The following is a 70,820-nucleotide window of genomic DNA, read 5'->3' as shown; positions in this document are numbered from 1 at the left end:
TTTTTTCACTGTGTCCTTTGCGGTGCAAAATCTTTGTAATTTCATTAGGTCCCAGTGGTTAATCTGTGGTTTTATTGCCTGAGCAATTGGGGTTGTATTCAGAAAGTCTTTGCCAAGACCAATATGTTGAAGGGTTTCCCCTACTTTTTCCTCTAGCAGTTTCAGAGATTCAGGTCTAATGTTAAGGTCTTTAATCCATTTGGACTTAATTCTTGTGCATGGAGAGAGAGAGAAGAATCTATTTTCATCCTTCTACAGGTATATATCCAGTTTTCCCAACACCATTTGCTGAAGAGGCTGTCTTTTCTCCAATGAGCATTTTTGGCATTTTTATCGAATATCAGGTGGCTATAGCTACCTGGACTTACATCTGGGTCCCCTATTCTGTTCCACTGATCTACATGTCTGTTTTTGTGCCAGTACCATGCTGTTTTTGTTACTATGGCTCTGTAGTATAGGTTAAAATCAGGTATGGTGATACCACCAGCCTTATTTTTGGTGCTCAGAATTATTTTAGATATTGGAGGTTTTTTGTGATTCCAAATGAATTTTTGGGTTGTTTTTTCCATTTCCATGAAGAATGCCTTAGGAATTTTGATGGGGATTGCATTAAATGTCTAGATTGCTTTTGGTAAGATTGCCATTTTCACAATACTGATTCTTCCAATCCAGGAACAAGGGATGTTTCTCCATTTTCTAGTGTCTTCTGCAATTTCTCATTTCAGTGTTTTAAAGTTCTCATTGTAGAGATTCTTTACTTCCTTGGTTAGGTTTATTCCAAGGTACTTTATTTATTTATTTATTTTTTGATGCAATTGTGAATGGGAGTGATTCTCTGATTTCATCTTGTGTGTTTGTTGTTAGCATATATGAAGGCTACTGATTTCTGTGTATTTATTTTGTATCCTGCTACATTGCTGTAGGTTTTGATCAGCTCTAACAGCTTGCTAGTAGAGTCTCTAGGGTCCTTTATGTATAGAATCATGTCATCTGCAAATAATGATAACTTGATTTCTTCCTTTCCAATTTGTATCCCTTTTATGTGTGTCTCTTGCCTTATTGCTATGGCTAAGACAAGGTGTGTATTTATGTTTGCCATTTTTTTTTTTTTGTGTGTGTGTGTGTGTGTGTGTGTGTGTGTGTGTTACTGGTTCTACCTGTGCTCTCTTCTGTTAACTGGTATTTGAGTATAGCTTGTTTTTTCTAGGTTCCTTATATGTGTGCTTTTCCTTTTGTTCAGCATGGAGGATTCTATCAAGTATTTTCTGTAGAGCTGGTTTTGTCTTCAAATACTCCTTTAACCTGCTTTTGTCATGGAATGTCTTTATTTCTCCATCTATTTGAATGGATAACTTTGCAGGATAAAGTAACCTTGGTTGACAGTTGTTATCCTTCAGAACTTGGAATATATCACTCCAAGCCCTTCTGGCTTTAAAAGTTTGTGTTGAATAATCTGCTGTAATCCTGATGGGCTTGCTTTTGTAGGTAACTTGATTTTTCTCTCTAACTGCTTTCAATAATTTTTCTTTGGTTTGTGTGTTTGGAAGTTTGATTATAATATGGCGAGGGGAGGTTCTTTCTGGGTTTTGTCTGGCTGGGGTTCTAAAGGCTTCCTGTATCTGTATTGGCACCTCTTTCCCAATTTGGGGGAAATTTTCCTCTATGATTTTGTTGAAGATGCCTACTATGCCTCTGGAGTGGAGTTCTTCTCCTTCTACTATGCCCTGAATTCTTATATTGGATCTTTTCATAGTGTCCCGAATATCTTGAAATTCCCACTCATACTTTTCTATAAGTTTGTCTTTCTCTTTGTTGGACTGCATTAGGTCTGCCACCTGGTCTTCTAGCTTAGATATTCTGTCCTCTCCCTCATCCATCCTACTGGTGAGATTTTCTACAGAGTTTTTTATTTCATTAACTGTGTTCTTCATTGCTAGTAATTCTGACTGGTTTTTCTTTATTATTTCTATTTCCCTATTTATGTCTTGTATTGCCTTCTTTATTTCATTAAATTGGTGTCCTGCCTCTTCTTTGATTCCTTTGATTTCCTCTTTGATTTCCTCTTTGATTTCTTCCTTGATTGTTTTCATGTGTTCTTTGACCTCTTTGAACATATTTATAATTATTCTTTTGAACTCTTTCTCAGGCATTTCCTCTAACTCTTTCTCTCTGGAGGACATTTCTGATGCATTAATACTTTTAGGTGGATTTATATCATCTTGCTTTTTAGTGTTTCTTGTGTTATAATGTATATATTTTTGCATCTTGGATTAAGTTAATGCTTGGATTTTCTAGCTAGCTGTGTATTCTTAGCTGTATCAATTGATTTGATGTAATATATTTTCAGGGTAGGACCTTAAGGTATTAGGTGTGGCTCTTACGACTCTCAGAGTATCTATAAAGATGTTCTTAGGGGTTGAGATTCCCTGCTATAGGAGTATTCAAGCAGGCTGAGTGGAATAAAATACAGGTAGATTCTAAAATTTAACTAAACACTGTACACATTCAGTCAAAAACAGCCCCGAGTATGTATGCAAGAGTAGTTATTATAATGACCAGATCTTCTATCAACAAAGAGGTTTAGATTTCTGGTCTGTTGAGGGATCCAAGTCAGCTTGTGACCAAATGAGACCCTTCCCTGGTGCAATCCCAGTTACCTTGGGTGATTTTGGTCTCAGTCAAGTTGCTGCCTGGGTCGTCGGGCTGCTGTTCTGATTTCTGGAGCTGGGCACTTGCTTTTCCTATGGGGCAAACCGAGCCGCTGCTGCTGCCTCTGCTGCTCCCATAGCTGCCACCACCGGAGCCACCACCGCTGCTGAAGCTGCCGCTGCCGTGACCACCGCCGCTGCTCCCCCGAAGCCGCTGCTGCGGGATCTGCCGCCACTGCCGCTCCTGGGTCCGCTGCTGCTGGGGCCACTGGTACCGGTGCTGGAGCCGCTGAAGTTGCTGCCGAACTCTGCTCCTGCTTGGGTCCCGCTGTCAGCCCAAGTTGGCGTGGCCGGGTCCCGGGCCGCTGCTGTGTTCGCTGGAGCTGGGCTCAGGCGGTGGGGGAGGGGAGGGAGCCGCGGCTGCTCTGGTTGTCTCGCTGCTCCACGTGTGCTTCTACCTCGCGGTCTGCTCCTCCCTCCGTTGCTCGCTGCCGCTCTCCCCTCACGTTTCCGAGTTGCGGAGAGCGCGGTGTGAGGGGAAAATCCCACACCTGGCTTGTCCTGCGGCTCGAGCCGAGTCTGGCGGCTTTCTGCTGCGCCGTGGCTGCGGGGGTTGGCCGAGCTGCCTGAGCCGCTGGAGCCGCTGTTCCCGCCTGTGCAGGCTCTGGATGCTCTGGAACTCTTCTACTTCTCCGCTGCCGCCTCAATTTCCTATACACCTCACTTTTTAGTAAAAGCGTGTATTTTGCTGAGTTTTTTTGGTCTTTTTCCCCCCTAGGCTGCTTTGGCGTGGTACCTACGCTGCCATCTTAACCGGAAGTCTTGTTTTGTTTTTAACCAGAAGGGAGCAGGAGTTTTGCCAAGTAGATGCTGAAGGTGCCACTGTGGGGGGCCATTATTAGGCACCTGAGAGGATGGGCGTCACATTTAGAGTCTCTATATCTTTCTTTTCTTTTCTTTTTTTTTTTTGGTTTTTCAAGGTAGGGTCTCACTCTGGCCCAGTCTAACCTGGAATTCACTATGTAGTCTCAGGGTGGCCTTGAACTCACGGCGATCCTCCTACCTCTGCCTCCCGTGTGCTGGGATTAAAGGTGTGTGCCACCACGCCCAGCTAGAATCTCTATTTCTTGAGCATTCTTGGGGTGGGGGGAGGGAGAGGGCAGTGGAAGGGGAGGTGCTGAGCCAAAGACCAGGAACAGGGTGGGCAGGGGCTCAGAGGGGCAAAATGGAAGCTAAGCAGCTCCTTGCTTTGATTCTTTGGAATTATTTTCATGCGGTACAATAAATCTTATTCAAAAAAACAGGCTTTTTTCACTCTCGGGTTTTTACTAATTGACTGACTGTTTATTTATATATGTGTGGTGTGTGTGCATGCATGCATGTGTGTTCATATGTGAGTGAATTTGCACCTGTGCACATGGGAGCCAAGGGTTGACATCAGGTGTTTCTTTTTTTTAATATTTATTTAGTTATTATTTCCTAAAATATTTTATTTTTATTTATTTATTTGACAGAGTAAGAGGAAGACAGAGACAGAAACAGAGAGAGAAAATGGGCACGTCAGGGCCTCCAGCCACTGCAAATGAACTCCAGGCACATGCTCCCCCCTGTGTTTCTGGCTATTGTGGGTCCTAGGGAATCAAACCTGTGTCCTTTGGCTTTGTAGGCAAATGCCTTAACCACTAAGCCATCCCCCATCCCTCTTTTTTTTTATTTTTTAAAACTTTTTATTGACAACTTTCATATAAACAGACAATATATCATTATTATAATCCCCTCCCACCACCACCTCCTTTCACTTTCAAATCCCCCTCTACTGAATCCCTTCTTCTTTCCAAATAGTATCTCTTCTATTTTTGTGTTTGTTTGTTTAGTTTTTCGAGGTAGGGTTTTCTTCTAGCTCAGACTGACCTGGAATTCACTATGTGGTCTCAGGGTGGCCTTGAACTCACAGGGATCCTCCTACCTCTGCCTCCCAAGTGGGCCCCCATGCTCGACTTCAAATTATTTTTTTTTAAATCAATTTTATGGGTCTGGGAAATTGGCTAAGCAGTTAAAGGCACTTCCTTGCAAGGGTGCACTAAATAAAAAAGCATGACTTTATAAAATTTTATCAGCTCCTGAAGTTTTATGGGTTTTTCTCTTCCCCTTCTTTTTCTTTTCTTTTCTTTCTTTCTTTATTTTGAGTTTTCAAGGTAGGGTCTCACTCTAACCCAGGCTGACCTGGGTATTCTCAGGGTGGCCTCGAACTCATGGCGATCCTCCTACTTCTGCCTCCCGAGTGCTGGGATTAAAGATCGTATGCCACCATGTCTGGCTGCCTTCTTTATTTTGAGACAAGGCTCATATAACCCAATAAAGCCTTAAACTTGCTATGTAGTAGAGGGTGACCTTACAGTTCGGATCCTCCTGCCTCTACTTCCTGGGTGGGTTTTATTATTTAAAAAAAATATTTTATTTACTTATTTATTTGAGAGAGAGAGAGAGAGAGAGAGAGAGAGAGAGAGAGAGAGAATGAATGGGTATGCCAAGGCCTCTAGCCATAGCAAACAAACTCCAGATGCATGTGCCCCCTTGAGCATCTGGCTTACGTGGGTCCTGGAGAATGGAACTGGGATCCTTCAGCTTTGCAGGCAAATGCCTTAACCACTAAGCTATCTCTCTAGCCTGTTTTTTTTTTTTTTTTTTTTTTTTTTTTTTTTAAGATAGTGTCTCCTTCTATATCCCAGGCTGGCCTGGAACTCCCTATGCAGCCTAGGCTGGCTTCCAATGGGCAGCAATCGTCCTTCCTCAGCCTCCCAGGTGCTGGGACTTCAGGCATGTAGCACCAGACCAAGCCCTTTATGGTTTTAGTTCCAACATTTAAATCTTTGATCCATTTTAATTTAATTTGGTGTTCAACAGCCAATGGATATCTAATGTTTTCCAGCACTCACTAAGTATTCAATGTCTTTCTCCCACTAATTTGAGTATTATTTATTAATTTATTCACAGGCAGGTTGGTGAAGAGGCACTCCAGGGCTTCTCGCCACTGCAAATGAACTTCAGACATGTGCTACATTGTGCATCAGACTTTACAAGAGTACCGGGGAATCGAACCCTGGCCATCAGGCTTTGCAAGCAAGTGCCTTTAGCTGCTTGCTGATCCATCTCTCCAACCCCAACCTCCCACTGTTTTGGAATGTTACCACTTATTATTTAAGAGATAGCATGTGACATACCCCTATAATCCTAGTACTTGGGAGGTACAAGCAGAAGGATCTCCACAAGTTTGATGCCAACCCGATCTGCATAGCAAGTTCCAGGCCAGCCACGGCTACAAAGTGAGATTTTGTCTCAAAAATGAGCAAATAAGCCAGGTGTGGTGGCACACGCCTTTAATCCAAACACTTGGGAGGCAGAGGTAGGAGGATTGCCGTGAGTTCAAGGCCACCCTGAGACTATATAGTGAGTTCCTGGTTAGCCTGGGCTAGAGTGAGACCCTACCTCAAAATACAAAACAAAACAAAACAAAACAAAAAACCCACGAGCAAATGAGGGCTGGAGAGATGGCTCAGCAGTTAAGGTGCTTACCTACAAAATCTAATGGCCCAAATTTGATTCCCCACATAAAGCCAGATGCACAAAGTAGGAAATGCATCTGGAGTTCATTTGCAGTGGCTAGAGGCCCTGCCATGCTCATTCTCTCTCTCTCTCTCTCTGTTTCTGTTTGGTAATAATTTTTTTTTTCCTTTTTTTTCGAGGTAGGGTCTCACTCTAGTTCAGGCTGACCTGGAATTCACTATGTAGTCTCAGAGTGGCCTCGAACTCATGGTGATCCATCTACCTCTGCCTCCCAAATGCTGGGATTAAAGGCGTGTGCTACCATGCCTGGCTGTGAATAAATTAAAAAAAATTTACAACTGATGAGTGGATAATGAAGATGTGGCACATTTATACAATGGAGTTCTACTCAGTGGTAAAGAAAAATGAAGTTATGAAATTTGCAGAAAAATGGATGGACCTGGAAAGGATTATACTAAGTGAGGTAACCCAGGCCCAGAAAGCCAAGCGCCACATGTTCTCTCTCATATGTGGATCCTAGCTACAGATGATTGGGCTTCTGCGTGAGAAGGAAAATACTTAGCAGCAGAGGCCAGTAAGTTAAAAAGGAGACATAAAGGGAAGAGAAAGGAAAGGAGGAGGATACTTAATAGGTTGGTATTGTATATATGTAAGTACAATGATTGTAATGGGGAGGTAATATGATGGAGAATGGAGTTTCAAAGGGGAAAGTGTGGGGTTGGGGAGGGAGGGAATTACCATGGGATATTTTTTTATAATCATTGAAAATGTTAATAAAAATTTAAAAATTTAAAAAATCATATATATATACATATATATATGTATATAACTTCAAAAAAATTTAAATGAGGGCTGGAGAGATGGCTTAGCAGTTAAGGAATTTGTCTGCAAAGCCAAAGGACCTTGGTTTGATTCCCCAAGACCCATGTAAGTCAGATGCACAAGGTGGCACATGCGTCTGGAGTTCATTGGCAGTGGCTGGAAGCCCTGGCGCGCCCATTCTCTCTCTCTTGCCTCTTTCTCTCTCTGTCCGTCACACTCAAATAAATAAAGAAAAAAATTTAAATAAAAAAATAAATAAAAATATTTATTTGAGAGAGAGAGGGAGGGAAAGAGAAAGAGGCAGATGAATACAGAAATGGGCACACCAGGACCACCAGCCATAGCAAACAAACTCCAGATGCATGCGCCCCCTTGTGCATCTGGCTTTCGTGCATGTTGGGGAACCAACCCTGGGTCCTTAGGCTTCAAAGTCAAATGCCTTAACTGCTAAACTACCTCCCCCGCTCTGAGGTAGTGTCTCCTTCCAGCCCAGGCTGGCCTAGTATTCACTCTGCAGCTCGAGGCTGGCCTTGTACTCACACTGATTCTCCCACTGCTAGTGTGGGATTAAAGATGTGCACCACCAATCCCAGCACTCGGGAGGCAGAGGTAGGAGGATCGCTGAGAGTTCGAGGCCACCCTGAGACTACATAGTGGATTCCAGGTCAGCCTGAGCCAGAGTGAGACCCTACCTTGAAAAACCAAAAAAAAAAAAAAAAAAAAAAAAAGTTGTGCACCACCATGCCAGGCTTTTTTTTCTCTTTTCTCTCTTTCTCTTCTTTCTTTCTTAAATTTTAAACAGTTTTATGTAGTCCAGGCTGACCTCAGACTGACCGATCCTATTGCCTCCACCTCCTGAGTGGAGTCGCCAGTCCACCACACCCAGTTTTTGCAGTGCTGGGGATCAGACCCATGGGTCTCATGCGTGCTAGTTAAAGGCTCCAGCCACTGAGCTACAGCCTTCATCCTTCTGTGCTGAAAAATAAAAGGTGTGTGCACAGGCGGTTCCTGGGGCCACTTGGCAAAGCGATCCGGTAACCCAAGGATGGGGAGCGGGCATGCATGTCCAGTGCCAGTCCAGAGGGGCGCTCACAAGGCTGGAGAAACAAAGCAGTCACTGCGTGGGCGCACAGGCAAGTGTGGCCAGACGTGAGTGTCTGCGTGCGTGAGTTCCCCAGGTGTGCAGTCAGGCGGTTCCCACACGGGCCAAGCCAAGCACGCGGGTGCTTGCAGCCAGGCATGTGTCTGCGGGTGTCCTGCCATGCTGCGTCCTCAGGCTCTGGGAACCTCTTGCTGCAGAGCCCTGGAGCCTTCCTGCAGGGGCTCCTCCCTGGTGGCAGTGGCTGTGGGCGACAGCTGGCTCAGAGCCAAGGGCCCTGGGAAACATGTTCTCCTGCTTGCTGGCCATGGGCACACCCGAGGAAAAGCACAACGCAGACGTGGGCACACCACCTCCACGCACAGGGGAGCAGAAGTGCTGCCCAGGGCTTTTGGGAGGGGGCACGCTGGGGAAAATGGACTTCGTATCAGCTCACACGCCAGGGCTGGGCTCTGAGCCAGACCTTCCGCCGCCTGCCCCAGGCCAGGGAGGGCTGCTGCCCATTCCCCAGACCCCACCGTGTCTTCTAGGTGGGGAAACAGACCCAGAGCCTGGAGCCTCTGATCTAATGCTGGACATGGACAGGCAGAGTGGGAGGGGAGAACTGCTCTCCCTCTGCCTCGGAGGGCCCCAAGTCTGACAGTGGAGGTGGGGGAGAGTGGGGTGAGGGGCAGGTTATAGGTGAGCTGGGTAACAGAGGGATTTGGAGGGGACAGTATTCTCACCTTCAGGCATGGGCCTGTGCCCCTGGAGGCATTCCTAGGGCCCTGACATGCAGGGTACGAGCCTGGGCTCCTAGCTGGATCTTTCTGTGTTTTTGGCTCAGCCTCGCATTCTTGAAGGTCCTTGGACTTGGTTTACTTACTATGTCATTTTATTTTTCATCTTGGTTTTTCAAGGTTGGGTCTTGCTGTAGCCCTGGGTGACTTGGAATTCACTATGTAGTGTCAGGGTGGCCTCGAACTCACAGTGATCCTCCCACCTCTTCCTCCTGAGTGCTGGGATTAAGGCCCACCGCCGTCACTCTGGGCTCTATGTCATTCTTTCTGTTGGTCTGCATTCATGGAGGCTCGCATGAGCCCGGCCACACAGGGGACACAGTGACAAATGAAACCGGGCTGTGGATTTGGGAAGGGAGCCCGCAGCCCAGCTCAGCTGCGCAGAGGGCCTCAGAGATGCCCAGCTGTGATGCTGGTCTCTGAAAGAAAGGGGCGGGGAAAGCTGACCAGGTGGTGTGGACAGGATGTACCAAGGGGGAGAGGCCTGGAAGGCTCAGAAGGGGTCCTCAGGCTTCTGTGGGGAGGCGTGGGGGGGGGGGGAGGCGGTGGCAGGTCCCACTGGGAGGTGAGTTTCCTTCCAAGAGTTCCTTCTCACGCGATGGGACGGAAGGAGTTGGGGACCCATTGTTCCCTGGCACGCTAGCACACCCCCCACCCAGCCCTCCCTTGCTCTGGGTGGGGAGGGAATGTGCTGAGCTCATTCATGGCAAGACCCTAGTGAGAGGGTGCAGAGTTCTGGGTATGTTGGCTCACATGTGTGCGCCTGGCATGCACACAGCTACACATTAATCTATATATACTCACATATGTATGTGTGTGTGTGTGTGTGTATATATATATATATATACATATATATATATGTATATATATATATATATATATATTTAATTTATTTGAGTGAAAGGCAGATAGATAATAGATGGATGGATGGATAGATAGATAGATAGATAGATAGGGAGGGAGGGAGGGAAAGAATGGGCGAGCAAACACACTCCAGATGTGTGCACTGCCTTGTGCATCTGGCTTGACATCTGGGTCCTGGAGAATCCAGCCTGGGTCCTTTGGCTTTGCAGGATAGCGCCTTAGCCACCAAGCCATCTCTCCAGCCCAGCTGCTCACCTGACACACACGCGTGGGTCCCGCCCTGCGAACGCCTTTCCCAGCATTCGTGGAGTGAGCGCATTTGTGCCGGCGTGTTGTGTAGTCACCGGGAGCCCGCCGCTTCACACGCCTTCTCACCAGTCTCATAGGTGTGGTCAGCAGCGCCACTTTCAAGGTGAGAAAAATCCAGACTCACGTTATGCGACTAGTCAGCAGAGGTGACTTGGATCTGGGAGCCAGCTGCTGCCTGCTTAGCACCTGCCCACCCCCAGCCCTCCTGTGGGGACCTCCTCCTCCTCTACTGGCCCCGGGTGGAGGAGAGGGGCGGAGGACTGAAGGAGGGGGAGGAAGGCTGTTAAATGCCTGGGACTGGGAAGGTGGCTCAGCTCTTTAAAGGTATTTGCTTACACAGCCTGACCGCCTGGATTCAACTCCCAAGCCAGGCTCTTCGGGATTTCGTTCGCAGTGGCAGAAAGCGTGGGCATGCTCCCCCATCCCAGAAATAATATTTAAAAAGGTTTTTTTCAAGATAGGGTCTGACTCTATCCTAGACTGACCTGGAACTCACTCTCTAGGCCAGGGTGGCCTTAAAGTTGAACTCATGGTGATTCTCCTACCCCAGCATCCCCAGTGCTGGGATTAAAGGTGTGTACCACCATGCCCAGCAATATATATTGTTCTTACGAGGTAGAGTCTCACTCTAGCCCAGGCTGACATGGAATTCAGTAGTCTCAGGGCAGCCTCAAACTCCCATCGATCCTCCTACCTCTGCCTCCCAAGTTCTGGGGTTGATTAAATGTGTCTGCCACCACACCTGGGATAATAACTTTTTTTTAAGATTTATTTTTATTTCTTTGGATACAAACTGACCTATGTAGGCAAGTATGACCATGAACTTCTTCTTAAAAATATTTTTAAATATTTTATTTATTTGAGAAAGAAAGAGAGAGAGAGAGAATGGTTATGCCAGGGCCTCCAGCCATTATAAACAAATCCCAGACACATGTGCCACCTTGTGCAGCTGGCTTATGTGCGTATGGGGGAATTGAACCTGGATCCTTAGGCTTTATATGCAAATGCCTTAACTGCTATGTCACCTCTCCAGCCATGATAATAAGTGTCTGGGCTGGAGAGATGGCTTAGTGGTTAAGACATTTGACTGCAAAGCCAAAGGACCCAGTGTCGATTCCCCAGGACCCACATAACCCATATGCACAAGGTGGCTCATGTGTCTGGAGCTCATTTATAGAGTCTAGAGGCCCTGATGTCCCCATTCTCTCTCTCTTTCTCAAATAAATAAATTTTAAAAAAAAAGCTATCAAATGTCACTCACTGTCCTAATGCCAGAAAAGTAGACAGGCAGGTACAGAGTACAGCAATCTCAGTGAGGAACAGACAGCTCCTCTCTCAGGGTATGACACAGGCACCAGGCAGATTGCCCACAAATGCTCCCACAACAATACCCAGCACAATGCCTGGCATTGTGTCCTGGCAAACAGAGTGCAATGGTGGTCTACTTGTCAGGAGGCCTTGTCTTGGGGTGCCTGGGAAGGCTAAGAGCCAAAGTAAGCCCACTTTCTTTTCCCTTTCCTTTCCCTTTTCCCTTTTCTTTCCTTTTCAGGAAGGATCTAACTCTAGCCCAGGCTGACCTGGAACTCACCCTGAGGTGCCAGGCTGGCACTGAGCTCACAACGTTCCTCTTACCTCTGCTTCCTCAGTGCTGGGATTAAACAAGTCCACCCCCACACCCCACTCATTTTTCCTCTGGTAGTGGGAAGAGTGGGAAATTGACCATGGAAACTCTGTGTGGCTCTGCCATTGTCTCTCCTGGGCCTGCCACACTGGGCTCACCTGACAGGGTAGTCAGGATATTGTGATTAGTCCTCCACAACGCTGAAACATTGAGCTGTGCCCCAATATTGTTATGTGTGGGTACCACTCCAAGGATACCCAGCACTTTACTGACCTGTGACCTCTGATCTGCATGGTGTGGGTCAAAAAGATTACCAGAGCCGAGCAAACTCTTCTCTCAAGAAGTTAATGTAGCCGGCGAGGTGGCACATGCCTTTAATTTCAGCACTTGGGAGGCAGAGGTGGAAGGATTGAAGTGATTTCAAGGCCAGCCTGAGACTACAGTGTCGATTCCAGGTCAGCCTGGGCTAGAACAAGACCCTTCCTCAAAAGAAAAAAATAAATAGGGCTGGGGAAATGTCTTGGTAGTTAAGGCATTTGCCTGTGAAGTCTAAGGGCCCTGGTTCAATTCTCCAGGACCCAAGTAAGCCAGATGCTCAATGGGGCACATGAGTCTGGAGTTTGTTTGCAGTGATTGGAGGCTCTGGCATGCCCATTCTCTCTCTCTGTCTGCCTCTCTCTCTGTCTCTGTCTCAAATAAATAAATGAAAATTAAATATTTTTAAAAAGAAGTTAATACAGAGCTAGGGATGTAGCTTAGTGGTAGAGCACCTGGCTAGCACTTGCAAGGTCTTGGGTTCAATTCCCAGTGTGAGGGGTAGGGAGGCTAAGCAATCAAAGAAAAGACCTGGTTGGTGGGAGATGCTTGAGATACATTGCTGAGGATCTGGGCTGTAGGGCTGGGGTTGGGGGGCGGGGCTGTGGGGTTGAGTTAGCCGTTCCCCATAACTCATAGGTGCTGAGCGCCAGCTCCCCAGCTGGGGACAGTTTGGCAACTGGACCTTTGCTGGAGGACGTGTGTGTCTGGGGGTGGGCCCTGAGGTTTATGAGCCCCTCTTGCCAGTACTTGGCCCACTGTCTGCTGCTGCTGTCTACCTGATGTTGATCAGGAGGTGATGTCCAGCCTCCGCTCATGTCACATTTACCCCCGCCGTCATGGAGTTTCCCCACGACACTGTAATCCAAAGAAATCCCTTCTTCTCTCCAGCTGCTTTTGGTTGGTGCCTCCTGCTGGTAACTGGAAGTCAACTATGACAGGGGTCTAGAGAATTCCCTCAGTTTTCACTGGGAGATTCCCACACCATTCGGTACCATTTTGTCTTTGCACACAATCATGCCTCACCAGTGTGTTCTATTTCAATGTTTGCCCACCTTCTGCAGTGAGAGCAGTTTGAGAGGGTGCATGTCTGGGGCTTCTCCAAGATGTGGCGAGACAGCAGTGGCTCCATGTGCTTCCTGCCTGTTCTCATGGACAGGAAAGGTGACTGAGGGAGCAAAGTCTGTGTTCAATTCCTCCCACCTTGGCTCTGGCCAGAAAGGAATCCTAGGCCACCCGGTTAAAGATTGGCCAGCTGTGCGTGAGAAGCCCAGGGTCATTGCAGTCCAAGTGTGGTCACATGGGACCATGACCACTGGATGACCACCAGCCGAATTTTCCTGAAACTCCCAACTTCCACACGTATGCTTAGCATTAACTGTTAAACATAAAGATATTATCATTTGGGGCCTAGAGAAATGACTCAGCTGTTAAAAGTGCTTGCTAGCAAAGCCTGATGGCCCAGGTTCAATTCCCCAGTACCCATGTAAAGTCAGATGCATCAAGTGGTGCATGTATGTGGAGTTCTTTTTCTTTTTCTTTTTTTTTTTTTTTTGAGGAGGGTCTCACTTTAGCCCAGGCTGACCTGGAATTCATTATGTAGTCTCAGGATGCCCTTGAACTTACTGCGATCCTCCTACTTTTGCCTCCTGAGTGCTGGGATTAAAGGCATGTGCTACTATGCCAGGCTCCCCCCCCCAAAAAAAGTATATATAATTTTCTTTATTTTTTTTTTGTTTTGTTTTGTTTGTTTTCCAAAGTAGAGTGTCAGGCTACCTTAGGCTAACCTGGAATTGACTATGTAATCTCTGGCTGGCTTCTAACTCACACCAATCTTCTTACCTCTGCCTTCTGAGTGCTGAGATTAAAGGAGTGCACCAACACATCCCTCCCAAATTTATTTATATATATATATAAATATATAATAATATAATATATATTATTATTACTAATATAAATATATAATATATAAATAATATTTATATATAGAATATAAATAATATATAATATACACATATTATATATCATATATTATATTATATATGATATATGTTATATATATTAGCATTACTAATATAAATATATAATATATATAATATAATATATAAATAATATATAATATATACATATTACATATCCTACCATATATTATATATGATATATATTATATATATATATAAATTAGGGAGGGATGTGTTGGTGGACTCCTTTAATCCCAGCACTCAGAAGGCAGAGGTAAGAGGATATATATATGTTTTTTGAGGCAGGGTTTCATTCTAGCCCAGGCTGACCTGAAATTCATTATATAGTCTCAGGGTGCCCTCGAACTCTCTGTTATCCTCCTACTTCTGCCTCAAAATAAAGTATTTGTAGATTTCATTTCATTTATTTATTTGAGAGACAGACAGAGGAAGAGGCAGAGAGAAAGAGAGAATGGGTGCACCAGGGCCTCTAGCCACTGCAAATGAACTTCAGACGCATGTGCCTCCTTGTGCATCTGGCTTAAATTACATGGGTCCTGAGGAATCGAACCAGGGACTTTAGGCTTCTCAGGCAAATGCCTTAACGGCTAAAACATTTCCCCAGACCAAAATAAAATATTTTTTAAAAGCTGGGCATGGTGGAACATGCCTTTAGTCCCAGCCCTAGGGAGGCAGAGGTAGGAGGATTGTTGTGTGTTTGAGGTCCGCCTGGGACTACAGAGTGAGTGGCAGGTCAGCTTGGGTTACAGCAAGACCCTACCTCAAGAAACCAGAAAAAAAGAAGTCATCATCTGGGGCTAGGGGAATGGTGCTTGCTGTGCAAGCATGAGAGACACAGGGATTTCTCTATGGTGACTTGACCTCCAGGAGCTCTGGAGGAGAGGGCCATGGCCAAGGAGACTGGAGCTCCCAGGACCAGGCCATGCTGCTCTCCTCCTGTTGCAGACAGGTTCACACTGCTGGTAGAAATCACCCAACCAAGAGCAGCTTCTGGGAAAAAGAGATTTATTTTGGCTTACAGGTTCGAGGGGAAGCTCCACGATGGCAGGGGAAAATGAAGGCATGAGCAGAGGGTGGACATCACCCCCGGCCAACATAAGGTGGAAAACAGGAACAGGAGAGTGTGCCAAACACTGGCAAGGGGAAACTGGCTATAACACCCATAAGCCCGCCCCCAACAATACACTCCCTCCAGAAGCCGTTAGTTCCCAAATCTTCATCATTTGGGAACCTAGCATTCAGAACATCTAAGTTTATAGGGGACACCTGAATCAAGCTACCACACCTCCCTTAGTCAAGATGTCTCCCAAGACCCTCTCCCTCCAGAATTCCAAGGACCAGGCTGTATTTTCCTCTTCAGGTGACTCTCTATATGCAGGGGAGGGGTGGGAGTTGGTGGTTCGATTTCCTCCTCTGTGGAGCCATGTCTCCTCTGTCAGTGTGAGAGCCCAGGATGCTGTGGGCTAGGCTGTGGCCTGGTCAGCGTTGGCCCAGCTCAGACTAGCGCTGCCTAAGGCAGATGTGCAGATGTGTGTTTTCCTGGGTCTGAGAGCTGAGCAGAATCTTCTTGTAGCTGCAGTCTCCACGTAGAACTTGCTCTGGGTTTGAGGAGAGGTAGGACACGGGCAGTTAGAGCTCAGTGAGGCAATTCTTCCTTCCTCTAAAGTTTATTATAGGCCATACCCAATTTTACTTCATACATTATTATTTTTTAAAATTTTTGTTTATTTATTTAAGAGCAAAAGACAGAGAGAGAGAGAGAGAGAGAGAGAATGGGTGCTCCAGGGCCTCCAGCCACTGCAAACAAACTCCAGACGCGTGCACCTCCTTGTGCATCTGGCTAACATGGGTCCTAGGGAATCGAGCCTTGAACCGGGGTTCTTAGGCTTCACAGGCAAGCGCTTAACTACTAAGCCATCTCTCCAGCCCACTTCATGTATTATTATTATTTTGTTGTTGTTATTCTTTCTCCTTCCTTCCTTTCTTTCTTTTTCTTTCTTTTTTTTTTTTTGTGGTTTTTTGAAGTAGAGTCTCACTCTAGCTCAGGCTGACCTGAAATTCACTCTGTAGTCTCAGGGTGGCCTTGAATTCATGGCAATCCTCCTACCTCTGCCTCTCAAGTGCTAAGATTAAAGGCATGCACCACCATGCCTGGCACCTAATTATTCTTTAAAATTTATTTTGAGAGAGACAGAGAGGTAGAAAGAGAGACAGAGAGAGGGAGGGAGGGAGGGAGAATTAGCACACTAGGGCCTTCAGCTGCTGCAAAGGAACTCCAGAAGTGTGTGCCCCTTATGTACATGTGCGGCGATGCGTGCTTGTGTCACTGTGCATCTGGCTTATGTGGGACCTGGAGATTCGAACATGAGTCTTAGACTTCGTTGGCAAGCACCTTAACTGCTAAGCCATCTCTCCAGCCCTAATGTATATATACTTTTTAACATTTTTTATTTGCAAGCAGAGAGAGATAGAGAGAAGAGACAGAGAGAATGGGCACACCAGGGCCTCCTTCCACTGCAAATGAACTCTAGGTGCATGGGCCACTTTGTGGAATCCAGACCCACACCGTCAGATTTTGTAAGCAAGTACCTTTAATTGCTGAGCCATCTCTTCAGCCCATAAATGTATTTTATATTTTATTTATTTGGTTTTTCAAGATAGGGTCTCACTAGCCCAGATTGACCTGGAATTTACTATGTAGTCTCAGGTTGGTCTCGAACTCATGGTGATCCTCCTACCTCTGCCTCCCAAGTGCTGGGTTATAGGTGTGCGCCACCACACCCGGCTTAAATGTATGTTTTTTCTTCCTTCTTCTTTCTTTTTTGTTTCCTTTTTGTTTTTTGAGGAACAGTCTCACTCTAGTTCAGGCTGGCCTGGAATTCACTATGTAGTCTCAGGGTGGCCTCAAACTCAGAGATCCTCCTACCCCTGCCTCCCAATTGCTGGGTAAAGGTGTGCGCCATGACACCAGGGTTTTTTTTTTTTTTTCTTTTTCTTTTTAATTATATTTATTTATTTATTTATTTATTTATTTATTTATTTATTTATTTATTTGAGAGGGAGAAAGAAGCAGAGGGATAGAGACAGAGAGAGAGAGAGAGAGAGAGAATGGGCATGCCAGGGCCTCTGTCAATGAACTCCAGATGCATGTGCCCCTTTGTGCATCTGGCTTAAATGGGTCCTGGAGAGACAAACCAGGATCCTCTGGCTTTGTAGACAAATGCCTTAAACGTTAAGCTGTTTCTCCAGCCCTTACATGTGTTTTTTGTTTGTTTTGTTTTTCCAAGGTAGAGTTTCACTCTAGCTCAGGCTGACCTGGAATTCACTATGTAGCCTCAGGGTGGCCTTGAACTCATGGCGATCCTCCTATTTCTGCCTCTTGAGTGCTGGGATTAAAGGTGTATGCCACCATGCTTGGCTGCTTAAATGTACTTTTTTGAAATTTTTGTATTTATTTGCAAGCAGAGAGAGAGAGAAGAGAGACAGACAGAATGGACGCACCAGGGCCTCCAACCACTGCAAACGAATTCCAGATGCATGCTTCACCTTGTGCATCTGGCTTTATGTGGGTACTGAAGAATCAAACCCAGGTTGTTAGGCTTTGCAGGCATGTATCTTTAACTGCTGAGCCATTGCTCCAGTCCTTAACTGTATTTTTAAAGCCACAAACAGACATGATTATGGGGTCATGAGACATGGGTGGGTTTTGAAATCAGGGCCTTGTGCATACTAGCCAAGCACGTTATTACTTAGCTATACCACCAAGCCCAACAGTCTTTTTTTTTTTTTTTTTTTTGAACATAGCTATTCCTCTTTCCTCTCAAACTCTCATTTATTTACTTGTCCATGTGGTTATGGGAATGCCAGGACCTCCTGCCACTGCAATCAAAAACCAGATGCTCATGCCACTTTTTGTATCCAGCTTACCTGGCTTGGGGATTGAATCCTGGCCTATTTCACCACCAGGTTCGATTCTCCATGTCCCATGTAAGCCAGATGCACATGGTGGCACATGCATCTGGAGTTCGTTTGCAGTGGCTGGAGGCCCTGGTGCGCCCATTCTCTCTCTCTGTCTCTTTCTTCCTCTCTGTCTCCAATATAAATAAATAAATAAATATTCTTTAAAAAGAAAAACAGCACAGAGTTTTTATGCAAGAGTACGTATTATGACAACCAGATCTTCTAACAAAGTCACAGTCCCTTAGGGTGTGTGTTGCCCCACACCCTTAATCCTGTCAACTAGGAGGTTAAGATTTCTGGTCTGTGGAGGGTTCCAAGTCAGCTTGTGACCAAGTGAGACCCTTCCCTAATGAACAACAGAAGAAACAAAGCCACTATAAATCAGGAAGCAACAAATAACAAGCCCAAAACATAGCTTGTTTTAAGAATGGCAAATCCAACCATCCATCAGATTTAACATATAATTTATCCTGCTATGGAAGGCACAATTAGCTCTTACGGTTCAGGCGTGTATACCAGGCTTATTTGGTGGCTACTGACTTGGTATAACCCCAATGACCTTTTGGGACGATTTTGGTCTCAGTTATGCTGCGCTTCTGCTTGGGTCCCTCTTTGGTGCACTGTGGGTTCAAGTAGGCTGGCTGGGTCACTGGATCGCTGCTCTTGTGGCAGGTGCTGGGTGCCAAGCGCTCCCTTCGCCAGCTCTCTGGTGCTTGCCAGCGCTGGCGGTGTGTGTGGGGCGGGGGGAAGGCTGTGGGTGGTGACTCTAGTTCTCCTGCTGGTCCATGTGATCCTCTACTTCACGATCTGCTCCTTCGTCGGACGCTGCAGTCCTCCCTTCACGTTTCTTTTTTTTTTATTTTTATTTTTAAATTTATTTATTTATTTATTTGAGAGCGACAGACACAGAGAGAAAGACAGAGGGAAAGAGAGAGAATGGGCACGCCAGGGCCTCCAGCCTCTGCAAACGAACTCCAGACGCGTGCACCCCCTTGTGCATCTGGCTAATGTGGGACCTGGGGAACCGAGCCTCGAACCGGGGTCCTTAGGCTTCACAGGCGAGCGCTTAACCGCTAAGCCATCTCTCCAGCCCCCTTCACGTTTCTTGAGTTTGTGAGTAGGACCGGTGTGAGTGGAAAATCCCCTCACCTGGCTTTTCCTGTGGCTCAAGCCGAGCCGTGCATCTGTGGCCCTGCGGACCTGGCACTGCCACTGCGGGAGCCACTTCTGCCATCCTGTGTGGGCTCTGGATGCCCCGAATCTCTCCTACTTTTCTGCTGCCATTGGTGATTTTTTATACACCTCACTTTTTAGTAAACAGTGTACTTTGCTGGTTCTTTTTGGTCTTGTTTTGTTTTGTTTTTGTTTTTTTGATGGTTCCTATGCCATCATCTTAACTGGAAGTCTCTCGAGGTAGGGTCTCACTCTAGCTCAGGCTGATGACCTGGAATTCACTATGTAGTCTCAGGGTGGCCTCAAACTCATGGCGATCCTCCTCCCTCTGCCTCCTGGGTGCTGGGATTAAAGGTGTGCGCCAGCACACCTGGCTTTATTTGTTCATTTTTTTTTTTTTTTTTATGAGAGAGAGAGTCAGAATTGGTGCGCCAGGGCCTTCAGCCATTGCAATCAAACTCCAGGTATGTGTACCACCTTGTGCGCATGTGTGACTTTATGTGTTTGTGTCACCTTGTACATCTGGCTTACATGGGATCTAGAGAGTAGAGCATGGGTCCTCAGGCTTTGCAGGCAAGTGCCTTAACTGCTAAGCCATCTCTCTAGCCCTACTTATTCATTTTTTAATTTAATTTTTTTTTTAGATAGGGTCTCACTCTAGCTCAGGCTGACCTGGATCACAATCTGCAGTCCTAGGCTGGCCTGGAAGGCATAGTAATCCTCCTACATCTGCTTCCTGAATGCTGATATCAAAGCATGTGCCACCACGCCCACTTTTCTTCTTATGCCCCAGGTTTCTAGGGTATCTCTGTAGTGAACTGGCCTCTCCAAATTTGATGCCTCATGCCCCTAGAAAGTAAGGAGATATCTTCTAAACATTTATGTTCATGCCCATAGATCAGTGCTGCGGTCAAGGAAACTTATTTTGTTTTTGTTTTTTTTTTAATATTTAATTTCATTAATACTTTGTGGGGGGAGAGAATGGGTGCACCAGGGACTCTCGCCACTACAAATGAACTCTGATGCATGTGTCATGTTCATTTGGCTTATGTGGGTTCTGGAGAACCGAACCCAGATCCATAGGCTGAGCAGGAAAGAGTCTTAACTGTTAAGCCTGTCTCCAGCTCAGAAACTTCTTTTTGCAGAGGGCGGTGATTACTAGGGAGACTCAAAGTTTTATCAAAATGCAGGGCTGACACTGCATGCAACTCAATGGGAAAGAGAGAAATCACCAGTGAAGATTCTCAGCAGTGGATACTGCAAGCCTTATATTTGGCCAAACAGGCCAAATGAGCCAGTGGGTGCAATAGTAGCATGTCTGTTTGGGGAAAACCAACTGCCCTCTAATTGGACTGGAGGCCCGCTCCATTGAAGGGACTACATCTCTGATTCTGAAAACCTACAACAAGGGTAGTCATGAGCCCTAGGGGTGTAATGTCTGCTGCTGTCTGGCGAAATGTATATACTATATGCATCAAACTGCCCAGTAAGCACTTCTCTTAATGGTCATACCCATATATTAATGCTACTCTCACTTTTTCATTAGAGAACTTTCTGTTTTCAGATGGCAGTGATCTTGGGGTGACTCAGAAGGCATCATGGTGCTGAGAAGAAGTGACAGAGGAGTGCTCAGTACTGCAATATCTCTATCACACCTTCCAAGATTCAGGAGTCCATTGCAGAAGAGGTGGCAGAAAGAATGTAAGAGCCAAAGGAAGGGCAGGACTCCTTACAACGTGCTCCTCCAGACACAAAATGGCCTGGATATCCATGACCTCACAGTGTCTGACACTACCTACACAAGACCATCATAATAGGAATGAAAGATGATGACATCAAAATAAAAGAGAGACTGATTGAGAGGGGGAGGGGATATGATGGAGAGAGGAGTTTCAAAGGGGAAAGTGGAAGGAGGGAGGGAATTACCATGGGATATTGTTTACAATCATGAAAGTTGTTAATTATAAAAAATAAAAAAGTTTAAAAATAGAAGAGATACTAGTTGGAAAGAAGAGATTCAGTGGAGGAGTAATTCAAGAGGCAGAAAAGAGGTGGTTGGGAGGGGATCATAGTCATGGTATATTGTCCATATGTGTGGAGACTATCAATAAAATTTCTTGGTGTTAAAAAATGCAGGGACTGGAGGAATGGCTCAGTGATTAAGGCACTTGCTTGTGATGCCCAATGAATCAACTTCATTTCCCCAGTACCCATGCAAAGCCAGATACACAAAATGGTGCATGCATCTGGAGTTCCTTTGCCATAGCTAGAGGCCCAAGCACATCCATTTTCTCCCCTTCCTTACACATAAATGAAATAATATATATATTTTAAAAACTTCAACAAAACAGAATTTATCAAAATGCTGAGAATAAGTGACTGTTGAGTGTTGAGCCCTGTCCCCGTGAAGTGTCCTGAGACGTGGATCATGTAGGAACTGAACAAAGAGATAATAAGAAAAGAAGTATCCACCATTGACTGTGAGGAAACCGACTCAAGGCTGGTCTCAGGGCTCCCAAGACGGGGCCTACCGAGACACGTTGCCATGCACGCTCCTTGAAAAGATGAGCTAAGTGAAGGAAGCCAGCCATAGACCATGGTTTTGTCATTCATTTATATGCGATGGCCAGAGTGGGCAGATCTATGGGGACAAACAGCAGATGCAGGTGGTGGAGAGAGGGAGAGGTTAGGGAATAGTCATGCGAGGCTGATGGGCATGGCTGGGGGTCCGTGAGAGGATGACCTAAAATTCTCTGGTGGTCGTAGCTGTGCGCCTCTATAGACCTACTAAAGGAGGTGAGCTACATGGTAAAGCCTTGTGTTTTGATGGAGCAGTTATTCAGAGGAAAGAAACAAGGACTAGGGCCCAATGCGTGTCTCTCCCCTGCCTTGGCACGGAGGGGCATCTTCACGCGGAGAAGCGCAGGTGTGCCCGGAGGCGCCCGCGGCGGGCAGGCTTCATGACCAGCCCGTAGCAGGGGGTCAGGTCCACGCTCTCGCCTGGTGGCACACTGAACTCCAGCTGGTGCAGGAGGATGGCCAGGAAGAGGAACACCTCCCACTTGGCTGGGGTCTCCCCGAGGCACCGCCGCTTCCCCATGCCGGAGAGCATCACCTTCTCACTCAGAGCCTTGTTGATGCTGATGTCGCCGGTAAGAAACCTCTCTGGACGGAACGTGCCTGGGTCTCCCCACACCTGCCTGCAAGGGGAGACAGGTCGGAGCTGGCTACACTCTAGGAGGAGAGGCCGGTGGTGGGTTTCTGAACAGCACCATTGACCACTCAAGTGCAAGGAAAAGTGACCACAAAAGCCTATGGAGATGGCTTAGTGGTTAAGCACTTGCCTGTGAAGCCTAAGGACCCCAGTTCAAGGCTCCATTCTCCAGGACCCCGGTTAGCATCTGCACAAGGGGGTGCATGTATCTGGAGTTCCTTTGTAGTGGCTGGAAGCCCTGGTGTGCCCATTCTCTCTCTCTCTCTCTCTCTCTCTCTCTCTTTCTCTGCCTCTTTCTCTATTTGCTTCTTCCTCTCTCTGTGTGTTGCTGTCTCATAAATAAATAAAAATGAACAAAATTTTTTTTTAAGTCTATGGGGAAAGGGATGAAGGGAGATGTCTTTCCCTCCTTCCTTTCCTCCTTCCTTCTTCTTTTCTTTAATTTTTAAAAATTCTGAATTGATTGTTTTTTGCTTTTGATTTTCAAGGTAGGGTCTCACTCTATCCCAGGCTGAGGTGGAATTCACTATGTACTCTCAGGCTGACCTTGAACTCCAGTGATCCTCCTACCTCTGTCTCCCAAGTGCTGGGATTAAAGGCGTGTACCACCATGACCAGCTGATTTTTTTTTTTTTGTATTTACACCTTTATTGTGGGCTTCTCCCCCACCCCCAAAGATTCCCTGGCCCAAGATAGCCAGCACTGAGGTACAATTAGCTGAAAACTGTTGCAGTCTAGGTGAATGAGGGAGGTCCTCTCCAGGTAGGGCAGCTGGACTCTGTCCAAGAGCCGAGGCTGCCGATCCCAGCCAATCACCGTGTCTGCAGAGCACAGAGAGCACACAGCTCTGAGCTGCTCCAGCTGCTTCAGGCACCTGGGTCTCTGGTCATACCCTTCATCGCTCTGTGTGGGACTATCTACTCACAGGTCCCATGAATCCGGCCCCCACCCCACAGCCTTGTGCACAATGGTAAGGCTCCCAGACCTAGGGCTTAGTAGAGACATCGCTGCTACTGCTAGAGAGCGCCTCAGGGTTTCTCTGACTAGAGGGGTTGACACCACATACCCAGCTCCTGATGGATCTTCCTCTGCACTTCAGGCTTTGTCACAAGTAACATAAGGCTCCAGGTGAGGGCTGTTGTGACTGTTTCAAACCCTGGGCGGGACAAGAAGGAGGAACACAGGGTTGGGGAGTTGGCTCAGTGGCAGAATACCCGCCTAGCACGTGGACAGGCCCTGGGTTTGGTCCTCAGCACCAGGAAGGTGGGACAGGAGGATCGTGTCTTCACCAAGCACTGGCTCTGAGCAAACATTTGTCTTCCTCTGCCTTCTATCTATGTGTTTCCTGGGGGAGGGACTGCGTCTCGTCAATGGAATTTAAAAGCCAAGGCTCATGCCTGTAATCCCAATACTCAGGAGGCCAGGGCAGGAGGATCACCACAAGTTTAAGGTCAGCCTGGCCGATGTGAGTGAGTGCCAGGCCAGCATGTGCTACAAAGTGAGACCTTGCCTCAAAAATCAAAAATGGACCGGAGAGATGCCTTAGCAGTTAAGGCCCTTGCCTGTGATGCCTAAGGACCCAGGCTCGATTCCCCAGTGCACACATAAGCCAGATGCACAAAGTGGCACATGCGTCTGGAATTTGTTTGCAGTGATGGAGGCCCTTATGCACCATCCTATCTATCTATCTGCCTTTCTGTCTCTCTGAAATAAATAAACAAGAAAAATAAAAAACAAATACAATACAAAACAAATAAAAACCCAATAGTCATATTTCACAATTAGCTCTGTAGGATTATAGGGCTTAGATTTCTAGCTTAAAAAACACCTTATTGTTCAGATGGGGAACCTTAAGGCCCCGAGAGGCATTTGACCTGGCTCAGTTTCCCTTGGAATTTGGTGGCACAGTATAGGGTCATACCCTGGGGGGAGGCCAGGTAACCGTCCTGTATCACCTGGCATGTGGTTAGAGGGTTTAGCTGATGAGTTGGGCTGGGCAGTGGTGTGGGTGAACAGCTGCTGATGGTCAGAAAGGCAGGGGTATGACGCTTACCGGCTCCAAAGAGGTCATTGACAATATTGATAATTTTTTCTTGCGGGATGAGGCCACCGTTGTCTTCGGAATTCTTCTCGCTGTGCTTGAACAGGGCACCGGTGATGTCCTGGATACTGTTCTAAGGGGACACAAGGTTAAGGGACACTTCCAGAGCTGAAGGCCAGACCATGTTCCCAGAGAGTGGGCACTGCCCCTGGCCCCCAGACACTGACTTAGGACTCCACGTTTGAACTGGCAGCAGCTCTAAGAAGGTATAAACTGTCTTTTTCTGCTCCACTGGCCCTCCTTTTCTATAACCCCAGGGGTCCAGTTGCAAGGAAGGAAGAGGTTGGTGTGAACAGGGAAGAAAAGTGGAGCTGGGGATTAGCCTCAGTTGGAGTTCAGATTCCTGCAGAACAAAAAAGCCTTTATAGTAATGCCCCGCCCCTCCCTACATTGCAGGGCTTTGCCAGGGCCCTTTTCACAGACCTTTTCTTTCTGAGCCTTTGTCTATGAGGGAAGCTGTAAGAATGGGTAAACTGAGGCCCATTAGTGAGCCGATGCGGCGGCGGCAGTCTAGAACCGTGCTGGGCCTCGGCTCTCTGGGCGTCTTGGCGCAGCATGCGCAGGGACGCCCCTCTGGGCCTGTGGGTGGGGGTCCCTCGCTCCCTGCGTTCAGGGCTCACCCTGTCGAAGTCCCGATAGTGCTCCTGGACCGTCTTCTGCAGGAAGAGCACGAACTTCTCGTTGAACTTCTTGAAGCGCGCCAGGGCGGGGTTGGGCAGGTAGCGGAGCGCGGGGAAGAAGTCCACGGCGCTGCCCGAGGACGCGCTCTCCACGAAGTCGCTGCCGCTGGCCACGATGCTCAGCATCTCCTCGCTGCTGTGGGGGAAGTTCTTCCCGAAGCACATGGCGCCGATGACACTGGCCACCGAGCCCACCAGCTGGCCGGCAGGCTCGAAATGGCCCTGGAGGGTCACCTGTCGCCGGAGCTCGCCGACGAGCCGCCGAGCCTGCTCGCTCACGTGCTGCTCCAAGTGTATTTCTGGCTCAGCCTCGCCAGGGCCACGTGCGGGCTCTTCCCCAGGGTCAGCACGTGTCCAAGCGCCGGCCACGCCCAGTTACCCGGTGGACTCTTTAGGCCTTTGGGGACCTGGGTCCTCGAGGCTGTGACCGCCCAGAAAACTATGCAGAAGATGGTGGCAGCCAGGAGCAGCTCCGTGGTGGAGAAGAAGGACTGGGACAATGCCATTGGTACCTGCTGCGGGGGTGAAGGAAGGCGGAGGCACTTGAGGATGGAGATGAAGCCATCCACAATGACCCTAACTCACTCGTTCAGTAAGTAGTGAACATTCTTCCCTCTACCCCCCTGGAAGGGTCTTGCTGTAGCCCAGGCTGACCTGGAATGCACTATGCAGTCTTAGGCTGGCCTGAACTCCTGATTATCTTCCTACCTCAGCCTCCTGAATACTGGGATTAAAGACGTGAGCCACCGCGCCCCACCAACGGACACATTCTGTGCTTGGCTCTCAGCTTGACGCCAGGAAGACAAAGATGAACCCTTCCTACATTCCCCAAGAACTCACCCTTAGCATGTCACCCAATCTCCCTCCTATTCTTCCCCTCACTTTTTAAAAAACTATTTTTATAGCCAGGCGTTGTTGTGCATTCCTTTAATCCCAGCACTCTGGAGGTGGAGGTAGGAGAATCGCCATGAGTTCAAGGCCACCTTGAGACTATGTAGTGAATTCCAGGTTAGCCTGAGCTATAGTGAGACCCTAACTCAGAAAACAACAACAAAAGAAAAAAAAAAAAACCCTTTAATTTATTTGCAGAGAGAGAGAGAAGAGAGACAGACATGGAAAATGGGTGCCTTAGGGCCCACAGCCACTGCAAACAAACTCCAAATGCTTGGGCCACTTGTGCATCTGGCTTCACATGTGTAGTGGGAAAACAAAGCCAGGTCATGCTTTTCCAGCTGTGCCATTTCTCCAGCCCTCCCTTCATTTGTTAAAATTTTTATTTATTTATTTATTCATTTATTTATTTGTGAGAGAAAAAGAGGCAGAGAGAGAGAGAGTGAATGTGCATGCCAGGGTCCCCAGCCACTACAAATGAACTCCAGATGCATGCGTTACCTTTTGCATCTGGCTTACAAAGGTAATGGGGAATTGACCTGGCTCCTTAAGCTTCAAAGACAAGCACCTTAACCACTAACCAATCTCTCCAGCCCCCATCATTTCTTAAAATATATTTTATTTATTTATTTGAAAGAGGTAGAAAGAGGAGAAAGAGGTAGATGTGAGAGAGAGACAGAGAGAATGGGCATGCCAGGGCCTCCAGCCACTGCAGAGGAATTCCAGACGCATGTGCCCCCATGTGCATCTGGCTTATGTGGGTCATGGAGAACTGAACCAGGATCCTTTGGCTTTGCAGGCAAAAGCCTTAGCCAGTAAGGCATCACTCCAGCCCTCCCCTCATTTTTTTTTTATTTTTTTAAATTAATTAATTTATTTATTTGAGAGCGACAGACAGAGAGAAAGACGGAGAGAGAGAGAGAGTGGGCACGCCAGGGCTTCCAGCTTCTGCAAACGAACTCCAGACGCGTGCGCCCCCTTGTACATCTGGCTAACGTGGGACCTGGGGAACCGAGCCTCGAACCGGGGTCCTTAGGCTTCACAGGCAAGCGCTTAACCGCTAAGCCATCTCTCCAGCCCCCCCCCCTCATTTTTAATTCTAAGACTAGCGTGAAGGCAAGAAGATTTGGAACAGGAATCCTAGGTAGGGAGGTGGCTCCGTGGTTAATGGTGCTTGCTGCCAACCCAGAGTCTGGTCCCTTATGAAAAGCCAGGCCTTGCAAACAAGTGTCTTTAACTGCTGAGCAACCTCTCTACCCCTAAAGTGTCATTTTCAACAAGTCATAACAACAGCATACACACATACTCACTATGGCTGATCACTGTTGATGGTGACCTTAGAGCTTCTTAAATTAAAATACAACAGACAGTACAAAAAAGTGTATATATAGCCGGGCGTGGTGGCGCACGCCTTTAATCCCAGCACTCGGGAGGCAGAGGTAGGAGGATTGCCTTGAGTTCAAGGCCACCCTGAGACTACACAGTAAATTCTGGGTCAGCCTGGTCCAGAGTGAGGCCCTTCCTCGAAAAAAAAAAAAAAAAAAAGTGGATATATAGCATATATCTTAATTAAATTTTTTGTTTGTTTGTTTTTTCATGGTAAGGTCTCACTCTAGCTTAGGCTGACCTGGAATTCACTCTGAGGTCTCAGGGTGACCTCGAACTCATGGCGATCCTCCTACCTCTGCCTCCTGAGTGCTAGGATTAAAGGCATGCGCCACCATGCCCGACACTCAATTAACTTTTAAAAATATTTTATTTATTTATTTACTTATTTGAAGGCAGAGAAAGAGAAGAGACAGGCAGAAAAAAAAAAACAAAAACAAAAACAAAAAACGGGCATGACAGGGCCTCCAGCCACTGCAAATGAACTCCAGATGCACATGCCACTTTGTGCATCTGGCTTTATGTGGGTTCTGGGGAATTGAATTCAGGTCATTAGGTTTTGCATGCAAGTGCCTTGAGTGCTGAACTATCTCTCCAGCCCATCAATTATTTTTTTTGTTTCAATTAATTATTTTTTTTTTAAATTTTTTATTTATTTGAGAGCAACAGACACAGAAAGAAAGACAGATAGAGGGAGAGAGAGAGAATGGGCGCGCCAGGGCTTCCAGCCTCTGCAAACGAACTCCAGACGCGTGCGCCCCCTTGTGCATCTGGCTAACGTGGGACCTGGGGAACCGAGCCTCGAACCGGGGTCCTTAGGCTTCACAGGCGAGCGCTTAACCGCTAAGCCATCTCTCCAGCCCTCAATTAATTATTTTGTACTTTCATTTTGAGTCTTATTTTGAGCTACCACACCAGCTTTATTTTTATTTCTTTTTATTTACAAGCAGAAAGAGAGAGAAAGAATGAGAGAGAGCTGGGAGAATAAAAAATACACCAGGGTCTCCTGCCATTCCAAGCAAACTCCAGATGCATGTGTCACTTTATGCATCTGGCTTTATGTGGGTACTGGAGAATCAAAACCTACCCTTCAGTCTTTGCAATCAGGAACCTTTAACCACTGAGTCATCTCTCCAGCCCCACTTTTTTTGTGGGGGGGAGGGATAGAGTCTCCCTATGCAGACAAGGCTGGCCTGGCTTTGAGATGCTCCTGCCTCAGCCTCCTGAGTGCTGGGGTTATAGGCATGCCACGCTGCGCTTTACAACTTCACAAAGCAGCGTTGCCGGCTCTCAGATCAGGGGACGGAACATCCCGGCACCCAGACTCGCCTGCATGCTGCCCCCCAAGGGAGCTACACAGCCTGGGACTCAGCTGTGGAACCGCACTGCCCACAGTGAAGGCGGGTCTCTCCACTGCAGTTCACCTCGTCATGATTAATTCCTCACAGGCATGTCCAGAGCCAGTAGTCTAGATGATTCTAGGTCATGTCTAGTTGACAAATAAAAACCATCACAAGTTCACCCCTGTCAACTTGATAAACAAGCATAACACTTTCAACACCTCTTAATCTTCCAGCCCTCATACCCTTAGGCTCATGGCTATGCATTAAGTTCCAACTTCAAAATTCTCCATTGTCTTTAATAGTCTCAACATGGTTCAAAGTCCAAAGTCTCCTATGAGACTCAAGGCAACCTCTTAACCGTGAGTTCCAAATCAAGACCAAAACCCAGCAGGGCCAACTCCAGATCTTGCGGGTGCACACTCGCCATCTGGGGCTCATGTTGAAGTCATCTGGGCTCAAAGGACTTGGGGAGCCTCTCCAGCTCTGAAGCCTGCAGCACGTGTAGCTTCTCTTTTGGAGTGCTCTACTCTGTATGTGCAGATGCCCCATTGCCGCGGACTGACTCTCGGGGAGATCAGGACCGAGGGAGAACAAGGGCGAAGGCTCAGGGAGAACTCGGGATTCGGCGAGGAAATGACAGACAGACACACTCAAGTTGAATATGCTGCTGCAATTTACTGAAGGTTTCATGAAGATTTTATACAGATTGAACAGAGAAACTTAGCAAGCCAACAAGTGATCTCAGAAATCATTAATCTAAACAATCTTGAGTATTGTTCTATTGTAAGCATACATGTAATGTTGATCAGGCAGGAACTGTACCCATTTTTTAAGAAGGACGCCTTGCATCATTGACCACAGCTTTACATGAATAGAAGCTTGGGGTAAGGGATGTAAGGTGAACAATAGGTTATTTATTTTTTATAAACCGAGCAGAGAGCCATCTCTTTTCACTTATAAGATTATTTATATAATCCTCATATTTATTATAAAAGTGTTTCTATCCAAAAGACCACCAATATTTTAAGGCTGGTTTAATGTTTTCCAGGAATTCTTTTCTTTCTTGTCTAGAGTATAAGCACCAAGGCTTACATGTCCTTGCTAAGCATTTCATAAATGGAAGAGAATGCCATAGCCTCCTTATTCCTTCATAATTCATTCATCTATTACCGAATTCATCATATCCTCCCTCATAGGGGAGTGGATCTAGGTAGTTCCCAGCTCTGGGAGTCTACTATCAGCCCTTAATCAAGTACTGAACATACCCCCCAGGAAGTTTCCTGATGGGAAAGCCTAAATTTTACAACTCCTTATCTGTAGAACTGTCATACTTCTAATGAACATTACCGATTAACATTTCTACTTTCACTTTCTCAGGATCAGTATTGTTCTAAAACATCATAAGCTGTTTTTACTTTACACCATCTAAAAACTGTTCTAGAGTTAATCTTTTATTCCTAGTAGAGTTATACATTTCTTCCATTGCCCTAATCATAGGAAGGGCACATTCAATACTCAAATTGTTTTTTGTACTCTGATTGCGTGCAAGATTAATAGTAAGTGTAGCATAGAAACTAGCTGTTCTTTGACAAACAACTAGAAGGGAGCAGGAAAGAAACAGAGCGCAGAATACAGCTGATTGGCACCGGCAATTAGGTCGTCATGACTTCATGGGCAGTAGGAACCTTTACAGTAACTGACTGCCAAGGGGTCACCGGGGGCATCCCTCCGAGGAGTGCTGGCCCTCTGTCCTCAGCTCTCTTCCAGTGCAGAAGCATTTCTGCTTGCTACACAGGCGAGGTCGCCGTGGACGTAGCAGTTCCCCCTTTTTTGTTTTTAAAATGAAGCTCAAAGACTTCCTGTTTCACGGCAGCCACAGCGCTGAAAAGGCATTTAAGAAGAATAGGAAACAGAAAGACCACTAAAAGTATTAATAAAAGCAGCACGCCAATCAAAACAAAGTATTGAATCCAATCCAGAGGATTAAGAGAACGAACTTGCTGTTCTAAATCCCTAGCTAAGGTTTCTAAACCTCCCATTTGTAGATGAGACTGACTAATGGCAGAAATATCTTTTTGTAATGTATCTATATCATGAGTAACATCATTATCCTTCCATACTCCTTGCAAATGAGCCTTTACCTTATCCCATGTTTCTGATGAATTATATGGAAGAGGTGTAACACAAATTGATTGAAAACTAGCATGACACCTAGTAGATAATGTAGTTTTTAAATTAGCTAGGTCTTGTCCTAGAGCCAGAACTACTTCCTCGAGAATATTTATTTTTGTTTCTAATTTAGTATCTATGGCAGCCTGTTCCATCAGGGCGGAAGTAATGTTTTTATTTAAAGCATTAACATAATGAGCTGTATGGATTTCCTCTACTAATGCTGTAGTAGCAATAGCGAAAGTGGTGAGTATCGAAATTAAAGCTGTAATACCAAGAATCAAAGCAGCGACAAATCTCTTTGGCCGCAACAATGCATTAAAAGTTTTTAGCACTTGAAGAGCAGAATTATCATACCATGGGTCAGCACCTAATTCTACTGGCAACATTACATAAGGAGGTCGTTTAACAATGAGCACTACCTCAAATTTTTTTGTGTCACCTGAGGAAATACAATTGGTAAGCTTACAAGAATAACAATGAACATGATAAGATTTTCTTACTTTACTAATATTGACAAGATTTTGTTGAGCAATCAATAAGGCATTAGGATAAGCAGTACAAGCTCTAAGCCCAAAAGGTGTAGGTTTTGTAGTATTAGGCTGTCTTTCAAGAAGCATATTTGTAGTGGCAATCAACCTGAATAAATCTGAATGAGTTTTAGATATATTTCTTCTTGTGGCTACCCAAGTTGGTTCCATATAGCCTCAAGAAAACCATCTTTTTATTTATTTATTTTTTTTTTCTAGCATATCTCCTAATTTAAATCCATTAAATTTATTCTTATTATTTTTAATATAGTTCTTATATTTGTCTTCCCCTGAGGAAGTAGAATAATCCCATATTTTAACATCAGAGCTTTTTGGATTATAATATGTAGCAGCATTTGGGAAGCCGCAAGTTAACCAAGCAGGATATTTTGTGAGAGAAGAGTCCCAATACTGATTCCTGTCTCTATATTTTAATATACAGGATGGTAAAGGCAATTTTGTAACTTGTTGATGTGTCTCATTATAATTAGGAAAACCTAAAGTCTGTATTTGTAGAACCCACATCCATCTCTTACCACGATCTGTTCTATCTGGAGCGTCCGTTAGGAACGTCCGATAGCTGGTGCGCAAACAGCCTACTGGTACCCCTCCCCCTTGGAGCACAAGGCAGATTGGTAAAGAATCTGCTCTGCCCTCAAAGTTAATAAAAGAGGAGGTACTCAGTCTGACTTCCGAGTCTTGAGCTCCGCCTATGCGCATAGAATCATTGGTTAAAATCTTTATAGGCTCCTGATCCAACCAACCCACAGGCTGTAACAAAGGGGGGTTAGGAACATATGCCCAATAGGGAATTCCCTGAACTTTAGTCGGCGCGGAGAGCAGAGACAAAAATGCCACAAAATACATGCAAACAGTCAGGGGTTTTCCCTGGCTGATTATTAATTTTCTTGCTTCTCGAGTGAAAGTTCTTATCTTCGTCCACGTCAAATCATGTCCCTGTGTCGTTTTCAGTTTCAGTTTCTCCATCTGTCGGAGTAGCTGTTTGTTGTTCCTCTTTAGCCGTCTCCTGCGCCTGCGTAAAGTGTGGCCGGACGAGCCTGTCAGGGATCCAGATGGGAGAGTCCGCATCCTGTGGGAAAACACAAGCATATCCTCCTCCCGAGGTTATTAAGATATTTGGTCCTTTCCAGGAACCGGTCAGCATGTCTTTTCAAAGTACTTTTGGTAACATTGTTGGAGTTTTTTTTTTTTTTTTTTTTTTTTTTTTTTTTTTTTTTTAAGTTGAATAGTAAACTCTGGAGCAAGAGGATTTAATTTTAATTCCTTCTGCTCTTGAGGGGGAGCTCCCTTTTGTTCTGGGCTAGGAGCTTGCCTTCCTCCTAGTTTTTTGACTCATTTTCCTCTTTTTCTTCCCCATTCAGGGAGGTCCCATCCTTATGGAACTTAGACTTACATTCATTTTTCCAATGCTTTCCTTTCTTGCACCTGGGACATAATCCAGGAGCAGGTCCCTTGTTATTAAGGCCTGAACTTTGTTGTCTGCAGTCCTTCTGCAGATGTCCTGTCTTATATACAGGACCAGGTCCTTGAGGGGAGGCTTTTCCTCCCCCATAAGTCTTTTTTACATAGGCGCTGAATCTCTGTCCCTTCATGGCTGCAGCATAGGCCATTCCCTGTACCACCGCTGGTGAGGCATCCAAACAGGCTTTAATGTAATCCTGTATTTGTCCTGTCTTTCTTATGGGTCTGATTAAATCCTGGCATAGCGCATTAGCATTTTCCCAAGCCAATTGTTTAAGGAGAAGATTAGTTAATAAAAGCATAAATTCTTCTAAAACTTTTGTGGACACATTAAACCCATTTTTTGCCAACATGTACTGTACCATGACCCCCAACATCTTTTCATTTCTACTCATTGAATGCCCCATGATTTCCTTATGATTACTCACTCTTAACCGGTGATCCTTTACCGGCGGGACTGCAGTTCCCTGGTGAGAGCCGATCCTAAGTTCTGAGGAAAGAAAGAAAGAAAGCTTACCTGTCCTTCAAGTCCCTGTTCGGGCGCCACCTGCCGCGGACTGACTCTCGGGGAGATCAGGACCGAGGGAGAACAAGGGCGAAGGCTCAGGGAGAACTCGGGATTCGGCGAGGAAATGACAGACAGACACACTCAAGTTGAATATGCTGCTGCAATTTACTGAAGGTTTCATGAAGATTTTATACAGATTGAACAGAGAAACTTAGCAAGCCAACAAGTGATCTCAGAAATCATTAATCTAAACAATCTTGAGTATTGTTCTATTGTAAGCATACATGTAATGTTGATCAGGCAGGAACTGTACCCATTTTTTAAGAAGGACGCCTTGCATCATTGACCACAGCTTTACATGAATAGAAGCTTGGGGTAAGGGATGTAAGGTGAACAATAGGTTATTTATTTTTTATAAACCGAGCAGAGAGCCATCTCTTTTCACTTATAAGATTATTTATATAATCCTCATATTTATTATAAAAGTGTTTCTATCCAAAAGACCACCAATATTTTAAGGCTGGTTTAATGTTTTCCAGGAATTCTTTTCTTTCTTGTCTAGAGTATAAGCACCAAGGCTTACATGTCCTTGCTAAGCATTTCATAAATGGAAGAGAATGCCATAGCCTCCTTATTCCTTCATAATTCATTCATCTATTACCGAATTCATCATATCCTCCCTCATAGGGGAGTGGATCTAGGTAGTTCCCAGCTCTGGGAGTCTACTATCAGCCCTTAATCAAGTACTGAACATACCCCCCAGGAAGTTTCCTGATGGGAAAGCCTAAATTTTACAACTCCTTATCTGTAGAACTGTCATACTTCTAATGAACATTACCGATTAACATTTCTACTTTCACTTTCTCAGGATCAGTATTGTTCTAAAACATCATAAGCTGTTTTTACTTTACACCATCTAAAAACTGTTCTAGAGTTAATCTTTTATTCCTAGTAGAGTTATACATTTCTTCCATTGCCCTAATCATAGGAAGGGCACATTCAATACTCAAATTGTTTTTTGTACTCTGATTGCGTGCAAGATTAATAGTAAGTGTAGCATAGAAACTAGCTGTTCTTTGACAAACAACTAGAAGGGAGCAGGAAAGAAACAGAGCGCAGAATACAGCTGATTGGCACCGACAATTAGGTCGTCATGACTTCATGGACAGTAGGAACCTTTACAGTAACTGACTGCCAAGGGGTCACCGGGGGCATCCCTCCGAGGAGTGCTGGCCCTCTGTCCTCAGCTCTCTTCCAGTGCAGAAGCATTTCTGCTTGCTACACAGGCGAGGTCGCCGTGGACGTAGCACCCCATAGCCCTGGCGTCTGCCACGTCCTGGGGTCTCCACTGTGATGTAACAGTTCACCTTCTCAGCTTCCTGCCATAGCCTCTGAGGTCCTCCTTGCAGGGACTCTGACCCTGTGACACGCTGCCTGGCCTTAGCGGCTCTCTGCAACTGTGGTGCTAGATTCCATGACCCTCTCAATCTTACATCTTGCATACGTCCAAAATCGGTACCACGTGGATGATGCTGCCAAGTTCTGCTTGGAGGTGGCCTCGGCCCACAGTTGTTGCAGCCTCTGTATGTCCTCCAGGGTGACTTGGCGAAACACTTCTCCAGGTGGCTGTGTTCCAGAAGAAACCTCCTCAGTTTAAATTTTATTGCTTTTTAAACATACTTTATTTTTATTTATTTATTTGAGAGAGAGAGAGATACAGAAATGGGGAGAGAGAGAGAGAGAGAGAGAGAGAGGGAGAGAGAGAGAAAACGGGCATGCCAGGGCCTCCAGCCACTGCAAATGAACTCCAGATTTATGCGCCCCCTTGTGCATCTGGTTTATGTGAGTCCTGAGGAGTCAAACTTGGGTCCTTTGGCTTTGCAGGTAAGTGCCTTAACCACTAAGCCATTTCTCCAGCCCTAAACTTTGTTTCTTTAAATGATGCTGATGTTTCACAAGGTGGAGTCCCAGGACGGGTGGGGTTTTGCCCTCAAGGCACCTTTCCTATGGTCCCAGCGCAGCGTAGGAGGTTTCTCTGCAACGGTGTTGACCTCTTCATCAGTCACCTTCGCTATCTCCGCACCAGCCTGAGTGCTGTTCTGTCTTCTGCCAAGCAAGTCCTGCACTGTCTTTGAGTTCCGTGTCCCTCAGGTTCTCAGGACGTGGCAGAATGCTGCCAGTCTCTGACAGCATGGATCATAGACTGCCACTTGCCCGGTTACCACTGACAGAATCCTCGTTCCCTTTGGAACATGTCCTTCAGCATTCTTGTCTTCCAAGGTCTTCGCAGCATGGCTCATTGGGCTCGGCTTATAGTGTTCAAGAGCTTTTCTAATCCAAAGTTTCAGACTCTCCCATGTTCCTCTCACAAAACAGTTCCATCTGGACCATCTGGCCAGCTTTACCACAGCAGTGGCCCTACTTCTTGGTACCAGTTTTCTGTATCAGTTATCATTCTTGTTGCCAGGACAGCAAGGAAGGAAGGGCTCAGAGTCGCAGATCACAGTCTATCCACGCGGGGGAAGGCGTGGCAGGCGGAACCTCCGGCAGCTGCTCACATTCAGTGCACAGCGAGGAAGCAGAGAGATGGACGCGGTGCTCGGCTCACTTTCTCTTTTTATCTCTTCTGTCTGGGATTCCAGACAATGAAATGGTGCCACCCACAGTTAAGATGGATCTTCCCCCCTCAATTAACCCAGTCAAGAAAAGCCTTTGCTCTGGCTGGAGAGATGGCTTAGTGGTTAAGATACATGCCTGCAAAGCCTAAGGACCCAGTTTGGATTCTCCAGGTCCCATGTATGCCAGATGCATGTGTCTAAAGTTTGTTTGCAGAGGCTGGAGGCCCTGGCATGCCCATTCTCTCTCTATCTGCCTCTCTATCTCTATCTCTTTCTCCCTCCCACTCCATATCTAATAAATAAATAAGAAAATTTCTTACGCTTATGCCCAGAGGCTTGAGTCCAAGGCGATCTAGGTCCTGTCAAGCTGACAAAAAATAAAAACCCACAACAATGAACTTGAGAACCTCTCACCTTTAAGCTTTCTGGGCTCTAGTATTTATAGCAGTTCTTCACCTCCCTTGCATCTCATTCTGATTCCTTCTGTTTGGCCTTAAATCCATCTGGAAGTATTTGGAGAACTAAGGTCTAAAATAGTTAGCCTTGATTAAAATTCCTTTGAAAACTATGAGGTGGAAGGGAATAGGGAGATGGTTCAGCAGATAAAGACACTTGCTTGCAAAGCCTGACATCTTTGGTTCAATTCCCAAGCCATTCACATGAGCCAGACCTACAAACTGGCTCAAGTGTCTGATGTTCATTTGTATGGCAAGAGGGCCTGGCATGCCTCTTCCCTCATACACACACATGTATAAGCAACTAAAAACTTTTTAAAAAGCTATGAAAAGGAGTGTAGGTGACTCCAAAAGCCTGGTCACATCATGGGTAAGCACCTCACAAAAGCTGCACTGAGGACTCTTAGTGTTATACAGTTCTGTGGCTTTCAATGGCTCAGTCGTTAAAGGCACTTCCAAAGCCTAATGGCCCAGGTTTGATACCCCAGTACCCACATAAAGCCAGATGCACCAAATGGCACATGTGCCTTGACGAACTTAGGTGTCATACATTACCTTGCACCTTGTTGAAGGCAGGATCTCTCTTTTTAAAAATATTTTATTTATTTATTTGTTTGTTTGTCAGAGAAAGAGAGAGAGGGGGGTGGGGGACAGAATGGGCATGCCAGGGCCTCCAGCCACTGCAAACGAACTCCAGATTCATGCGCCTCCTTGTGCATGTGGTTTATGTGGGTCCTGGGGAGTCAAACCTGGGTCATTTGGCTTTGCGGGCAAACGCCTTAACGACTAAGCCATCTCTCCAGTCCAGGATCTCTTGTTTTCTACTGCATTCACCAGGTTTACTGGTCCTTGAGTTTCTGGGAGATTCTTCTGTCTCCACTTCTCATTGTGTTTAGGTGAACTGGGATTACATACAATCACTACCATGTCTAAATTTTATGTTTGTTCATTTATTTGAGAGAGAAAGAGGGAGGGAATTAATGGGTGCACTACAGCCTCTAGGCACTGCAAACAAACTCCAGACGCATGCATCCCCTTGTGCATCTGACCTACGTGGGAACTGGCGAGTCAAACTTGGGTTTTAAGCTGCTAAACTATTTCTCCAGCCCTTTTACATTTTTTAAAAAAGATTTTCGAGGTAGGGCCTCACTCTACTCCAGGCTGACCTGGAATTTACTGTGTAGTCTCAGGCTGGCCTCGAACTCATGGCCATCCTCTTACCTCTGCCTCCCAAGTTCTGGGATTAAAGGTGTGTGCCACCATGCCTGGATCTAGATTTTTTTTTTTTTTTTTCTGGGGATTGGAACTGAGGTGCTCCTGCTTTTGTGTGGCAGGCACTTGATCCACTGAGTCATCTTCCCAGCATAACCAGGTTTACTTTGGCTCACAGTTACTACTAAGGGCTCAGGGGCTGCATCCAAGATGGCATAGAGTCTCACATGGCAAGAGATAAGGAGAGCCGCCATTGTCTTGGCTTGAAACTCACTCCCGCCCCGCCTTCCTGCCTCAGCTCCTGCTCATCGGTTCACACCCTGCTTGGTTGTTGCCACACTTCCCGGGTCTCTGAGTTTCCGTGGTCTCTCTCATCACCTGTCTCCCCTCAGGACAGTACCTTGGAAATGGCTGTAGTTGAGATCCGTGAGTGTTCCCCAAAGGCCCACCTGTTAGAGGCTTGGTTCTCAGCACAAGGTGGTGAATGCATCTGGAATCCCTTTACAGTGGATAGAAGTCCTGGTGCACCCATTTTCTCTCTCTCACTTTATCTGCCTCTTTCTGTCTCTCAAATAAATAAATAAAATAGTTTAAAAAAGAACAACAACAACAAGCTGGGCGTGGTGACACACGCCTTTAATCCCAGCACTTGGGAGGCAGAGGTAGGAGGATCACCATGAGTTCGAGGCCACCCTGAGACTACAGAGTTAATTCCAGGTCAGCCTGGACCAGAGTGAGACCCTACCTTGAAAAACCAAAAAAAAAAAACCAAAAAACAAGAACAAAAAAAAAAAAAAAAAAAAAAAAAAATACTGGTATGGTGGTGTATGCCTTTAATTCTAGCACTAGGGAGATAGAGGTAGGAGAATTGCTGAGTGACGACAGAATGAGTGTCAGGTGAGTGAGACCCTACCTTGAATGAAATGAAACAAAACGAAACAAAACAAACAAAAAACACCACCAAAAAACCCCACTATGGCCTGGAGGGATGGGTCTCTCAGGTAAATAAATAAAATAGAATACTTTATTTAAAAAAAAAAAAACAACAACAACAAAAAAGGGCTGGGCTGGAGAGATGGCTCAGTGGTTAAAGTACTCGCTTATAAAGCCTCAGGACCTGGCTTTAGTTCTCCGGTACCCACATAAAGCCAGATGCACAAAGTGGTGCATGCATCTGACTTCATTTTCAGTGGCTGGAGTGCCCATTCTTTCTCTCTCTCTCTTTTATCTCTCTCTGCTTGCAAATAAACTAAAAAAAAAAAAAAAAAAAAAAAAAAAAAATCCCACTATGAGCCAAATAACCCTTTTTCCTTTCTACGGCGATGAACTTGGGTATTTTAGTAACAGAAAGCTGGCTAACACAGAGGTCAGGACAGCCTTGGCTTTTCTTCCTGTCTTTGGTCTCTAGCACAGGGACTGGCAGCATGCAATCAGACAAAGCTTTGATGAGTTGATTAGCGTTCACAAGTAGGACTGTGACCTTGCACACAGCTTGGCGGTGACTCTTCTGAGGGAATTTCCTTACAGAAAAAGAAGAGTTCTCAGCATTCCCTGAGCACCTATTGTGCCCCATGCTCCGCTCTGGGTTAGCGCGGGCCGCCTCTGCTTCCCTGCAAAGCAACGAGATGTGGGAGATCTGGGAAAGCCTCATTTCCCACTTGATCAATGAACAGCTGGAGCGGGTGAGTCATTTACTCAGAGCCAGATGTAAGAAAAGAGCCTGGCAGAGGAGAGGGCAAAAGCAGGAGGTTACTGTGAGCGAAGGTACCTTCGGAGTTCGCGCTCCCACAAGAAGAGCCCGAGGTGAGGCAACGTGTGTGGGTGAAGCTGTGGTGAGCAGAAGGGCACTGCTGGGTCACTCAAAAAATGTTAATCATTTAAAAACTGGGGACTGGAGAGATGGCTGAGTGGTTACGGTGCTTGCCTGCAAAGCCTAATGATTCAGGTTTGATTCCCCAGTACCCACATAAAGCCTCATGCACAAAATGGCACATGTATCTTGAGTTTGTCTGCAATGGCTAGATACCCTCATGCCCCCATTCTCTCCCTGTCTCTCTCTCTCTGTCTCTGTCTGCTTGCAAATAATTAATTAATAAAAATTAAGCCGGGCGTGGTGGCGCACGCCTTTAATCCCAGCACTCGGGAGGCAGAGGTAGGAGGATCTCCGAGAGTTCGAGGCCACCCTGAGACCACATAGTGAATTCCAGGTCAGCCTGAGCCAGAGTGAGACCCTACCTCGAAAAAAAAAAAAAATTAATAAAAAGTATATTTTGCTGGGTGTGATGGCACATGCCTTTCATCACAGCACTTGGGAGGCAGAGGTAGAGGAGGATCACCATGAGTTCAAGGCCACCCTGAGACTATATAGTGAATTCCAGGTCAGCCTGAGCTACAGTGAGACCCTACCTTGGAAAAAAAAAAAAAAAATTTATATATATATATTTTTTTCAGGTGTGGAGGAACACACCTTTAATCCTAGCATGTAGGAGGCAGAGGTAGGAGGATTGCTGTGAGTTTGAGGCTATAGAGTGAGTACCAGGTCAGCCTGGACCACAGTGAGGCCCTACCTCAAAAAAAGAAAACAACTGGGCTGGAGAGATGGCTTGGTGGTTAAGGCTCTTGCCTGCGAAGCCCAAGGACCCAGGTTCAATTCCCCAGCACCCACCTAAGTCAGATGCATATGGTGGAACATGCATGTCGAGTTTGTTTGCAGTGGGTAGAGACCCTTGCACGCCCATTTGCTCTATTTCTCTATATCTCTCAAATAAATAAATAAATAAATAAATAAAAGATTTTTTAAAACTATAAAACACAACAACAGGGCTGGGCTTGGAGAGGTGGCTCAGTGGTTAAGGCGCTTGCCTATAAAGCCTAAGGACCCAGGTTTGATTCCCCAGTACCCACATAAGCCATATGCACAAGGTGGCACATGCTTCTGGAGTTCATTTACAGTAGTTAAAGGCCATGGCACACCCATCCTCTCTCTCTCTCTCTCTCTCTGCTTCTTTCTTTCATTCTCTAATAACTAAAATGGTGCTCTCTCTTTTTAAAAATATTTTATTTATTTATTTGAGAGAGGGAAAGAGGAAGAGAGAGAGGATGGGTGTGCCAAGGCTTCCAGCCACTGCAAACGAACTCCAGATGCATGCACCACCTTGTGCATCTGGCTTACGTGGGTACTGGGGAATCGAATCTGGGTCCTTTGGGTTTATAGGCAAGTGCCTTAATTGCTAAGCCATCTCTCCAGCCCCCCCCCCACTCTTTTTTTTATCTGCCTCTCTCTCTTTCTCTTTTTCAATTTTTCAGGGTAGGGTTTCAGTCTAGTCCAGGCTGACCTGGAATTTGTTATGTCGTCTCAGGGTGGCCTCAAACTAATGGTGATCCTTCTACCTCTGCTTCCCGAGTGCTGGGATTAAAGGCGTGTGCCACCATGCCCAGCTTGCCTCTCTCTGTTAAATAAATACCTATTTTAAAAGAAGAAGAAGAAAGTTTTCTTAGCTCAGCATGTGACCTGGTTCCTACCTTCAGCTCTCATCGTACTTCCCGCCTCATGCAACTTTCCCATCAGCCAGGAGAAACATCATATAATTCTGGGTTCTTCTCCTTCATTCACTCACACTGTTTCCCCACCCGCAACACCCAAGTCTTTTCCCGACCACCTCCCCTCATTCCACCCACACCCTCGAGGAAATGCATTGCTGCGAGTTCACTATGCTTCCTTACACTCAGCCTGTGAAGCGCTTGGCGACAGCACCCTCATCCCTCCGCTACAGCAAGTGCTTCGACGCGGGGCTCCCAGGCCCTCCTGTCTCGGGCCATCCTGGCCCTACTCGGGTCCAGTGCCTAGCTCCTTCACAGTGCCAGCACCATGATGCCGTAGTCGTTTGGTTTCATTCTCACTGTCTAGACCATGACAGAATCTTGCTATGTGCCCCAGGCTCACGACAATCCTCCTGCCTCATCCTCCCAAGTCCTGGGATTACAGGTGTGCACCACCACTGTCAGCTTGGCATGCTATATTTTTACTCGCCTGATACATAATGGGTTCTAAACTGTTCTTTTTTTAAAAAAATTATTTATTTGTTTAATTATTTATGAGAGAGAAAGAAAAAAAGAAGCAGATGGAGAAAGAAAGAGAATGGGCATGCCAGGGCATCTAGACACTGCAAACGAACTTCAGACACATGCACCACCTTGTGCATTTGGCCTTATGTGGGTCCTGGAGAATCAAACCCAGGACCTTAGGCTTTGCAGGCAAGTGCCTTAACCACTGAGCCAGCTCTCCAGCCCTGAGCTGTGTTCTTTGAGCATAAATTTTGCTGGCAGTTGAGACCAGGGATGTGAAGCACTTGTCTAGTGATAGAGTACTTGCTTAGCATATATAAGGTCCTGGTTCAATTTCTAGCACTGAAAATGCGCGCGCACGCGCACACACACACACACACACACTACACCGTCACTGTTCTAGAGAAAGTCTCCATGTGTGCATAAAGCAGGCCCTGCTTATGTGGAGGAGGCTGATGACATGGGAATGGAAGAACTTCAAGCTGTGAGACAGGCTGACTATCATCCCAGCGACTCAGAAGACTGAGGTAAAATGACTGCTGGAGCTCAGTTCAAGATCAATCTGTGTAACACAGCAAGAATGTATCTCCAAAATAAGTCAATAAATAATAATAATAATAATAAACAGGTAAACAGGGGCTGGAGAGATGGCTCAGTGGTTAAGGTGCTTGCCTGCAAAGCCTAATGACCCGTGTTCAATTCCCCAGTATCCATGTAAAGCCAGATGCACAACATGGTGCATGCATTTGGAGTTCGTTTGCAGTGGCTGAAGGCCTGGGCCTGTCCATTCTCTCTGTCTGTTTGCAAATAAGTAAATAAAATACTTTAAAAATATTTTGAAGCCAGGCGTGGTGGCGCACGCCTTTAATCCCAGCACTCGGGAGGCAGAGGTAGGAGGATTGCCATGATTTCAAGGCCACCCTGAGACTCCATAGTGAATTCCAGGTCAGCCTGGGCTACAGTGAGACTCTACCTCGAAAAAAAAAAAAAAAAATTTTGTATATTTGTTTATTTGAGAGAGAGGCAGCGAGAGAGAGAGAGCGAGAGAAAGAGAGAATGTGGGCACACCAGGGCCTCTAGTCAATGCAAACTAACTCCAGATGCATGTGCCACCTTGTACATCTGGCTTTCTGTGGATACTGGGGAATTGAACCCAGGTCCTTTGGCTTTGCTGGCAAGTGCCTTAACTGCTAAGTCATCTCTCCAGCCCTAAATAAGCAAACTATTTTTTTAAAGACAAGCAAACAGTATGTTTATGGTGTACTCAGCTGTCTCAGGCAGGAAGATTTGGAGTTTGAGCCACCCTAGACTACATAACAAGTTCGAGGCCAGGCAAGGCTATGCATTAATACCTTGTCTATGAAAAGGAACATGAAGGCTGGAGAGATGGCCCAGCTATTAAAGGCATTTGCAGTGGCTAATGGCACTTGCTTGCAACGCCTGCTGGCCTGGGTTCAATATTCCAGCATGCACATAAAAGCCATTCATAGGCCAGACTCCTTTGCCTTTGCAGTGGTGAGAGACCTTGTCTCAAAGTAGGTGGAGCACAGACAACTCCTCTGACCTCCACACAGACGTACACACACACATGGATAAATACCAAATTAAAAAATATATAAAACCTTAGGACTTCAGATTGGCTTAGCAGTTAAGGTGCTTGCCTGCAAAGCCTAAGGGTAGTTTGATTACCCAGTACCCACATAAGCCAGATACACAAGGTAGCACATGCATCTAGGGTTCGTTTGTTGTGGTTAGGGGCCCTGGAGCTCCCACTCTCTCTCTCCCTCCCTCTCTCTATCCCTCTCATCTGCCTCTTTCTCTCACTCTCTCAAATAATAAGTAAATTAAAATAAAATATCATAAACCACTGCGTGTGGTGGCACACACCTTTAATCCCAGCACTGGGGAGGCAGAGGTAGGAGGCTCACTGCGAGTTGAAGGCCACCCCGAGACTACATAGTGAATTCCAGGTCAGCCTGGACTACAGTGAAACCCTACCTCGAAGAAACAAAACAAAAATATCATAAAACCAAAAAAAGCAAGCCAATGGCAAACATAAACATGCCCAGGTTGTGCTGGCATCGCTGGTAACTGCTCAGCCCTGCCAAACTGACCCTGCAGACTGTCTATGGCTCTGTGTTACCCTCTGGCTTCTTTCTGGGCTTGGCCAATGGAAAGCTCTGGCATGAGATGGAGGGAAGCAGAAGAATGAAGGTTTGGTGTTTTGTTTTTGTTTTGCGAAGTCAGGTCTCACTCTAGCCCAGGCTGCCCTGGATCTCACTCTGTGGTTCCAGGCTGGCTTCAAACTCACAGTGATCTCCTATCTCTGTCTCCTGAGTGCCGGGATTAAAAACATGGGCGTGGTGGTGCACACCTTAAAGCCCAACAGTTGGGAGGCAGAGGTAGGAGGACTACCGTGAGTTCAAGGCCACCCTGAGACTACATGGTGAATTACAGGTCAGCCTGAGCTAGAGTGAGACCCTACCTCAAAACACATAAATAAATAAAAAATAAATAAATAAAAATGTGCCACCACACATGGCTAAATGTGTAGCCCAGGCTGGCCTCAAACTACTGATCCTCCTGGCTCCACCTCTTCAGGGGTCAAGCCCTCTTTTGCCCATTCTTGTTATTTGAGCCACAATCTCTTAGTGATCTCAGAGTTTACTTTTTTCTTTTTTTTCCTACTAGTGTGTGCCACCACAATGATTCAGTTTTCTTATTTTGATTTGTGTGTGTATGTATGTGTGTAATATGTGTAGCATGGTGTGTGTGTGGTGTGATGTGTGTATGTGTGTCATATTTATTTGTATGTGCCCATGCACTCATCTGTAGTGGGAGGTGCTTGCCTTCAGTGGCCAGAGAGCAACACGTGTCCCATTCCACTGCTCTTCTGCTCGTTTTTATTTACTTATCTATTATTATTTTTATTTTTATTTATTTATTTTTTTTTTTTTGGTTTTTCGAGGTAGGGTCTCACTCTGGTCCAGGCTGACTTGGAATTCACTGTGTAGTCTCAGGGTGGCCTCGAACTCACAGCAATCCTCCTACCTCTGCCTCCTGAGTGCTGGAATTAAAGGTATGCGCCACCACGCCTGGCTTCTTCTGCTCATTCTGGAAAGCTTGTGTGGAGGTTCTAGACCCAGAGAGGGATAGAGAGAGTATGGACACACCAGGACCTCATGTCACTGCAAAGAACTCCAGACCTAGGCACCACTTTGTGCATCTGACTTTATGTGGGTATGAGATAATTGAACCCAGGCCAGCAGGTTTTGTAAGCAAGCACCTTTAACTGCTGAGCCATCTTTTGAGCCCTCTTTTGCCCATTCTTGTTATTTGAGCCACAATCTCTTAGTGATCTCAGAGTTTACTTTTTTCTTTTTTAACCAGCTACTGTGATCCTTGGGTCTCTGTTCTCTTTTGGGAGAGAACAAAGAGTTAAAGATGGGCATGGCCATACCTAGCTGTTTATGTGGGCCATTGGCTAGTTTTTTAATTTTTATTTTTATTTGCAAGCAGGGAGAGATAAAGATAGAAGACAGACAGAGAGAGAATGGGCATGCCAGGACCTCTAGCCACTGCAACGAACTCCAGACACATGTACCCTTGTGCATCTGGCTTTACATGGGTCCCGGAGAATTGAACCTGGGTCCTTAGGCTTTGCAGGCAAGTTCCTTCACTGCTAAGCCATCTCTCCAGCCCTAAACTGCTTTCTCTCTTTTTTTTTTAATTTTTTTTGTTCATTTTAATTTATTTATTTGAGAATGACAGAGACAGAACGAGGCAGAGAGAGAGAGAGAGAGAGAATGAGAATGGGCGCGCCAGGGCTTCCAGCCACTGCAAACGAACTCCAGACGCGTGCGCCCCCTTGTGCATCTGGCTAACGTGGGTCCTGGAGAATCGAGCCTTGAACTGGGGGCCTTAGGCTTCACAGGCAAGCGCTTAACCTCTAAGCCATCTCTCCAGCCCTAAACTGCTTTCTCTTGACCCTTCACCACCGTGGTTGTGTTGCTACTGTGCTCCCTGCTCCTGTACTCCCTAAGTTCTGCAAGCTCTCTGTGGCTCGTCACTCTTCAGAGAGTCCTTGACTTCTAGCCTTTCTCCATTGCCTCAATAGCCCTGGGCTCAGCACAGGCTCTCTTTGGGGTGTGGCTCCCGACTCCACTGTGGGGTCGGGGTGTTTGTGGGGTCTTGCTTATCTCCCAGCTGCTGCCTCATCTCCCTCTGCTGTACTGACTGAAGGGTCTGGGCTGGTCACTCTGCCACACTCTCAGCTAGTTGAATGCCTTCATCCCAGTGCCCTCCCCCTCCCCACTGTCCCTGCACCTCTGCTCTTGGCATCAGTCACTAGGGAAGCCAAAGAGCTTCTCACGCAAAGGCATGTAAACTTTGACCCCAGGACTGAGTGTCCAGCTCTGGCCAAGGTTCTCAAACCTTCTGCCTGTCAACCTCCTTCTCTACCCAGGGATTAGTGAAGGCCCCCCTTCCTGCCCAGACAAGGCTTGGTGATGGCAAATGCAACCACCCCCCAACAACAACCCTAACACACCTGACTCCTGCCCAAGAGCCTGGGAAGTGGACGACCTGGCCCAGAGCCTCAGACTGTCTCCTTGGGACTTCCTGAGCAGGAAGAACCTTGGCATGGAAGCAAGAGGCGAGAGTTCTAGACTTTACTTTCATCTGCCACATGTCACTGGCCCCTTTCCCTTCTGGCATCCGTCTCTCCAGTGGAGAAGTAGGAGAGGAATCGGTTTGATTAGCTAATAAATTCTTTGGGGTCAAGAGCGCCTTAGAGAACGTGAACAAAAACAATGCCCCTTCCACCAAGAGCGGCGGCTCCCTGAGGCACTGGCTACAGGCCCGAATAGTAGTCTTCCAGCCCTGGCGAGCAGGCGGCCATGATTCTCTGGCGCTAGGGCATTGCTGGGGATTCTGGGAAGGGCAAGGAGAGGGAGGCTGCAGAGCATGCTGGGAGATCTGGGAATGGCGCACGCCTCATTTCATTGCCACCATAGATTTGCTCGTAGACTCCTGGCTCTCTGGCTCTTGACCCAAGTGGATACCATGAAGGGATGGGGCTCGTAGAATGACTGGAAGGATGACCAAAAAATCCAGCAACACCTCCCTGTCTCCTGTCTGTTCCGTTGCTTCTTCTCCCTCTTTTTTAGAAAAATATTTCATTTTTATTTATTTACTTGAGAGAGAGAGAAAAATAACTAGAGGAGGAAAGAGGGTGTGCCAGGGCCTCCAGACACTGCAAAGGAACTCCAGACGCATGTGTCCCCATGTACATCTAGCTTATATGGGTCCTGGAGAAACCTAGGTCCTTTGGCTTTGCAGGCAAGCGCCTTAACCACTAAGCTATTTCTCCAGGCCTCTCTGTCTTTCTACCCTTGTTGTTGTTGCTAGATTTTTGTTTTGTTTTTAAATTCAAGTCTTGTTATGTAATACTGGCTGGACTCAAACTCACAGCAACCCTCCTACCTTGGCCGAGTGCTGGGAAATAAAGTGTGAATCACTATACTTGGCCTATGGCCTAATTTATGCTTTTTTCTTTTCTTTTTCAAGGAAGGGTCTTGTTCTAAACCAGGCTGACCTGGAATTCACTATGTAGTCTCAAACTGGCCTTGAATTCACAGAGATCCTACTACCTCAGCTGGGATTAAAGGTATCTAGCTGTTTCTGCTGCTTATTTATTTATTTATTTATTATTTAAAAAAAATTTTTGGGCCGGGCGTGGTGGCGCACGTCTTTAATCCCAGCCCTTGGGAGGCAGAGGTAGGAGGATCGCCATGAGTTCAAGGCCACCCTGAGACTCCATAGTGAATTCCAGGTCAGCCTGGGCTAGAGTGAGACTCTACCTCGAAAACCAAAAAAAAAAAAAAAAAAAAAAAAATTTTGTTTGGCTTTTTGAGGTAGGGTCTCACTCTGGTCCAGGCTGACCTGGAATTCACTATGTGTTCTCGAGGTGGGCTCACAGCGATCCTCTCACCTCTGCCTCCCTGGAGTGCTGGGATTAAAGGCGTGTGCCACCATTCCTGGACCCGCTGCTTTTCAAATGTTGATTTATTAGCTTGCAAGGAGAGAGAGAATATGAGTAGGCATGGCAGTCCTGCCACTGCAAACAGCTTCAGATGCATGCGCTACTTCGTGCATCTGGCTTTTCACCTACCTTACAGGAGACTCAAACCTGGACTGTCGGGCTTTCCACGCAAACACCTTTAATCTCTGAGCCATCTCCCCGCCCTGGTTTCTGGGTTCAAGCCTCAGATAACTAAGAAATTTAAGCAAGGTGGTGACAGAAAGAAAAAAAAATTGTAGACTCTGGGTGTCATGGGTTGAGGGAGGAGTTGGAAGGGGCCAAAGGCAAAAGGCCATTCTCCACAGAGCAATGATGGGGGCCTGGATGAGAGTGTGGCGGCTTCATAGATGTCCAAATGGACAAAAGTCCTCGGGCCCCTCCAGCCTGTTTCTGGCCTGTGATCCTGGGCTGCTTGACAGGAGCAGTGTCTAGCTCACACAGAGACGGCCGGCCGCAGCTCTCAGGGGTGCTTCCTGCGCAGAAGCACAGGCCAGGAGCTCCCACCAGCCCCACGACCCCTGAAAATCTCTGTTGCCCCTGGTCTTGCCGCCTCCCTGGAGAACCGCTGTGCGGGGCCTTTGAACTTGCTCTGCCCTCGGCCAGGTGCGCCCTTCAGCCAGACACCAGTGTGCCATGGTTTTCCACTGCCCACTCCTACCCCTGCTCAGTGCCATCTCAGAGGGGCCTCCTGTGGCCACTGTGTAATCTGTCCTCTGTCATTCCCACCCTTGTCTTTTTTTTTTTTTTTTTTGCTTCTTTTTTCGAGGCAGGGTTTCACTCTATCTTAGGCTGACCTGAAATTCACTCTGTATTCTCAGGCTGGCTTCGAACTGACAGTGATCCTTCTACCTCTGCCTCCCAAGTGCTAGGATTAAGGGCATGTGCCACCACACCCATCTTTGCTTTTTTTTTTTTTTTGAGGTTGGGTCTCTCTCTGGTCCAGGCTGACCTGGAATTAACTATGATATAGTTTCAGGGTGGCTTCGAACTCATGGAGATCTTCCTATCTCTGCCTCCCGAGTGCTGGGATTAAAGGTGTGCACCACCACACCTGTCTTATTTTTATTTTATTTTTTGTTTTTTTCAAAGTAGGGTCTCACTCTAGCCCAGGATGACCTGGAATTCACTCTGTAGTGTCAGGGTGGCCTCAAACTCACAGTGATCCTGCTACTTCTGCCTCCCGAGTGCTAGGATTAAAGGCATGCACCACCACACCTGGCTAGTTTTTAAAAAATATTTTATTTAAAGCCGGCCATCAGGTTGTGCAAGCAAACACCTTCAGCCACTGAGCCATCTCTCCAGCCTTCTGCCCAATTTTTTTTGCAGCTGTTAAAATTGTTATTTATTTATTTATTGAGAGAGATTGAAAAAGAAAAAAGGTGCAGCAGAGCCTCTAGTCCCCGGGAAGGACTTCAGACACATGGGCTACCTTGTGCATCTGACTTTATGTGGGTCCTGGAGAATAGAACACGGGTCCTTGGGCTTTGCAGGCAAGTGCCTTAACTGCTGAGCCATCTCTCCAGCCCTTCTGCAGCACTTTCAAAGACTCACATTCTCTATGTTTTGTTGCTTAGCATCTGTCTCCCTCCATGGGCCTCTTGGTTCTATCCAGGGATTGCTGCATGGATGGCCAGCCCCTGGCACATAGTAGGCATTTGGTGAATAATTGTGCAATGCATGAGGTGGCATCTGGCTGGAGTGGGAGGTGAGGGGGTGGATGAGGTTTTTTGTTGTTGTTGTTTTTGTTATTTGTTTGTTTTTTGTCTCTGACCTTGGGACAGATGGAGGTGTTTTTCTTCTGGGATCCGGATTGCGTGGAGTTCGCAGGGCGGGTGAGGATGTTGGTTTAGGGATAGGTTGAACTAGACACGCAAACCTTGCTGTCCTCCCTAGATTTCTTACTTTTCCAGCGCTCAATCAGGGGGCGGGGACAGCCCTGCCAGGCAGACAGCCAGGCGGCACTGCGTGTCCCGCCACAGGCGTGGATCGCAATGTGGACAACGCGCAGACAGCTCCGCACGCAAACCCGGGCCTCTGGCACCTCCTGGCTCTATGCAATCCACGCCCTCGGAAGGCTCTCCCTCCACGCCCCTGGAGACCGACTGGCCCTTTAAGAGCCACGCCCCCCTCTCCGGATTCCCTCCCCCTCCATAGCGTGACAGTGCCAGGACCCGCTCCCGGCCCGGATTTGGGCGGTTGGCTGGCTGCGCGGGCCTCCGGGCTCTTGTCACGCAACCCTGGGCACCGCGCCCCCAGCCAGGTGGGGCGGGGATGGGCCGCCCGACCTCTGCCCTCTGGGAGGACCGAGAAGGTGCACGCACGCTATCCCGGGGAGCTGGCGCACCGCGCATCCCCGGGGAGGGAGGGGGGGCTCCAGGGACCTCCCTCCACCCTTTTACACCGTCACCCACAGCCAGTACCATCGACACCCGCCGCCTGATTTCTCTGCCTCGCCAAGGAAAACACTTAGCGGCCAGAGAAGCCCACGGGACACGTCCCGAGCGGTGTCCCCGAGTTTGCAGCTGGCACAAAGGTGACCTTAGGCGCCTGAGATAGGGAGCGCTCAGCCCGGCGAGCTGCATGCACGTCCACGGTCCATGCCCGCCCCTAGATCGGGCAGCGCGAACTTCGTCCAGTCCCTGGGGGGCTGTGTGTGTGTGTGTGTGTGTGTGTGTGTGTGTGTGTGTGTGTGTGTGTGTGTTGGGGGTGGGGGGGAACAGAGCCAGCACATTGGCGCCTCTGGCCTTCCTGTCCGTGACCTCAGGGTCGGGGTCGCTGTGGCTTCTCACGCGAGCTTAGATTCAGTAACCTGAATCTAACCAAACCTGGCGATTTGGTTACCACCCTGCCCCTGCCTGCCCTCGGTGGCACCCACTGGCTTCTGGTGTGGGAGAGAAGCTTGCAAGTCCAGTGTTCTCGTGGGCGCAAAAAAACCAATAATGCAGAGGAGTCCCTGTGGACCGGCATGGAATCCCCTCCCATAGTCCGGGGATTTCTTCTTTAACCCCATCCCCACCCCCAAGCGGATTCTGAGCTGCCCATACACTATCTTGAAAGTGGGGGCGGGGGTCCTAGGTGTCCCCACCCTTCACCTTTTTATTTGCTGACACCTATTATTAAGTGTTCCCATAGAAGGTTATTGCTTATCTCGTCCCCCCCCCCCTACCTAGAGACCAGCTCTCCTCCCCCACTCCACCCCCCAGGCTGTCCCTCCCTCTGTCCCACCGCTGGGCTCCAGGAAAAGAGGCGTGTCCACATGCATAGCCTCCTATAAAGGTGGTGGTGCCTTCACCCTCTTCCTGAAGGTGACAGTTCCTTGGAGCCTTTCCTGATCCTCCTTGGGGTCCCTAGCCTCAGAGACCACTCTTTTCAGTTGAGCACCTCCTCACTGCCGAAGGTGAGTGCTATGGGTTCCTGGCTTAATCCCTGTCTCCAAGAAGAGGAAATTTTTGGTGATTCTGGGTCTTCTTAAATTGCCACTGATTTGCCCCTCCAAATATAAGGAGGGTAAATGAGCCTCTTCAGTGACCAGGGAGTCCGGAGGAAGACCAAGACTTGCCCAAGGTTCAGAGCTAGTATCAGCTCTCTACATAGCAATGAGAGGCCCCTCCACTTTCAGGTCTCCAGGACCCAGGGTTCCCTGACTCACTGGGCCCTGGGGTTTCTCGCCAGGTGGGAGGCAGGAACGAGGGCACAGGCTGCGAAGCTTGGAGCCTGGGCAGCCCCTTTGGGGGCTTCTCCCTGGGTGACATGGGCTGGGTTTTGACTACACTGTACTCTATCCCATGTACAAGCTACCTCTGGGGCCTGGTGTGGCGGCACATACCTTTAATTCCAGCACTTGGGAAACTGAGGTAGAAGGATCTCGATGAGTTGGAGGCCAGCCTAGAGCTGCAGAATGAGTTCCAGGTCAGCCTGGGTGATAGTGAGACCCTGCTTCAAAAAAAACTACCCAGCTAACTAACTGACTGACTGACTGACTAGCTAGTACCTCTGGAGCTGGGGAGATGGGTCAGCTGTTAAAAAAGACACTTGCTTGCAAAGCCTGATGGCCCAGGCTTGATTTCCTAGTGCCCACATAAACCCAGGTGCACAAAGTGGTACATGCATCTCGAGTTTGTTTGCAGTGGCAAGAGGCTCTGGTGTGCCCATTCCCTCTCATCTCATTCTCTCTTCCCTCTCTCAGCTTGTAAGTAAATAAATTTTTTTCTATAAATTTAAAAAGTATATATTTATTTCTTTGCAAGCAGAGAGATACAGAGACAGGGAGAACAGGCCTGCCAGGCCCTCCAGCTGCTGTAAATGAACTCTAGATACCTGTGCCACTTTGTGCATCTGACTTTATGTGGGTACTGGGGAATCAAACCCCGGGTCATTGGGCTTTGTAGGCAAGTGCCTTAACCCCTGAGCCATCTCTCTCCAGCCCCTTAAAATATTTAAAAAAAATAATAAAGTAGCTGGGCGTGGTGCCACACACCTTTAATCCCAGCACTTGGGAGGCTGAGGTAGGAGGGTTGAACTCATGGCAAGTTCAAGGCCAGTCTGAGTTTATAGAATGAGTTCTAGATCAGCCTGAAAAATAAATAAATATTTAGGAGGGTAGGGTGCCCTCTACCCTCCTAAAGGGTGGTGTATCGTAGCTGAGAAGTCCTGGACTGGGCAAGAGAGGCTAATGTGAGCTGTAGCCCCAGGCCACTACTCAGGGTCTTCTCTCTCCTAGTGACTGTCTGCTCCACCCTTGCCGGGACACCACCTGTTGGGATCTGGAAACACCAGTTATATTTCCTTTGGCCCATGCCACCTCACAGAGGCTGGAGGTCTTTGGTTGGGGGGGGGGGGACCAAGTATGTAGAAGAGAACGCTATGACATACCAAGGCGGTCAGTATTCTCAGTTCTCCAGGGGCCTCTAGTGTGCTTTGGGATTCCAGTCTCTCCGGAAGCCTGTCTCCCTCCCACTTGGAGGCTACTGGAGTACTGCTCATGGTAGGGATCATGGGTCTCATTATCTCGTGCACTTCCTTCTGTGACCTTTCTTCCCAGGATCTACCTGGACACTTTATTTTTATTTTTTTTTTACTTTTATCACTATTATTAATTATTATTATTATTATTATTTTGGTTTTTCAAGGTAGGGTCTCACTCTAGCCCAGGCTGACCTGAAATTCACTATGTAGTTTCAGGGTGGCCTCGAACTCATAGCGATCCTCCTACCTCTGCCTCCCGAGTGCTGGGATTAAAGGTGTGTGCGCCACCATACCCCGCTTTTTTTTTTTTTTTTTTACATTTTAAATGTTTTATTTATTTATTTGAGAGAGAGAAAGAGATAGAGGAAGAATGGGCACACCAGGTCCTCTAGCCACTGCAAATGAACTCCAGATGCATGTGCCACTTTGTGTCTCTGACTTTACATGGGTACTGAGGAATCAAGCCTGGGTCCTTAGGCTTTGCAGGCAAGTGCCTTAACTGCTGAGCCATCTCTCCAGCCCTATCTGAACATTTAAAAAATATTTTATTTTTGTTTATTTATTTGAAGGAGGCAGAGAGAGAGAGAGAGAGAGAATGGGCATGCCAGGACCTCCAGCCACTGGAAACAAACTCCAAATGCATGAGCCACCTTATGCATCTGGTTTAAGTGGGTCCTGGGGAATTGAATCTAGGTCCTTTGGCTTTTCAGGCAAGTGCCTTAACTGGTCTCTAAGCCATCTCTCCAGCCCCTGTCTGGACATTTTTTAAAAAAATAATTTATTTTTATTTGTTTATTAGCGAGAGAGAGAGGGAAAGAGGCAAGTAGAGAGACAGAGAGACAATGAGCATGCCAGGTTATCCAGCCACTGCAAATTAACTCCAGATGCATGGGCCACCTTGTGCATCCGGCTTACGTGGGTCCTGGGGAATCAAACCTGGGTCCTTTGGCTTTGCAGGCAAGTGCCTTCATTGCTAAGCCTTCTCTCTAGCCCCTATCTGGACATTTAAAAATTTTTTTATTTGTTTATTTACTTGAGAGAAAGAAGGAGAGAGAGAGAGAGAGAGAGAGAGAGCATGCCAGGGCCTCCAGCCTCTGCAAATGAATTCCAGATGCATGTGCCCCCTTGTGCATCTGGCTTACATGGGTCCTGAAGAGTAGAACGGGGATCCTCTAGCTTTGCAGGCAGACACCTTAACTGCTAGGCCATCTCTCCAGCCCTGTCTGGACATTTTTAATTGGACAATCTGGCCCTACTTTCTCTTCCAGGTTATGTAATTGCAACTATAGAAGGTAAAGTGACCAGTCCAAAGCTTGAATTGTAAAGTGGATCTCATGACCACTAACTGGAACACTACACTAGCAGGGCCTGATGCCTTGGAGAGAGTGGTCTGTTAACTTGTATTCTTGTTCTAAACAAAGCCTAGACCCAAAGTGTCCTCCATGCTTCTGTTAAGTTCAGATCCATTCCTGATTTTCCTTTCATGATACCAGTCTGAAGTTTCTTTTATTTAAAACAACATTTTACTTTTATTTTATATTTATTAAAGAGAGATAGAGAGAGAATGGGCACTCCAGGGCCTCCAGCCACTGCAAATGAACTCCAGATGCATGTGCCACCTTGTGTATCTGGCTTACGTGGGTCCTGGGGAATCAAACCTGGGTCTTTAGGCTTCACAGGCAAGTGCCTTAACCACTAAGCCATCTCTCCGGCCCCAAGTCCTGGAGTTTTCTTACATCCCTAGCCTGGTGAGAATCTTCCATGTATGTATGTATGCATGCATGCATGCATGCTTGTACATATGTATGTGGTGTGACTTCTCCATGCTCCCAGAGGAGGAGGCTCCAGGCTTTTTCATTTATGAGAATTGAACATAATAAAAAGTCTGGTCTAGATGTATGTTACTGGGAGATATATCTAGCTGGTCTCCAACTGCTTTTTAAAATTTACTTACTTGTTTATTTGAGGCAACAGACAGAGAGAGAAAGAGGGGGGGAGAGAGAGAGAGAGAGAGAGAGAGAGAGAGAATGGGCACACCAGGGCCTCTAGCCACTGCAGGCAAAGTCCAGACACGTGCGCCCCCTTGTGCATCTGGCTAATGTGGGTCCTGGGGAATTGAGCCTCGAACTGGGGCCCTTAGGCATCACAGGCAGGTGCTTAACCACTAAGCCATCTCTCCAGCCCTCCAACTGCTTTTTAAAGTATAGGTCAAATGAAATCAGATTGCTGCAGGAGAGAACAGTGTGGCTCTCACAGTGACCTTCCGGTACTCTATCCTCTCCTCTACCTTGTAATAGGCTTTGGTGGGATTGGTTAGTAGAGAACTGAGGCTTCTAAGACAATTCCTTCATTGGTCTACAAAAGGAGGTTCCTCCCCCCCCCCATCCTTGCATCGCCCCTGCGTTTGACAGCAGGTGGTCCAACTTCATAGAAATTTTCCCAAGAGCTCTGAGCCTTCCCTGGCTGTCACAGACTGCTGAGTGACTGGGCCAAGCAGTGCCCCCTCTGAATGTCAATTTCCCCCTAAATCTGAAATGTGGAGCCAGTGATCTCTGACTCCTTTGATGATATGGTTTTTCTGAATGTGGTGGGTGGTACTCAAAGGGACTGGTATTGGAAGCTGCTGTTTTAGATTCGAGTCATAGTTGAGAGAGAGTTTTCTCGAAGCAGGCAATTTGGGCTGAGAGAATTTCCACCATTTCCTGATGGTGACCTTGAGTAGGTTGCTTACCCTCTCTTCAGGCTTCCTCACAGGCTGATATGGCTGGGATGGAATAAAGGATGGGTGTAGAAGGCTGGAGAGATGGCTCAGTGGTTAAGGTGCTTGCTGGTAAAGCATGATGGCCAGGGTTCAATCCCCCAGCACCCATGTAAAGTCAGATGCACAAAGTGGCGCATGCATCTGGAGTTTGCGTTTATAACAGCAAGAGGCCCTGGTGTGCCCATTTTCTCTCTCCCCCCTTCCTTCTCTCTTTGCAAATAAATAAAGAAACAAACAGAATTTCACCCACCATTTTATACAGCATTTATTCATTTATTTGCAAGCAGAGAAAGAGAGAGAGAGAGAGGGAGACAAAGAGGCACACCAGGGTCTCTAGCTGCTGCAAACTACAGATGCATACTCCACTTGGTGCACCTGACTTTACAGGGGCACTGGGGAATTGAACCTGGGTCATTAGGCTTTGCAGGCAAGTGCCTTTACCGCTGAGCCATCTCTCCAGCCACATCACCTAGCATTGTTTTTTTTTTTTTAGTATTGTTTTTTAAAGAAGTATTTTTTTTAAATGGCTGTAGAATTCTTTGCACAGAGTGGCAGCTCATCAAAAGATTTCTGCCACTCCCCAATGCTCTCTTTCATGCATATGGAGTGGAAGGTTTCTCCTTTCATTAGAAAACATCCCAGCCCTTTAGGATAATAGCTCCTCTCATCCTCCGTGCTACAGTTTGCATTTTTTTTCTTGCTTGCTTCACCTCTCAGGAGACACCTAGAGGATCCTACCATCATGCTTTCTGCGCATGGACTCTCCATCCCCCTGTCGGCCACGGAGCTGCTCCTGGCTGCCACTATCTTCTGCATAGTTTTCTGGGCGGTCAGAGCCTCAAGGACAAAGGTCCCCAAGGGTCTGAAGAGTCCCCCGGGGCCCTGGGCGTGGCCGGTGCTTGGACACATGCTGACCCTGGGGAAGAGCCCGAACGTGGCGCTGGCGAGGCTGAGCCGCAAGTACGGGGACGTGATGCAGATCCGCCTGGGCTCCACGCCCGTGGTGGTGCTGAGCGGCCTGGACACCATCCGGCAGGCCCTGGTGCGGCAGGGGGACGACTTCAAGGGGCGCCCCGACCTCTACAGCTTCACCCTGATCTCCAATGGCCAGAGCATGACCTTCCACCCGGACTCGGGGCCCGAGTGGGCGGCCCGCCGGCGCCTGGCGCAGAACGCGCTGAAGAGCTTCTCCACCGCCTCGGACCCGGGCTCGGCCGCCTCCTGCTACCTGGAGCAGCACGTGAGCCAGGAGGCGGAATACCTAATCAGCAAATTCCGGGAGCTGATGGCAGAGGTCGGGCACTTCGATGCCTACAGGTATGTGGTGGTGTCTGTGGCCAACGTCATCTGTGCCATCTGCTTTGGCCGACGCTATGACCATGACGACCGAGAGCTGCTTAGCATCGTGGATCTGAACAATGAGTTTGGCGAGGTTACTGCCTCCGGATACCCGGGTGACTTCTTCCCGGTCCTCCGTTACCTGCCTAACGCCGCCCTGGACGCCTTCAAGGACTTAAATAACAGGTTCTACGCCTTCATGCAGAAGATGGTCAAGGAGCACTACAGAACATTTGAGAAGGTAGAGGCCCCGGAGAGAGAGGCGGGTGGCGGTGGAAATCAACTAGAGTTATGGGTTGGGAGGTTAGAGACAAACTTGAAAGCCATAAAGGAATGCACTCTACCCTCAGTAGGGCCACAGGACTTGTTCATGACTAGTTCCTTTGTGCTTCTGTCACACGAGGGCCACTGAGTGGCCACCCAAGGAAAGATCCTGGACTAGGAAGTCTATTACCTGGCTTCATGGTAGGAAAAAAATAAATAAATAAATAAAAGAACTTCTGGGCTGGAGAGATGGCTTAGTGGTTAAGGTGCTTGCCTACAAAGCCAAAGAACCTAGGTTCAATTCCCCAGGACCCACATAAGCCGGATGCACAAGGTGGCACATGTATCTGGAGCTCATTTGCAGTGGCTGGAGGCCCTAAAGTGCCCATTCTCTCTCTTTCTCAAATAAATAAATAAAAATAAAATATTTTTAAAAGTTTTTATTTTCATTTTTTATTTACTTATTAGAGACAGAGAGAGGAGGAGAGAGGGAGAATGGGCATACCAGGGCTCTAGCCATTGCAAACGAACTGCAGATGCGTGTGCCACTGGCTTACGTGGGACCTGGAGAATCAAACCTGAGTCCTTAGGCTTCACAGGCATTTCCTTAACCACTAAGCCATCTCTCCAGCCCAAAAATAAAATATTTTTAAGCCGGGCATGGTGGCACACGCCTTTAATCCCGGCACTTGGGCGGTAGGAGGATCATAGTGAGTTCAAGGCCACCCTGAGACTGAATTCCAGGTCAGCCTGGGCTAGAGTGAGTGAGACCCTACCTTAAAAAACCAAAACAAAGGCTGGAGAGATGGCTTAGCCGGTTAAGCGCTTGCCTGTGAAGCCTAAGGACCCTGGTTCGAGGCTCGATTCCCCAGGACCCACGTTAGCCAGATGCACAAGGGGGCGCACGCGTCTGGAGTTCGTCTGCAGTGGCTGGAAGCCCTGGCATGCACATTCTCTCTCTCTCTGTCTGTAACTCTCAAATAAATAAAAATAAACCAATTTTTTAAAAAAAAAACCAAACAAACAATACATAACTACGTCCAGATGACAACAGTGTCAGGCTTTGTGTATCAGGGGTCCCTTGAGGTAGGACTGCCAGTACCCTAAGGTGGGTGGGAAGCTGGGACAGCATCCTCAGAGTGTCACCTCTTAACAAAGGTGCTAGTGGTAGTGAGGGGCCAGACCTACGTGGAAAGGTAGGTGTGAGCTCAAGCTCCTGCTCACCTGTGAGCCTTTGCCTCCCAGGGTCACATCCGGGACATCACAGACAGCCTCATTGAGCACTGTCAGGACAAGAGGCTGGATGAGAATGCCAACGTTCAGCTGTCAGATGACAAGATCCTTACCATCGTTTCGGACCTCTTTGGAGCTGGTATGAGTATCCCTATGTGTCCTTTCTGGGCTCAGGTGCCCCAACCTGCCACCTACCTAACTTTTCCCTCCGTTATGCCCTGCACAGGGTTTGACACTGTCACAACTGCCATCTCTTGGAGCCTCATGTATCTGGTGACGAACCCTGGGGTACAGAGCAAGATCCAGAAGGAGCTGGGTAGGTGGAGGTGCCATTCAAAGGACTCTAGTGAAGGGACCCTATCAAGGTCTGGGCATCCCCTTGAATCCTTCTGGAACTCTGTGTTCTGCAGACACAGTGGTTGGCAGAGAGCGTCAGCCCCGACTTTCTGATAGACCTCAGCTGCCCTACCTGGAAGCCTTCATCCTGGAGACCTTCCGACATTCGTCCTTTGTCCCCTTCACCATTCCCCACAGGTAAGGCCATAGATCCACTGTTGTCTGATCCTGGACCTTGGTCCAGTCCACAGACCTCATCAGGGTTGGTGGGTGGAGCATGGCATAGGAAATAGGAGAGAGTCCCATGTGGCCCTTAACCTGACTGAACATTCTACCTCCTCAGCACCACAAGAGACACAAATCTGAGAGGCTTTTATATCCCCAAAGGGCGTTGTGTCTTTGTAAACCAATGGCAGATAAACCATGACCAGTAAGTTGACAGGGGCGGTGGAAACTCTTGGGCGGGCTGGGTCCACCCTCCTTTGAGGTCCAACCTATTAGATGCTTCTGGACCCTTGGGAGTTTATTTCAGCTGTCACCCTCTGATTACAGGGAGCTGTGGGGTGACCCATGTAAGTTCCGGCCTGAGCGTTTTCTCACACCCACTGGCTCTCTGGACAAGGCCCTCAGTGAGAAGGTCATCATCTTTGGCTTGGGCAAGCGGAAGTGCATCGGGGAAACCATCGGCCGCTTGGAGGTCTTTCTCTTCCTGGCCATCTTGCTGCAGCAGGTGGAATTTAGTGTGTTACCAGGCAAGAAGGTGGACATGACCCCCATCTATGGGCTGACTGTAAAGCATAACCGCTGTGAGCATTTCCAAGTGCACATGCGTTCTTCTGTGTCTCAGCACCCCAAGGTTCTGTCTGGCCACCACTAGACCAGGGGACCTGTTCCTAGGGTCTAACTTCAGCTGGACGCTCAGATTTTGTGGAATCATGCCTCCTACCCTGGACTTGCTTCTCCACATGTGGAACACAAACACTGGACACAGCAGAGGCCCATGGAAGCCCACAGAACTTTCCTAAGCTGAGTGAGAGCTAGGAAGCCCTCATGAGGCTAGGAGGTCTTTCGATCTCTGAGTGCCTCGAGGAGTTATCAGGGAGTCCCCAGGCTCATTGCCTGGCTAGTTAGAAACACTTAAATCAGGCTATGCCAGGATCTGGGCCTCTTTGACAACTGGGAACTTCCTCGGGTTGAAGATAGCCTAGGAGACTGTCACAGAAGTGGTCTTGTCACTTGCACAAGGCTGAGTAACCTGCCTATAGGGGCCTGGGACACTGCCTGGGTGGGTGGGGATCACCTGTGTCTACCCTAGGCAGGAATTAACAGGATGCTTTCTGACCTTGACAAGCCGCTGCTGTTGTCCAGCAGTGGCTAGGACTTGTATTTTATTGAAGCATGGTCTAAATGTAGCCCAGGATGACCTGGAACTCACTCTGTAGTCCAGGCTGGTCTTGAACCCACAGCTATCCTCCTACCTCAGTCTCCCAACTGCTGGGATTAAAAGTGTATGCCACTACTCCTGGCAAAGTGTTAATTTTTTAAAATTGTACATAAAACCTTTATATTTGGCCTTTATTGTGTTTGCATTAATCACCTGAAGAGCTTTGTAACCAACTATTTAATGTAACAGATAATTCTAGCTCAAGATTTTGGAAATGTATAATAAACATCTACCTGAGCTAAATAAATGCACAAAGTGGTATCTGGCATTCTCTCTCTCTCTCTCTCTCTCTCTCTCTCAAATAAATATATAAAAATGCCAAGCATGGTGATACACACCTTTAAATCCTAGCACTTGGGAGGCCAAGGTAGGAGGCTCTCCATGATTTTGAGGCCAGCCAAAGACTACATAGTAAATTCCAGGTCAGCTGGTGCTACAGCGAGACCTTACCTTGAATATATATCAAGATAGGGTCTCAGACTAGACCAGGCTGGCTGAAAGTTCACTCTGTAGTTCCAGGCTGTCCTCAAATTCACAGTGATCCTCCTACATCTACCCACCCAGTGCTGAGATTAAAGCCATGTGCCACTATGTCCAGCAAGCCATGACATTTTGAACTGCCTGGAAGATCACTAAACCTTATAAGATTACTATCCAGACAGAGTTTTTTTAGACACTGCAAACGAACTCCAGGCACATGCACCTCCTTGTGCATCTGGCTTACATGGGTTCTGGGTAACTGAACTGAGGTCCTTAAGCTTCGCAGGCAAGCACCTTAACCACTAAGCTATTTCACCAGCCCAAGACAGAGGGTTTTTTTTGTTTTTTTTTTTTGATGAGGACCAAGGACATATCATGGTCCCCTCCTTTGTGTCAATCCAAATAGACCTGTTGATGACCTGGGTGGGAAAAGTTGTCTGCTACAGAGAGACCTTAGAAACAACATGAAGTCTCTAAAATGTAAGTTGGCCCAATGGTTCAACTTTAGGGCTGAGGAGATGGCTCAGTGGAAAAGTGCTTGTCATATAATTCTGAGTACCTGAGTTCACATTCCCAGAGCCCACATAAAAGCCTGAAGCTGCGGTGGGCTTCTGAAAACCCAGTGTGCCTGTGGTGATAAAGGAGGCGGAGACAGGAGAAATTCCTGGATGCCTGTGAACAGAACACTGAACGAGACACCTTGCTTCAAACACAATGGAAGGCGAAGACTACACAAAAGTTGTCCTCTCGCCTTCATGTTCCTGCCTTGGCACACATGAGCACGTACACACCAAATAAGTGGATTTTTTTTTTTTTTTTTTGAGGTAGGGTCTCACTCTGGTCCAGGCCAACCTGGAATTCACTATGTAGTCTCAGGGTGGCTTCGAACTCACAGCGATCCCCCTACCTCTACCTCCCAAGTGCTGGGACTAAAGGTGTGCGCTGCCACACCTGGCTCAATAAAAGTATTTTTTTTAAACTTTGTTTAATTATAAAATCTTGCAAGTGGGGCTGGAGAGATGGCTCAGTGGTTAAAGGCGCTTGCTTGTAAAGCTTGATGGCCTCAGTTTGATTCCCCAGTACCCATGTAAAGCCAGATGCACAAAGTGGTACATGCATCTCGAGTTCATTTGCAGTCATGGGAGGCTCTGGGGTGCCCATTCTCTCTTTTTTTCTCTCTTCTTCTCACTCTATCAAATAAATATTTTTTTTAAAAAATACAATATTGGAAGTGACAAAAACCTAGAAATCAGGAATTAATGTCTTGAGACCTAACATTGTTGTATGTACTATCATTTCTACTCTGAAAGTCCAGGAAATTAGTCTAATTTCCTCAAGTAGAGAGTTGTCAAGGACAGCCATAATATAGCCCTTGATTTATCCTCAGCCAGCCAAGGGAGAAATGTGTTACAGGAAACACTACTTACTTCACCTATACAAATAGGACAAGGCAAATAAGAAAGGCCACCTGACTCAAAACCAAAGCCAGCTAGATTCTGGGACATGTTACCATTGTCTGGATTTCATCATTGAGGAATCTAGACCAGGAGTCATTTTGTTCTGATATTGCCTATATTACAATTGGCCAGGATAGTCTGTCTACCCAGAATGTTTGCTCTACTGCCCAGCAGCCGTTGTCACATTCGATGGTCCAATACTTCACCTGACAATCAAAGAAGAAAAAGCGTGGGCTGGAGAGATGGCTTAGCGGTTAAGCGCTTGCCTGTGAAGCCTAAGAACCCCGGTTCGAGGCTCGGTTCCCCAGGTCCCATGTTAGCCAGATGCACAAGGGGGTACACGCGTCTGGAGTTCGTTTGCAGAGGCTGGAAGCCCTGGCGCGCCCATTCTCTCTCTCTTCCTCTATCTGTCTTTCTCTCTGTGTTTGTCACTCTCAAATCAATAAATTTTTAAAAAAACATTTAAAAAAAAGAGTATGGTCCTGTGCTCTCTACCAAATACCCCATAAGAGAACTGTGTCCAATATCAGATGGGTCTGTTGCAAACAAACTCCTACCTGGCTTTATGTGGTGGCTGGGAAATTGAACCTTGACCAACAGGTTTGTTTTTTGTGTTTGTTTTCAAGGTAGGGTCTTGTGCTAGCCCAGGCTGACCTGGAATTCACTATGTAGCCTCAAGGTGGCCTTGAACTCAAGGCCATCTTGCTACCTCTGCCTCCCAAGTGCTGGGATTAAAGACATGCACCACCGTGCTCCAGCAAACAGGCTTCGTAAACAAGCCTTTAACCACTGAACAATCTCCTCAGCTCCGTCTCACTCCTCTTGTGCATCTAGCTTTACGTGGGTACTGGGGAATTGAACCCGGGCCTTCAGGCTTTGCGAGCAAACACCTTTAACTACTGAGCCATCTCCCCAGCCCCAGCTTCTGCTCGCTGAGACAGTCCATAGTGCTCTGTGGGGAGCAGTCTTTCTCACTCTATGACGAGGACCAGCACAACATGCTTAACTACAGGTGTGCTGTGGCAGCCATTGGTTCAAATGCCTTATCCATGTGTGTTAATTGTATTTCTAAAAAGCAATAAAATCGATTTGCATATTTCTTACATTTTGGTAAAGCAAAAGTCCTAGTACTCCTACGCTGGTCAACAGAACGTCACCCACCACCCCAAAAGCAGTCTGTGTCCCTTTCAGCTATAACCCACATCTTCCCAATGAAAGCAACCTCTCTCCAAACTCTGAGTAACGTTTGTTTGTTTTTCAGTTCATCACCCAGTGGGTGTTTTTTTTTTTTTTGCATATGTCTGTATGTGTTGTGTGTGCATGTATGTGGGTATACACATGTGTGCAGGTGTGCATACATGTGTGTATCCATGCATATGGAGGCCAGAGGTTGATACTGGGGATCTTCTTCAATTGCTATCTGCTTTATTTTATATATATATATATATATATATATATATATAGAGAGAGAGAGAGAGAGAGAGAGAGAGATTTTTTTTTTTGTTTGAGAGAGAGAGGCAGTTAGAGAGAGAATGGGTGCGCCAGGGCCTCCAGCCACTGCAAATGAGCTCCAGACACATGCGTCATCTTGTGCATCTGGCTTATGTGGATCCTGGGGAATCGAACCTAGGTCCTCTGGCTTTGCAGGCAAGTGCCCTAACCACTAAGCCATCTCTCTAGCCCCTCTCTGCTTTATTTTATTTATTTATTTATATTTTTGAGAGAGACAGAGTAAGTGGCAGAGAGAGAATAGGCACTTCAGGAGGGTTCTTGCCACTGCAAATGAACTCCACATCCATGCACCACTTTGTGCATGTGGTTTCATGTGGGAACTGGGGAATTGATCCCAGGCCATCAGGCCTTGCAAGCATGTCCCTTTAACCACTGACCCATATCTCAAGCTCATGTTGTTAACTTCTTTCTTTCTTTCTTTTTTTTCAGTTTTTCAAGGTAAGGTCTCACTCTAGCTCAGGCTGACCTGGAATTCACTATGGAGTCTCAGGGTGGCCTCGAACTCATGGCTATCCTCCTACCACTGCCTCCCAAGTGCTGGGACTAAAGGCGTGTGCCACTACGTCCGGCTAGAACCCCTTCTTAAATGTGCAATATGCTTCCTTCTTGTACTAGAAGGTCTTTCTGATAATAGATTAATTTTCTTTTGTAATTAGTGAACGTGCACTCCTGTGCTCATGTTACTTAAACATTTTTTTAATATTTTTTGTTCATTTATTTATTTATTTATTTGAGAGTGACAGACACAGGGAGAAAGACAGATAGAGGGAGAGAGAGAATGGGCACGCCAGGGCTTCCAGACACTGCAAACGAACTCCATACGCGTGCGCCCCCTTGTGCATCTGGCTAACGTGGGACCTGGGGAACCGAGCCTCGAACCGGGGTCCTTAGGCTTCACAGGCAAGCGCTTAACCACTAAGCCATCTCTCCAGCCCCTCATGTTACTTAATTCAAAGCTAACAAGTGCTTTCCATACTTTTCTAGTAATGAGGTATAAAAACATGTGTTGCAGCTTTACAGTCTTAAAATATTTTAGATATTTAAGATATTCTTAAACTAGGAAACTTCTTAACATCGCTGTCTTGCCAGATTACCAACACAGTCACGTGACTAATACTGACCCTCTTTACCTCACCCACACAGACATGTGCTTCCTGTCATGGCTTTGCCTAACAATGTTCCTTTGGGTCCGTGAGGTTCTGTGAACTGCTGGTACTAACAATGTTCTGTAGGGGCTGGAAAAACGGCTCAGTGATTAAGGCACTTGCCTATAATGCCTAATAACCTGGGTTCTATTCCCCAGTACCCATCTAAAGCCAGAAGCACAAAGATATATGTGGAGTTCATTTGCAGTGGCTAGAGACCCTGGCATGCCCATTCTCTCTATCTGTCTCTCTTCTATCACTCTCTACTTGAAAATAAATGGAACAAAAAAATTAAAATAGGGCCCTGGTTAGGTACTTGCCTGCAAAGACTAACAACCAGGACTTGATTCCCCAGGACACATGCAAAGCCAGATGCACAAAGTGGTGTGTTCATCTGGAATTTATTTCCAATGGCTGGAGGCTCTGACATACTCATTCTCTCTCTCTCCTTGCAAACAAATAAACATTAAGAAATATTTTAAATTTAGCTGGGCATGGTGGCATATGCCTTTAATCCCAGTACTTGGGAGGCTGAGGTAGGAAGATTGCTGTGAGTTCAAGGCCAGCCTGAGACTACAAAGTGAATTCCAAAAACAGGATAAGGACCCAAAATTGGGGTCCATAAGTTTGAGAGATCCCAAAATCCTGCATTAGTCTCAAACAACAAAAACAGAGTTAGATATGATGGCATTAATTAATTCCAAGACTTTGGAGGTGGGGGCAGAAGGATGTTCTCAAAGACAGCTGCAGATACGCAGTGAATTCTGGCTAGCCTGGCATAAGAGACTCAGTCTCAAAAACCCCAAAACAAATACATTTTAAAAACAAATTAACCAACCTCCCCCAAAACACAAAAGAAGTGTTTGACCAGCTTTTTGGACATCCTGTGGCCCAGTCAGATTGACACATAAAATTGATCATGGTGCACCCATTCTCACGTTCTCTCATTCTTTTTCTTTTCCTTCTTTTTCTCCTCCTCTTTTTAAAGTTTTATTGTTTGAGAGAGAGAGGCAGATAGAGAATGGACATGCCAGGGCCTCCAGTCACTGCAAATGAACTCTAGATGCATGCACCACCTTGTGTATCCAGCTTATGTGGGTACTGGGGAATCAAACTTGGGTCCTTAGGCTTCACAGACAAATGCCTTAACCACTAAGCCTCTCTCCAACCTCTTTCCTTTTTACTTAAAATTTTAAAATATATTTTATTTATTTATTTGAGAGAAAAAGAAAGAGAGAGAGAGAGGATGGGAGCACCAGGGCCTTCATCCACTGCAAATGAACTCCAAATGCATGCACCCCCTTATGCATCTGGCTTACATGGGTCCTGGAAAGAACTGATCCTTTGGCTTTGCAGGCAAACGCCATAACTGCTAAGCCATCTCTCCAGCCCTTTAAAAATTTTTTTGAGAGAGAATTGACACACCAGGGCCTCAGCCACTGCAATTAAACGCCAGAGGCTTGTGCCACCTAGTGGGCATGTGTGACCTTGTGCTTACCTCACCATTGTGCATCTGGCTTACATTGAACCTGGGTCCTTAGGCTTTGCAGACAAGCACCTTAACCCCTAAGCCATCTCTCTAGGCCCTTAATACATTTTTTAAAGTTTTACTCAATAGTCACAGGATATTGGGTCAGACACAGAGGGGTAAAGAATGTCTATTAAAGAGACTAAAGATGCTTGCACATGTGTATGTATTTTTTTAATTTTTTAAATTTTTATTTGCATTTTCCATGATTATAAAAAAATATCCCATGGTGCACATGTGTATGTATTTGATTTGCTCTTGTCAACTGGAAAAATAAATTTTCAAAGTCAGCAAAAAAAAAAAAAAGAGACTAAAGATATCTACTTTGAAAAACAAACAAGCAAACAAAAAAAAAACCAAAGATAATTCACCTCTGGATCTGCAACATTCTCACTTTCCACAATCACAAAATATAATCAGCCAATAGCCTTGTACAATCTTTTTTTTTTTCTTTTTGAAATACACACACACACACACACACACACAAACATGGGGGGGCGGGCGGAGAATGGGAACACAGGGCCTCTAGCCACTGCAAATAAACTCCAGACGCATGTGCCACTTTATGCATCTGGCTTTTTGTGGGTACTGGAGACTTAATCCCAGGTCCTTAGGCTTTGCAGTCAAATGCCTTAACTGCTGAGCCATCTCTCCAGCCAGCTTTGTAGAATCTTTAACATAGGTGTGGCTTCCCCCACCCCTGGGAACTTCATATAAGAGTACCGACAGACCAGAGAAACAATTTCATCTAAGTCCAGCTTGGTGAAGCAATGAATTTATTGGGATTCCTTAGAGAAGCATGGATGACTCAAGCCGTTTTATGAAAGCTGCATCTCTGAAGTCCTATCCTCAGCCAGCCTTCCACCTCTAATAAACTCTAGCTGAAGGAGATAGCTATACCATCACACCCTACCCTTTTCCTGTGGCTGCTACTTTCTTTTTGTTCCCCTCTTCCAAGATAGTCCCTGAGCTCTGGAGCAGGTGGTGTGCGTATAATTCTCTTCCTAGCGCTGGGCCACAGCAATAGCTGTTCGTTCTCAGCCGTTTGGTTATGAGTCTCTGTAATGTCCATCACACAGTGCAAAAAAGAAGTTTTCCTCCACTGAGTGCAAGAGAAACAATAATCTATAGGAATAAACACAAATGTTTATAAGGTCATTTGTCAGGCACGTCATATCCATTTTACCAACAATAAGGGCAGTCTCCCCACTTAGACTTAAGATGTCCCCTAACAGGTTGTATTTGTTCATTTGAGAGACGTGTGTGTGTGTGTATATATATATGTGTGTGTATATTTACATATATATACATACATACATACAAACACACATATATATATGTATATATATATATATGGAGAGAGAGAGAGAGAATAGGTGCACCATGGCCTCTGCAAACAAACTCCAGACGCCTGTGTCACCTTGTCTACTTAGCTATGCGTGGGTACTGGGGAACTGAGCCTGGGTCTGTTGGCTTTGCCAGCAAATACCTCAACCCCTAAGCCATCTCTCCAGACCTAACAACAGGTTTTTCCCCTGGCTTACAGTACCAATCATAGGCTTTCCCTTCTGTGGAGTAGGACTTACATCTAATCACAAAGTAGTTGGTTGTACCTACAAGAGCTGGGACCATCATTGCGCTAGCAAAAATATCTTGTCTTTGATGCTGATAGCATCAACATGTGGAGTTCATAGCCACACAAGACCACTGAAATGATTTTCTCCGGCAGCCATCAATACCATCCTCTGGCACCATGCACACTAGCCAGTAGGAAGAAAGTTTCCATTGTAGCCTCATCCTGAGTGCTCTGTGTCCCACAGCCAGAGCATGCAACATTTTCAGTAATAGGAATTTACCACCTAGTTCTGGCTCGCAACCAGCAGCCATGGTAATAGCCTGTACCGTGGGACTTTGGGGCTCTCCCCGTGGAGAATCGTCTGCACTGGGATTTTGTTCAGTATCAATAGCTTCCTGGTGTATCTGCATTTAAACTCTCCAACTGCTGATTCACCGTCATTCCACGGGTCTTTCTGAACGTGTAAAGCACTCAAAGGTTTAGCAGTTTAGCATTATTTAATCAAACTCCTTTTTAGAGCTCAGGCAAGATCTATGAAGACCCACTGCTTGTCAATTCCAAGCAAGTGTAATTGTTGCAGCATTGCTGTGATAGTGCTGAGCATAGCTCTTCCAAGCAAGTGTATTGGTCTTGGGCCTCAGCAGCTAAAGTAACACTTAAGAACAAGGTGGAAGTTGGGGACTGGAGAGATGGCTCAGCGGTTAAGCACTTGCCTATGAAGCCAAAGTCCCGGCTCAAGGCTCAATTCCCCAGGACCCACCTAAGTCAGATGTACAAGGTGGCACATGCATCTGGAGTTTGTTTGCAGTGGCTGGAGGCCCTGGCATGCCCTTCTCTATCTGCCTGTTTCACGCTCCAATAATTTTTTTAACTAAAAATTAAATTTAAAAAAAAAAACAAGCAAAGAAATAAAAGAAAACCACGTCTGATATAGCATGAAAAGATCTCATCACTTACAGCAATTGAATGTGACAGCCATGTCACATCTGGTAAACAATGTTCCACAACTCTCCATCCCCAGGCTCTTAAATGCTTTTTTTAAAAAAATTATTTATTTATTTATTTATTTATTTATTTATTTATTTATTTATTTATGAGTGACAGAGATATCTCCAGCCCTTTTTTAAAAAAATGTTTTATTTATTTGCCAGTGAAAGTGACAGAGAGAGAATGGGCATGCTAGGGCCTCTAACCACTACAAACGAACTCCAGATGTATGTGCTACCTTGTGCATCTGGCTTTATATGGTACTGGGAAATCGAACCTGGGTCCTTTGGCTTTGCAGGCAAGGGCCTTAATGGCTGAGCCATCTCTCCAGCCCTCTTTCATTCTTCCTGCAGCTCTTCTACAATGTTCCCTGCGCCTTGGAGAGTGTGTCACGATGATTTTCCATGAACAGTTTGGCTTCTTTACTAGCCACACCTAGCTGTTGAAAGGACTTTGGGCTGACTGAGTAATCTATACCTTTACAGGCTGCTATTTTCACCAAACTACAAGATCACCTTCACAGTGGTACCCCTAGGCAAAACTCTCCAAGGGTGACATACAGAGTGTATCCCCAAATAAGCAAAATAAGACTTCATATTTTGCCATATTAAAACTGCATAGTTTTTCATATTTTCTATTTTTGTTTTCCTTTTTACTAAAACTCCGTTCTAGCTGGGAGTGGTGACACACGCCTTTAATGCCAGCACTCGGGAGGCAGAGGTAAGAGGATTGCTGTGAATTCAAGGCCAGCTTGAGACTAGTGAATTCCAGGTCAGCCTGGGCTAGAGTGAGATCCACACCTTTTAAAAAAAAAAATGTATTCTAATAGAATTAAATCTTCATGTATTCATAGTGAGCTCATAGCCAATGGTACAAGGAAGAGGGAAAGTCAGAGATTAGGCTACACTTCCAGTTAGTCAGGGCAAACTGTAGGTCTTCATAGATAATGAATGCAAGTATCTAACTGTTTCCTCAGAGTCTCAAAAAGTGGCAGCTTCCACACAGGGTCTCAAGTTCACGTGGAAAACGGAGGTTGCTGTGATTTTTGAAACCCATTAAAGGAGCTAGAGAAGCATGGAGTCCTAAAAGAGATGCTGAGTTTAACTAAATCTTCAGGGTCTCTGTGCTGTAGGCTGATCTGACTGACCACCCGCTCCTCACAGCTGGCCCTTGGGGCCTTCTCTAAATGAACTGGAGGCTATTGGCTGGGCATGATGGGGCACACATTTAATTCCAGCACTTGGGAGGCAGAGATAGAAGGATCGCTGTGAGTTCAGGCCACCCTGAGACTACATAGTGAATTCCAGGTCAGCCTGGGTTAGAGCGAGACCCTACAATAATAATAATAATAATAATAATAATAATAATAATAATGGAAAAAGAAAAAACTAGTCTGGGTGTGGCAATGCATGACTTTAATCCCAACACTCAGGAGGCTCAGGTAGGAGGATCGCTATGTGTTCAAGGCCACCCTGAGTCTACATAGTAAATTCCAGGTCGGGTGAGACCTACCTTGAAAAACCAAACTAAAATAAAATAGAAAGCTGGGCGTGGTGGAGCACGCCTGTAATCCCAGCACTCAGGAGGCAGAGGTAGGAGGATCGCAGTGAGTTCGACGCCACCCTGAGACTCCATTGTGAATTCCAGCTCAGCTTGGGCTAGAGTGAGACCCTACCTCAAAAATACCAAAAGGAGGGGCTGGAGGGATGGCTTCATGGTTAAGGCATCTGCCTGCAAAGCCAAAGGACTCAGGTTTGGTTCCCCAGAGCCCGCATAAGCCACATGCACAGGGTGGCTCATGCATCTGGAGTTCGTTTGCAGTGGCCCGAGGCCCTTGTGTGCCCCATTCTCTCCCTCTCTCTCTCTCTGTCTGGAATTCTCAGGGTGGCCTCGAACTCACAGTGGCCCCCCTTACCTATGCC

General features: G+C 46.7%; 2 protein-coding genes across 2 annotated transcripts; one reads left to right on the top strand and one right to left on the bottom strand.

Annotated features, from left to right (window-relative positions):
* Nucleotides 1-21,976: 21,976 nt before the first annotated feature.
* Nucleotides 21,977-25,637, bottom strand: LOC123464059 (cytochrome P450 1A2-like). The gene is made up of 6 exons (XM_045160649.1): nucleotides 25,511-25,637; nucleotides 25,072-25,463; nucleotides 24,404-24,524; nucleotides 23,417-23,506; nucleotides 23,054-23,171; nucleotides 21,977-22,336 (listed from the first exon to the last, which is right to left on the bottom strand). Exons 1-6 carry the CDS (start codon nucleotides 25,635-25,637, stop codon nucleotides 22,045-22,047), a joined length of 1,140 nt encoding a protein of 379 aa, XP_045016584.1. The 3' UTR covers nucleotides 21,977-22,044.
* Nucleotides 25,638-51,183: 25,546 nt separating this feature from the next.
* Nucleotides 51,184-60,100, top strand: LOC101600217 (cytochrome P450 1A1). The gene is made up of 7 exons (XM_004673013.2): nucleotides 51,184-51,269; nucleotides 56,316-57,177; nucleotides 58,446-58,572; nucleotides 58,660-58,749; nucleotides 58,844-58,967; nucleotides 59,113-59,199; nucleotides 59,322-60,100. The coding sequence occupies exons 2-7, from the start codon at nucleotides 56,341-56,343 to the stop codon at nucleotides 59,644-59,646; spliced, it is 1,590 nt and encodes a 529-aa protein (XP_004673070.2). The 5' UTR covers nucleotides 51,184-51,269; nucleotides 56,316-56,340; the 3' UTR covers nucleotides 59,647-60,100.
* Nucleotides 60,101-70,820: the final 10,720 nt, after the last annotated feature.

Source organism: Jaculus jaculus, chromosome 10 (genome assembly GCF_020740685.1).
Source record: "Jaculus jaculus isolate mJacJac1 chromosome 10, mJacJac1.mat.Y.cur, whole genome shotgun sequence".
Lineage (NCBI taxonomy): Eukaryota > Metazoa > Chordata > Mammalia > Rodentia > Dipodidae > Jaculus > Jaculus jaculus.
Note: the sequence above shows the minus strand (reverse complement) of the source record. Positions and strands in the feature narration are given on the sequence as shown.

Excerpts from the sequence above, each read along its gene's own strand:
- LOC123464059 (XM_045160649.1), bottom strand. The coding sequence starts at position 25,637 with ATGGCATTGTCCCAGTCCTTCTTCTCCACCACGGAGCTGCTCCTGGCT. Across the intron at positions 23,172-23,416 it reads GAAGATCCATCAGGAGCTGG|ACACGGTGATTGGCTGGGAT; the intron begins GTATGTGGTGTC and ends TGTGCTCTGCAG. Across the intron at positions 22,337-23,053 it reads TTTCAGCTAATTGTACCTCA|GCAGGTGTGGGGAGACCCAG; the intron begins GTGCTGGCTATC and ends CTCCCCTTGCAG.
- LOC101600217 (XM_004673013.2), top strand. The coding sequence starts at position 56,341 with ATGCTTTCTGCGCATGGACTCTCCATCCCCCTGTCGGCCACGGAGCTG. Across the intron at positions 57,178-58,445 it reads ACTACAGAACATTTGAGAAG|GGTCACATCCGGGACATCAC; the intron begins GTAGAGGCCCCG and ends TTTGCCTCCCAG. Across the intron at positions 59,200-59,321 it reads TGGCAGATAAACCATGACCA|GGAGCTGTGGGGTGACCCAT; the intron begins GTAAGTTGACAG and ends CTCTGATTACAG.